Below are 72089 nucleotides of genomic sequence, written 5' to 3' on the forward strand. Positions count from 1 at the left end.
TTTCAGAATTCACCAGTTTCACCACAGAAACGATCCACAATTTCAGTGTTACAACGTTTCGTCTAAATTGCCCATCTTTTGCTGGCCTACTCTTCTAAAAGCCCAGGCCAAATGTCACTCACTGTAAAGCCCTCACTAATCTTTCTCCCAAGCCAAACTCATCCTTTCCTTAAATGTCCACTGATCTTTGACAAAGGAGCAAGGGCAATACAATGGAGGAAAGATAGTCTTTTCAATAAATAATGTAGGAGCTTCTGGACATCCACATGCAAAAAGAATTGATCTAATTCTTAACATCCTTTACAGAACTTCCTGAAAGACCTACCACCTCTTCAATGGAAAGCATCAACAGTTTGCCCCCTACAATTCTCTGAATTTCTCACCTCAAAATCCTCATCTTGCTTCTTCCACCAATCCTGGATTATTGTAAAATGATTCTTACCCAATCTTAATCAAGACCCCACATTGAAATACCCACCTTAAATCAAACTTCCAATTCTTAATAAATTCTGCCCAGACATTCCCCTCTGAAACATTGCCAAAGTTTGTGGAAGCTGAGGTTTTCCTTGCCAAAATACATAAGAAATTCAAGCTTTGTTTTATCAGCAGGTTTTGTTGGTGATATTTGACTCAGCTAAATACACAAACACACACACACACACACACACTTTGAGCTCATCAATCACATGAAAAAATTATAGGGGTTAGATTACCTTATCTAATTATAAAAGTTAGATAAGGGTCAAGTCCAGTGTATTTCTATCCAATGGTAAACAAAATGATAAAAGTTAGTTGACAATTCTCGATACCACTCAGTCTCTCCTGCAGCCATCAGCTCTCTGGTAGGTAAATCATGCATCTGAAGACTTCAAGGCAGATTACCCCAGGGTTTGCTCTCAGGCTCAGATCTTCAGAGAAAATAAGGAACTACTGTACCTACCCACATTTTCAGAGAAACAGAAATTAGGAAGGATGTTGGAGAATGGAAGGGAGAGATGAATTGGGTAAATCCATTGAGGTGAAGTACACCCAAGGGACAAATCAAATCGAAGTGAGACAAGAAGGCAGGATGCCCAACAGTCATCAACTCTAATGATTACAAACTTGGTTAAGATGTATTAATACATTATTACCATATAGTTAAGTAAACATTATACATACAGTGCACAAACTCTATGTACTGCTATCCATATCTATGTCAGTATTTCTCACTGATAAATATATGCAGGGACCTCTTCTTTTTTTTTTTTTTTTTTTTCTGAGACGGAGTCTCGCTCTGTTGCCCAGACTCACTGCAACCAACCTCCACCTGCCAGGTTCAAGCGACGCTCCTGTCTCAGCCTCCAAAGTAGCTGGGACTGCAGGCGTGCACCACCACACCCAGCTAATTTTTGTGTTTTTAGTAAAGATGGGGTTACACCATGTTGGCCAGGCTGGTCTCGAACTCCTGACCTCAGGTAATCTGCCTGCCTTGACCTCCCAAAGTGCTGGGATTACAGGCATGAGCCACCATACCCGGCCTAGGACCTCTGTTTTGTTTTGTTTTTTTTTTTTAATTATCTCACACCCAAACATTTCTGTAAATTCTTTTTATAATATTTCTTAAATGTAAGCAAACACTAAGTATAAACTGCATGTTCATAAAGCTCTTGTACAAATGTAACACCAAAGGAAATTTACAAATTGTGCACAAACTTTTTTACAAAGTCAGTGTAATGTGGTATATATGATGAAACAAAACTGCCCTAGAAACGTGAACATACTACTGACTGGCAAGCATATGCTCTTGGCCTTCAGAATGCTTGTAAGTATGTCTTGGGGTTGACTCCACTTTCCCATCACTTTCTTCTTTTCAGACTACTGCAACCCTTCATTTGTATAGGAAGATGCCAAGTATGAGGTTCACCTCATTTGTCTTCTCACTAGATCATGACAATTAAAGTAGTATTACCTTATGCTAATTCATTGTGAAAATAAACTCAAATACATGTCCTAATCATGTGACAGCAGTTAGTTATGTGGTCATACAGATATTTCAGAATATGCTTAAAATCAAACACAAAAGTAAAACACATACTTGTAGAAACCTCACATACTCTATCATTAGACTCCAGTTTAAAAAACACCCACCTCTTATAGTATGTGTAAAAGGTATATATATTTAAATTAGACCGCCAGGCGCAGTGGCTCCACCTGTAATCCCAGCACTTTAGGAGGCTGAGGCGGGTGGATCACTTGAGGTCAGGAGTTTGAGACCAGGCTGGCAAACATGGCAAAACCCCATCTTTACTAAAAATACAAAAATTAGCCAGGTGTCATGGCACATGCCTATAATCCCAGCTACTCGGGAGGCTGAGGCAGGAGAATGGCTTGAACCTGGGAGGTGGAGGTTGCAGTTAGCCAAGATCACACCAATGCACTCCAGTCTGAGTGACAGAGCAAGACTCCGTCTCAAAAAATATATAAAATAAAATAAAATAAATTACATGATTTCGTTAGCTTCTTATTAACAGCTCTTATTAACAGTACTTATTAACCTGAGTACCTACATTGTCATGGAGCACTTGACTCTTGTTTCATTTGGCTAATCAAGTCTCTTGTTTGTGGGGACCAAGCCATGGCCCAATCAGCCTCATTGGCCTCAGACCCCTGGGGATTGGTGCATTAGGGACCATAGAACAAACCATCATCAGCCTCACTTCCAGAAGTTTAAATTGGTCAGCCTCATTAGATATTAATGAATGATTCATTTTGAAAGCCACATACACAATGCAACATACCTTCTTGCAATCTCAATGAAAGAAAGCAGGCATGCTCAACAGTCAAACAAGTAACTGAAGCAAGATAATGTATACATTTTAAAGGCACATTGGAAAAGCGGAGCTGTTTTCACTATAAGTTGCATTGGTAGGGCAAGGCACAGAGTTTAATACTGAATGGGGCTTGTTTTAGTGACAACCCCCACTTCTCTTGCCCTCTTTCTCTTCCTCCTGCCTTCTTTCATCTTTCCCCTCCTTTCCACCTATTTTAGTTCTATGCTTTCCTGAAGGATCAGTGTAGTTTTTTCATAAATACAGTTAATGCAAATAATTGCTTTTATTGAAAAATTGTGCTTATATGAAAATGTGCTTCCTTTTATAAAATAGTATTAGGTAGTTTTAAAGATTGTCTTCTTTGGGCAAAGTAAATTAGCAATCTTGGAGTTTCCTCTGCATATATATTTTTTAAATTTTACGCATCCAAGAACAGGAACCACTTGTCCAGAATACAGAGAAGAGAGATGAGATAAAGAGCAAAGCACAGGCCGGGCGCGGTGGCTCAAGCCTGTAATCCCAGCACTTTGGGAGGCCGAGGCGGGTGGATCACGAGGTCAGGAGATCGAGACTATCCTGGCTAACATGGTGAAACCCCGTCTCTACTAAAAATACAAAAAACTAGCCGGGCGTGGTGGCGGGCGCCTGTAGTTCCAGCTACTTGGGAGGCTGAGGCGGGAGAATGGCGTGAACCCGGGAGGCGGAGCTTGCAGTGAGCCGAGATCACGCCACTGCACTCCAGCCTGGGAGACACAGCGAGACTCCGTCTCAAAAAAAAAAAAAAAAAAAAAAAGAGCAAAGCACAGTATATGACACCTAACAAGTTGATTCAAGTTGAACAAGTTAAGCTCCATAATATATTTTCTACGGGAGAGAGGGGGCAAATTAGCAGGAGTGCCTAGGTCTCCTTTGGGAGTCAGGGAAGGCTTCACAGAGGAGATAACGTTTGAGCTGGAGTTTGAAGGATTAGCAGGGGAGAAATGGCAGGGCATTCCAAGCAGAGTGCCTACGAGCAAAAGGCGCAAAGCACAAAAGAGTACAACGTGTCCAGCAGCTCTGAGTAGGCGAGTGGCTGCAGCGTAGTGTTCTTGGAGTTAGGTGATCAAGGGTGACGGACGAAGGGACTATTTTTTCCTGCTTGGAAGATTTCTCCTACAGCTCATTGCACGGTGCTGGGCACACATTGCAGGAGCTCAATAAATACTTGTTGAATTGGGACAGGGTGATCGAGTGCGCTGGGAATCAGGGCATCTGGATGCTTTCTCACGCACCCGCAGTGTGACCTTGGCCAAGTCCCTTTTCTGAGACTGCGGTTCCTGCTTAGTAATCAAGTGCGAGTGAGAAAGCGGAGGAGGAGGTTGGCCAGAGGCGCCGAGCCCTTCTAGCGGCCTGAATCCCTGATTTGATGAGTAGAGGGCGGGGCGGGCCGCTCGGGGCCGCGGCAGGCGGAGGTTCAGTTCCTCCTCCGGTCCAGCAGGGGGCACGGGGAGTGGCTTCCCGCCGCCCTTCCCCTCCTGGCGGGCGCCGGGCAGACTGCTGCAGTCACTAGCATTGAGCGCAGTGGGCGGGGCGGGCCTGGCCGGGCCGGGCGGCGGCGCTGCGCTGACGGGCTGAGTCGGGCGGCGGCGGCAGCTGCAGAGGCTACCTAGGCGCTAACTGGGTGGCCGGTGGGCTGCTGTGGCCTCGAGCAGCCTCTTCGCGCGGCCCCGCACCCCGCAAGCAGCAGCGGGCCGCGACGCCCAGCCTGCCAGTGAGCTGCGGCGGGCACACCCCGGAGCGGCGGCGACTGCGGACAGGTTAGAGTGGGGGCAGGGGCGGGCGCGGGAGCAGCCCAGGGCCAGAGAGGGAGCCCGAGCCAGGCAATATCCAACCATGTCCGACGAGGCCTCGGCCATCACTTCCTACGAGAAGTTTCTAACCCCCGAGGAACCCTTCCCACTCCTGGGACCTCCTCGCGGGGTGGGCACCTGCCCCAGCGAGGAGCCGGGCTGCCTGGACATCAGCGACTTCGGCTGCCAGCTGTCCTCCTGCCATCGCACCGACCCGCTCCACCGCTTCCACACCAACAGGTACGAACTGCACCTGAGGGCAGGGGTGGATTTTCCACCTCTGCTCGCCCCCTTGCTCCTGGTCCTTCGTCCCGGGCTGCGCTTCCAGTCGCACCCTCCCCCACCTGCCTTTGACCAGCACTCATTCCCGGGCTCCTTCCCTGCCCCCCCTCCCTATTTTCACCCCTGCCCTCCGATTTTCCTTTCGACCGGCGTTTTACTCTCTTTTCCTCATTCATATTCTGGCTATAGCGACTCCTCCCTTCCCTACCTTCTTCCTCCCTCGCTTCCCTTCCCTCCCCCCATCTGTACCCTACGAATCCCAAACCCCCACCCTTGATTTTTAGATACGCCCCTGTTTCCATCCATCTGCAAAAGTTTAACCCCTTCCATTTCCGGTACACTGTAGAGGAATTTGGATGACTCAAGATCAATCCATAGATCTTTTGAAAAGTGGCGTTGAAAGATGGCACGTTTAAAGCTAGAAGCTTAATTTTCCCTATTTTTAACCTATCTCACAGTCCTGTTCCCCCACCCCCCGCCACCACCCCACCCCATTTTTTTTTTTTTTTTAGTTGAGCGCTAGGAAACTAGTCGATTATTTCTTTTTTTCCCCCCTCCTTTATTAACTGTTTGCCTTAGCGCTTTGGGCTCAGCCAAACTGGGTAAGCTTAAATCTGGAAGATTCCTTCATATGACATATCCCTTGGTTTGCTTTCCCTTTGAAGGGACAGAGTAAGGCTTAGGATGGACTGACTTACACAAATTTATTCAGAGGGTGTATCTCCTCCTAACTGATTTCGGTAGAAGGTAGTGTTCTGGAGACTTCTCTCATGCAAGCATTTACGTGTTAGATCAAATCTTGGGGGTGGGGGGATTTGAAGACGTCCTAGATATAGCCTCAACTTTTAATATAGGTGGATATTTGAGATATGTATACAAAGGGCTGGGGGTGTGTGTGGATAAGGCTCTAGGAGAGGGGTTCAGCTATGGAAAATACTGGAGATAAATTAAGAAATTTAGTTCTGACTTCTGATTCAAATTTATGATGTGAGTTTGATCAAATTCTTTCATATTTTAATGTCTTTAGCATATTTCTCCCCTCCCTTCCCTTAAATCAGTCTGTAGATTGAATGAGCTTCTACCAGGTACAAGGAATGTGTAAAAGATGTTTCTTACGTAAATGAAAGTTATAGTCTATGGGAACAAGGTGTTATAGTTAAATAATCAGAATATCAGTATAACACATCTCAAAAGGAAGTGGCAGTAAATTTATTATGAGTACTCTAAATCATCATTGCAAAAACTGAAGAAACAGTCCCAGAAAGAAAAGATTGAGTTCAAGGTCGTAAAACCTAGTCAAGCAAATCCAAGACTATTCCTTTGAAGCCAATGATTAAACCTGGAACAGAACTAATCGATCCCGTGTTACAAATAGAACTTACGGTTTCCTAGACCAACTCACAGAACCCTATTTAACCCCTGATGTCACTGTAATGTGAATGTAACGTATTCATGAAATCAAGTGTGCTTAGGGTTATTTATGTTGGAAAATAATATAAAAGAATACCTTTGTACATATTTGGCATTTAAGTTTTGCAGCCTTGGAGCAAGTCACATACCCAGGAAAGTTAAATGATTTCAGAATGATCCTGCTGGATGATGAGGGCAAGGGAGTGAGGGCAGAGGCTGTGGGTAAGTACTGCCAAAACTGGGTGGAGGTGATGGGGAGTGAAGCTATGAGAATAATATGTTTCTTACAACTTGTTCTGTTCCTCCTCCTCCTCCCGATTTTTTCCCTGTGTTTTCTTCCCCTAAAAGACTTTGGTGAGGTCAGGACTTTTTTTCAATGGGGCAGTGAGGAGGGGAGAAGGAGGTTCTTTGGAAGCCCCAGTTTTTCCAAGTCAAACATTTTTCCTAGTTATTGCCTGCTTTTTTTTTTTTTTTTTTTTCAACGTCCCTCTCCTACCCTACTTTTCACAAGGCTTGGCATGGTGGCAGGGGTTCTAATGCTCTGTATCCTTTTCAGCAGAGAGTAGGGGAAGCAAAATTAGCAATATTCACAGCACATGATGTTTCTGCCCTAGGCTACCTTGCCTTTTAAATCTATTATCCTTCTGGAATGTTCTGCCTTCTTACCCCTCCTCAAGATGGTGCTTGAGAGGACCATAGGCTTCCAGCCATTTCTTTTCAGGAAGAAATACACAGCTAAATCATATATTGGGCAAAGTTTAGGGAGTTCTTTTATTTTGGAGTGGTATGTGTCACTTTTTCCCTTCACATCACGTCATTTGCCAATTCAGGCAACAACCCAAAAATCAGATTTCAAATAGTTGTAGGCTGAAATTCTGCCTTGGGTTTAGTCATTGTAAAACAAATTTCATTGGAAGTAGGAAGCTTGTTAATTGGTAGATATTTGACTTAACCTTTATTTTGCTTCCTTCTTGATACCTGATAAGAAAAATGTGGAGATTTAAAAAATAATGCCCTTGATAAGGACTTTATGATTATGACAGTTTGTGCCTACTCATTTACTGGATTCTGGGCTATATTTGCAATTTTCATTAACAAAGACAGTCACAGCACTGAGGTTGAATGGATGCAATATTCAGATTTTTTTTTTAAGACAGAGTCTTACTCTGTCACCCAGGCTGGAGTGCAGTTGCACAATCTTGGCTTAGGGCAACCTCTGCCTCTTGGGTTCAAGCGATTCTCCTGCCTCAGCCTCCCGAGTAGCTGGGACTGTAGGCGCATACCACTATGCCTGGCTAATTTTTATATTTTCAGTAGGGACAGGGTTTCACCATGTTGGCCAGGCTGATCTTGAACTCCAGACCTCAGGTGGTCCACCCACGTCGGCCTCCCAAAGTGCTGGGATTACAGGTGTGAGCCACCGCGCCCGGCCCAATATTCAGATTAAAGTCATTTGTGGCGTAGGTTGGTATGTCACTGGTCTAGGTTCAGTAGAAAATACATTACGTGGACACAGCCAGTTTCCTAATCATTCATACCTTAAGACTTACATGGATTGGTCTAGAATTTTAGGAAAATAGAATAAATTTCAGTAAGCCAAAAAAGTGAATGAATTTTTTAAAAATGTGAAATGTCAGTGTGGAACATATATAGTGTTTAAGACATTTTCTTTCGTTTGGGGGGCAGTGATTTTCTGATGTAAATGGGGGCTTTCTCTTAGCACTTCCAAACTGTCGCATAAATCAGTTACTCAGTTATGTGATTTTAGAGCTCCATTTTCAATCACCATTAACCAGAAAAACCTAAAGACTATTGTGTGCCTTTGGTAACACCCATAGTTTTCCTATCTAGATACAGAATTAGAGGTGCAGAAGAGCTGTGGGTTGCAGGTGGGAGAACCATGTTGGAGAAATTTGGTTTGGGGACTTGCTGAGACAAGTCGAAAATGGGGGTTAGGATTTGGAGAAATATCCAGGCTAGAAATACAGATTTGGGAGTAATCAGTAGAAATCCGTGACGTGATAGAAGTGGAACTACAGGTTACAAAGGTTGAGAAAGTGGAAGCTTTTCAATAAATTTAGCAGGGAAGGAAAGGAGAAGGGGAGATGTTGTGAGAATTTGAAAGGGAAGTAAAGGTTTCTTTCTTTCTTTTTTTTTTTAACCTCATTTAGTTTTTCTTTTCCAAGAATAGAGATGTTACCTCCTTAGAAGCAGGCCACAGGAAAGGGAGAAATTGAAAATATAAAAGAAGATGGGATGAGAGATAGAGATGATGAACTCAGAAGTGCAAATGGGATCATTAGCCTTAGAAATGACACAGAGTGTTTTTTACTTCCAAGGCAATAAAGAGGGTGGGAAAGATGGGTAATGAACCCAACATGATTGAGATAGCGAGGAGGAAAGTAGGGAACTTAAGTGGGTAGAAGAAGGGGTTGTATATTCTCTAACTTGGAACCTTGGTGGTCTGTTGGACTCCAGAATAGCAGCAGAGGTCAGGTTGGCTATATGGGGATTCTGACAGAGAGTCAGTGGTGAATACAAGTACTGATAGGGCACTGTCCCCTAAGAATGAATGTATAGCATAGACTTCAAATGACCTTCATCAGCTTGACAGGACTTTATGTGCTCATTGGCTGGATTCTTATCTTCAGAAGTGGCAATCAGGTCCACCTGAGAGAAAAGGGGACTGCAGAGGAATGTATACATGGTGCACATGCTTTTCTTAATTTTAATTCTTAATTTTAACATTTAAATGGCTATTTACCAAAATACTATTGAAAGTCCTTAGTCTGTATATTCTTGCTGAAACACCTTGCAGAGAAATATTCTTGGCTTTATTTTTTTGTAAATTAAAATTTGGGCAGCAAGCCTAGTGATTGAGTTAAACACTGTGTTTCACTGGAATTCTTTTCAACATCTTTCACGATTTTGAAGAAAGTCTCCTTTGAGAGTAATATTATGGTTATAGCTAGAATCGAAGTGTTAGGTAGCTTTCTCTTAGTGGAATAAAATGTAAGGGCTTGTAAATTTGAATAGTTTAGTGCTGAGCACACAATGGACATTCATTACAAGTTTGAAACTGACAGAACAGTCTAAAAGAATCATACTTAAATTTTTATTTAAAAACTTATTATAGAAAACTGAGGGCATATAAAAAACTGTAGACCACTCATGATCCTTTTCCCCAAAGGTAACAACTATCAACATTTTAATGATGTTTCTTTTAATGTTTCTATGTACATATATAATTTTTAAAAATCAGGATCAGGCTGTATATACAGTTTGTGACCTGCATATTTGCACTTACATTGTTGGGTGTTTTCCTTTTGAATAGTCTGAAAATATGATTTTTAGTGATTATAAAAATACCATTCAGATATATCATTTAATCCCTATATTTTAGGGGCATTTGTTTTCCCTTTTGGACTATTACAAATAGTATTGTTTGAACATATTTGTATACACATCTTTTTTCCAAATTTCTATTTGGGGAAGGGAACACAATTCCTAGAAGGGGAATTACTAATTCCAAATGAATGAACCTTTTTAAACCTCTAGATGTACATAGTACTGCCAAATTGCTTTTAAGAAAGATTATGTCAACTTACACTGTCACTAGCAATGGATGAAAGTACTTCCTACTTTGTTTTTATCTATATTGCCTTAAAATTATGATCTTAAAAATTTGCAGATTAGAAGATACAAAAATTTTGCCAGGTGCATTGGTTCACACCTATAATCCCAGCGCTTTGGGAGGCCAAGGTGGGAGGATTGCTTGAGCCCAGGCATTTGAAACCAGCTCGGACAACATGATGAAACCCTTTTTCTACCAAAAAAAAAAAAGCAAAAATTAGCCAGGCGTGGTGGTATGTGCCTATAGTCCCAGCTGCTGGGAAGGCCGAGGTGAGAGGATGAATCAAGCCCAGGAGGTCAAGCCAGCAGTGAGCCATGATTGCACCACTGCACTCCAGCCTGGTTGACAGAGCAAGACCCTGACTCAAAAAAAAAAAAAAAAAAAAAAAAGAAGAGGATATAAAAAATGTTACAATCTTTACTAGTAAAAAATATTATTATTCTATTTTATGAATGGTTTGTTCAATTATGAGTTCAGTTTACTTGCCACTGATAATTAAAAACAAAAGACAAAGACTTCTGAGAACATTCAGAACCTTGTGATGGTTACAAATCTGAAAAACTGAGAAACACACTGACTTTGCCCAAAGGTAAGAGCACAAAATGAAGCAAATTCCTGACTCCTTTGGCAGTGATCTAATGGTTAGATTACTAAATATGGCATCTTTTTTTTTTTTTTAAGGAATGTCATTATTACTCATGGAGAGAAACACATTTCTACAGAATTTTTAGAAGCTAAAAAGAAATTCTAATTAAAAACAATTATCTAACAGTTTTTCCTAGCACTGAACATATTATTTGGTACATAGAAGATACTGACTAAATGTTTGTTGAATGAGTGAATGAATAAAGGGAAAAAAATCACATGTAATTCGAAGACACAAGAGAAAAATAGTTTGCTCAGGACATAATGTAGATAGGGCTTACTGTGTCCAGAATGTATTTTTGTTTTGTTTTGAGATAAGGCCTTGCTCTGTCGCTCAGATTGGAGTACAGTGGCAGGATCAGCTTGCTGTAACCACAAACTCCTGGGCTCCGGTGAACCTCCTGCTTCAGCCTCCTGAGAGTAGCTGGGAATACAGACATGTGCCACCTTGCTCAGCTCATTTTTAAATTTTTTGTAGAGACAGTGTCTCGCTTTGTTACCCAGACTGGTCTCAAAGCAGGGTGTGATTCCTCTTCATAACTTTTATTGCAAGACCTGGGATAATTTGGTTAATTAAAAATTTTTCTAAAATGAGGATACTGTTCACCTAGCAAGCATGTGATGAAAGTAATATTACAAGATATTCTAGGATTCTTAGATGAATTTTATTTTTTTTACTATCTATAAAAATTTTTTTTTTTTTTTTTTTTTTTTTTTTGAGACGGAGTCTTGCTCTGCCGCCCAGGCTGGGGTGCAGTGGCCGGATCTCAGCTCACTGCAAGCTCCGCCTCCCAGGTTTACGCCATTCTCCTGCCTCAGCCTCCCGAGTAGCTGGGACTACAGGCGCCCGCCACCTCACCCGGCTACTTTTTTGTATTTTTTTTTAGTAGAGATGGGGTTTCACCATGTTAGCCAGGATGGTCTCGATCTCCTGACCTCGTGATCCGCCCGTCTCGGCCTCCCAAAGTGCTGGGATTACAGGCTTGAGCCACCGCGCCCGGCCACTATCTATAAAAATTTATTGACATCTATTTTCTATTTACTGAATTATAATAGTTTGTGTGTATGTGTGTTTCAGTGTTTTAAAATGCTCTACCTTCAATTCAAAAGAAAAGGTACCATAAAGTTTTTCAGATTGTCCAAATTTTTTATGTAAATCAAGAACTTCTAAAAGATTAGCCATACAAAATGGAGGAAGTTAAAAAAATGAAGTGCGTAATTTGAGAAACAGTAGATTTAATGAAGGATGAGACACGACCTAATAATAGGTAAATAACAGACTTTTCATAAGGCAGTCATTACTTCAGGAGCTTGTTAGTACTGGAAATACTAAATCATTATCTTAAGGATTAATTCCCTATGCTACTGGCAAAGCAATGAAAATTGTCTTATTAATAGTATAAAACTAGTGGAAATTTACAAAAGAAAACAGATTGATAGATTTCAAGACCCAAAAAAAAAAAAATCCAACCAAAAACCCTACAATAAATACTGTAGACAAAATGTTAATATCCTTAATGCATAAATAACTCTTACAAAATTAGTAATGAAAATATTAACACATAGGAAAACACCATAGCAGAATAGCTAATAAATATTTAAAAATTTGATCTTGCTAGTAATTAAATAAATAAAACTTGATATAAAAATGTTTCTGTGCCAGTGCAGTGGCTCACGCCTGTAATTCCAGCACTTTGGGAGGCTGGGGTGGATGGATGGCTTGAGCTCAGGAGTTTGAGACAAGCCTGGGCAACATGGCAAAACCCCATCTCTACAAAAAATACAAAAATTACACAGGCGTGTTGCACCTGTGGTCCCAGCTACTTGGGAGGCTGAGATGGGAGAATCGCTTGAGCCTGGGAGTTTGAGGCTGCAGTGAGCTGTGTTTGTGTCACTGCACTCCAGCCTCAATGACAAAAGTGAGTCCCTGTCTCATAAAAACAAAAAGTTTCTGTCCTATAAGATAGGTAAAAAAAAATTTTAGCAGTTTTAGTGCTGTTAAGATTGTGGTGAAATGAGCACTTTTATATACTGCCTTGGGGAGTATAAATTGATGCAGCCTTTCAGAAAGGTGTTGACTAAATTGATCCTTAGAAGTGTTCATATTCTTTGACTCCGTACTTAGCTTTCAAGCAGCTGTGTCCTGAGATAATATATTTTGATAAATAATTATAAACAAGGCTCATCTCAGTATTATTTCTAATATTAAAAAATTAGAAACAACTTATGTATCTATTATTGGGGGAATAAAGTTAAATAAATTATGATACATTTAATACAATGGAATATTATATAGGCATTAAAATATTTTTAAGTAATATACTTAGGAAAATGTTTAGCATATTAATGTTAAATGAAAAAAGCAATATACTAAAATATATATACACAGAATGGTTGCTGATTCTGTAAAAAATATGTATGCACATAAAAATAAACTACCAAAATATTATAGATTAGTTACTGCTGGATAATGGAATTATTGATCATTTTATTATTCATTCCTTTCTTTCCAACATCTTTGCAATGAGCCTGTACAGCATTAATATGGAAAAGTTACTTAAATATAACAAACACTTCTTGAACATCTACCTGTGTAGATGCTTGTTGGTGCTTTTCTCTGCCCTGCAATGGCCCCACTCTTCCTTTAACAATAATAAAAGCTGTCATATATTGGGCACTTTTTATGTGTGCTGCAAGTACTCTGTATTCATTCTCATGTGATCATCACAGTACCTCCATTGGGACACAGACTTGGAGAGAGTGTTATTTGCTTAAAATCAATTAGCTAGGAAGTGACAGAGCAAGAATTTGAACTGTCTGATTCTAGAGCTTACTCATAACCACTATGCTGTATGTTTTGTTTGTGGATGAAGATTTTACTTTAGTCCTAATTTAAATACTACTTTCTTTTAAAATAGTGTACTACAAAAATTTTCAGGCAGCTACAAAAGTAGAGAGAAAAGTGTAATGTACCCCATGTTCCTGTCACCCAGCTTCAACATTTATTCATATATGGCATCATGCTTCATCTGTACCTCTATCCACTCCCCAACCCCTGCCTTATTTTGAGGCAGTTCCTAGACATATATCATTCATAAATATTTTAGTATATTTCCTTAAAAGGTAAGGGTTCTTTTAAAAATACAAAAAAAAAAAAAAAACCCTCACATTCCTTATACATGTTATAAATATGTCCTGTTAATTATATCTTAACATTGTGTGGATTCTGTAGTTCTTGTGATTTCTTTTATGTTGTGTTTTTGAAGGTGGAACCTAACTTCTTGTGGAACAAGTGTTGCCAGCTCAGAAGGCAGTGAGGAGCTGTTTTCATCTGTGTCTGTTGGAGATCAAGATGATTGCTATTCCCTGTTAGATGATCAGGACTTCACTTCTTTTGATTTATTTCCTGAGGGGAGTGTCTGCAGCGATGTCTCTTCTTCTATTAGCACTTACTGGGATTGGTCAGATAGCGAGTTTGAATGGCAGGTAAGTTTTTTTGTCCTTTTCTTGTCCTCATTACTATAGAAGTAGAACTATAAACTTCTCTTTTGATATTTTCATCTCTACTTCAAAGTAAATTTCTCTACTGTTTATCCAGTCCTGGAGATTCTCTTACAACGTGTTTTAAAGTTAAGAATTTGATCGGGATATCTTTATTTTTGCTAATGTACCTTTTAGATGCTATAGATCTCCTTTTGTAGATTTTTATGTTATTTAATACTTATGTAATATTACCATTATTATATATCATCAGTACCTTTCTATGCATGAATCCAAGCAAATTTATGCTTCCTACCCTATAATAAATAGGTTTTGTGTCCTTATAGGACACATATCAGTCACATTATGTATCTAATATCATAAACTGTTATTACCATAAATACATGATTTTTGGTTCTGTCATCAGAAATATATAATTTCTCATTTTGTATTCTGTTTGTATGTAGACATGTTTTTCGCCTGACACTTTTTTCTTGTGGCGTATATACCATGTAAAACGGCTTTGTGGTAAATTGTTTGAAAATGCTGCCTTATAATGAGTGCAGTTTGTCAGAAAATTTAGATTGTGTTATTACAACATCCATATTCTGATTGTAAAAACGATACATTTAAAGATGTTTTCCCTGCCTACAGCAAAGATTTTATTTGCTAGATAAACTCGAATGCCTGCTACGCTTGAAAGCTATCTGAATACTTGAAGTTTTATTCCAAAAGAGGAATTGAATATTATAATTTCAAACAGCTTTCAAATAATACAGAATGGCACCCAATTTAAAAAGTCTCCAAGTCCCACTCTACTATGGTTACCACTGTTAGGAGCTTATGCAGATTCAAGTATGTTTGCATACTGTTAAAAACACATGGGATTATACTTCATCCACTGTTCGGCCCTGTGCTTTTTTTTCAGCTAACACATCTCATTCTTTTCCATAACTGGATCATAATTTACTTAATCCATTTCCTAATTATGGCTATTTCAGTTTGTTTCAGTTTTTTGTTGTTATAAACGATGCTACACTGAAAAGATGAGATTTTTTTTTTAAGAAAAAAAGTAATTCACAACCCTTCCGTTTTTGTTTTTCATATTATTTTGGTTAAAAATTTTTTTAACTTTTTAAAAATTTGAGGTGAAATTCACCATTTTCATCATTTTGAAATGTATAGTTCAGTAGTTATTAATATACTCACAGTGTTGTGCAGCCATCACCACTACGTAATTCCAGGGCATTTCTGTCACCCCCAAAAGAAATCTTATACCCATTAGCACATAGTCCCAGTTCTCCCCTCCCCCTTATCACCTGGCGACTACTAATCTAATTTCTCTATAGATTTGCTTTTGTAGATATTTCATATAAATGGATGAATATGTGGCCTTTTGTGTCTGGCTAATCTTTCATTTGGCATAATGTTTTCAAGGTTCATCCGTGTTGTACCATATAACAGCACTTCATTCCTTTCTATGACTAATATTCCATTTCGTAGATGTACACTACCACATTTTGTTCATCCATTCATTAGCTGATGAACTTTGGGTTGTTTCTACTTTTTGGCTGTTATAAATAATACTGCTGTGGACATTCAGGTACAAGTTTCTATGTGGATTTATATTTTTAATTCTCTTGGATATACCCCTAGGAGTGGAATTGCTGGATCATATGATCACTTGATATTTAACTTTTTGAGGAACTGCTAACATGTTTTCCAGAGTGACTACACCATTTTACTTTTCCACCAGCAACGTATGAAAGTTCCCATTTCACCACGTCCTTGTCCACACTTGGCCTTGTCTTTTTGTTTATAGCCATCCTACTGGGTATAAATTGGTGTTTCATTATGGTTTTGAGCATCTTTTCATGTGCTTTTTGACCATTTGTGTGTCCTCTTTGGAGAAATATCTATTCAGATACCTTGCCCCTTTTAAAATTGTGTTATTTTACTTTTTATGTTTGCATTGTAAGAGTTCTTTCTATATGCTGGCTATTAGACCCTTATCAGATATATGATTTGCGAAGATGTTTTTATTCTGCGGGTTGTCTTTTTGCTTGTTAGTATTTATTCACTTGATAGTGTCCTTTGACACCAAAGTTTTTAATTTTAATGAAGTCTAATTTATCTTTTTTTTGCTGTACTTATAATATCATATTTTAAAAACTGTTGTGTAATCCAAGATGAGGAAGATTTTCACCTGTTTCCTTCCCAGACTTTTAGAGTTTTAGTTCTTACATGTAGGTCTTGATCCATTTTGAGTTATTTTTTGTATATGATGTGTAAGATAGGAGTCCAGATTCATTCTTTCTTTTGTGTGTGTGTGTGTGTGTGTGTGTGTGTGTGTGTGTGTCTTGTTTTTTGAGATAGAGTCCTGCTCAGCTCAGTTGCCCAGGCTGGAGTGCAGTGACGCAATCTCAGCTCACTGCACCCTCTGCCTCCTGGGCTCAAGCCATTCTCCTGCCTCAGCCTCCCGAGTAGCTGTGATTACAGGCGCCCACCACCAAGCCCGGCTAATTTTTGTACTGTTAGTAGAGACAGGGTTTCACCATGTTGGCCGGGCTCGTCTTGAACTCCTAACCTCAGGCAATCTGCTGCCTTGGCCTCCCAAAGTGCTGGGATTACAGGCTCATTCTTTCTTTTTTTAAGAACGGAGTCTCACTATGTTGTCCATGCTGGTCTCGAATTTTTGGGCTCAAGCAATCCTCTCACCTCATCCTCCTGAGTATCTGGGACTATAGGCATGCACCATTGCACCTGGCTCCCAAATTTTTTATTTTGTATGGGGGTATCCAGTTGTCCCAGCACCATTTGTTGCAAAAATTATTCTTTCCTCATTGAATCATCTTGGCACCCTTTTGAAAATGAATTAATCATAGATGTGTGGGTTTATTTTTGGACTCTGAATTCTATTCCATTGATGTGTCTATCCTTAAGCTAGTACCACACTGTTTTAGTTATTATAGCTTTTCAGTAAGTTTTGAAATTGAGATGTGTTCTCCCACTTTGTTGTTCATTATAAAGATTGTTTAGGCTCACATCTGTAATCCTAGCACTTTGATAAACTGAGGTAGGTAGATAGCTTGAGCCCAGGAGTTCAAAACGAGCCTGGGCAACATGGCAAAACCCCGTGTCTTTAAAAAAAAATGCAAAAATTTGCCAGGCATGGTGGTGTGCACATGTGGTCTCAGCTACTCAGGAGGCTGAGGTTGGAGGATCGCTTGAGCCCTGAAGGTGGAGGTTGCAGTGAGCTGAGATTGTGCCATTGCACTCTAGCCTGGGCAACAGAGCTATTTGGGGTCCTTGCAATTCCGTATGAGTTTTAGGATCAGGTTGCCCATTTTTCAAAAAAGTGTAGTTGGAATTTTGATAGAGATCACATTGAATCTGTAGATTGCTTTAGGGAGTATTGCCATCTTAACAATATTAAATATTCCAATTAATATGGGATGGAATATCTTATTTATTTAGGGCTTCTTTATTTCAATGATGTTTTGTAGTTTTCAATGTCTAAGTCTTACACTCTCTTGGTTGAATTAATTCCTAAATATTATATTCTTTTTGATGCTGTTATAAATGGCATTGTTTTCTTAATTTTATTTTCAGATTGTTCATTGCTAGTGTATATATAGAAATACAATTGGTGTTTGTATATTGATTTTGTATCGTGCCAACTTTGCTGAAGTCATCTGTTAGCTTTAATAATTTTTTCCCCTGTGTGGATTATTTATCATTTTCTATATTTAAGATCATGTCATCTATGAATAGAGATAGTTTTCCTTCTTTTTTCCTCATCTGGATGCCTTTTAATTCTTGCTTAGTTGCCCTAACTAGATCTCCTGTACAGTGTTTAATAGAAATGGTGAAAGTGAGCATCCTTGTCTTTTTCCTAATCTTAGGGGAGAAGTTCAGTCTGCTTCTCAATGTGGTTTTTTAGTATTTTGTTAAGGAATTTTGCATCTATATTCATAAGGGATATTGGTCTGCAGTTTTCTTTCTCAGTTGTGTCTTTGTCTAGCTTTGGTGTCCAGGTAATACTGTCCTCATAAGGAGACAGGAAGTTTTTCCTCTTCTGGTTAAAATTTTTTAATAAGATTTTCTCATTTAAGATATAAACTTTTTCATGATATTCATAATGAATTTTTCAGTGTTTTTTTTGTTTTGTTTTGTTTTGTTTTTTGGAGACAAGGCCTCGCTCTGTCACCCAGGCTGGAGTGCAGTGATGCAAAAATGGGTCACTGCAGAATTGACCTCCTGGGCTCAAGCAGTCCTCCTGCCTCAGCCTCCTCAGTAGCTGGGACCACAGGTGGGCACCACAACAACCAGCTAAATTTTTTTTTGTTTTTTTGTAGAGACAGGGTCTCACTTTGGTGCCTAGGCTGGTCTTGAATTCCTGGGCTCAAGCGATCCTTCCACTTTGGCCTCCCAAAATGGCGAGCCACCGTGCTCAGCCAGTGTCTCTCTCTCTCTCTCTCTCTCTCTTCTCTCCCCCCCCCCTTTTTTTTTTTTTAGTGCAGACTTTGTATTTAAAATCAGACTGCAACAATTCTTAGTAAAGCATAAGTCAGTTAGAGTCCTGATAATTCTAAGAAATATTTTTTCTGCTTATTTTATGTGATTTATTTAGAGTTATCATCCATAATGTTACAAGGTGGCAGACATTTTTAAATTTTAATTGCTGGCTCCTTCACTTATGTTGCGAGTAGTTAGAGTGGAAAACCATCCCCAGCCATTCACCGTTAATGTACATGAGTGACTATGATGTCAGAACAAAAATCATACCTGCCTTAGTAATGTGTTTTCCCACTTGTGAAATTGGAGTATGGATACTCTGTTACCATGGATATCTGCTATTTAAATATGCTGAAAGATTTAAAGTGCTGTCTTGTATTTGTGGGATTTCATAATGATGAGCAGTAAATTATCCAAGAAGATAATTACAAATTACATGTTAGGATTAATATGGATTAAATTCATTTACTATAGTTAAAAAATTTGTATTACTTCTGTTATGATTAAAAACTACATCTGTTTAAATCTTTCTTTTTAACAGATGTTTCGGTTACTACTAAAGTAAATATAAATGATTTACGGATTCTCTGGGAAGAAAAATGGTCACTACTTAGTAAGATGAGATTTTAACCTTAGAATGAATTAGCATCTTTGCATTTTGCTTTGCTGATAATTTTCTTTGCTTTCAGTCCTTTTGTTATTAAGGATATATTTGACTAGTCTTAGAGTCTGAGAAATTATTTCTATTATTGAGCAGGAAAGCTTAGAAAATTTAAACAGTGAGTAATCAGCTGTCACACTTGAAACCTAGAGGTGCACTCTGAAATTACACATCAGCTGTTACAGAAATGAGCTTACTCATAAAATTCTGCTGCATTCTGCAGAAAATATGGCAGAGATTTAAGTCTCCCTGTGTTTCACAATTACTGATCATAATATAAATATGCCAAATATTGCCCATGAAAAATATGGGCTGGGAGCTAGTAAGCATTTATTCTGAAATACAGTATCAGTTATAAAATGGAAAATTGCTGGTCTAATAAATATACAGGAGCCCATACAATTCTCCGATACAACCGCTAGTCTAATCTCGTATCTCCAATTGTCTACTTGACATTTCCACTTAGATGACCTTAATATTTAATACTAACCCATTATTTGATGCTGAGTCCTTGATGCAGTGTTGCAACTTCCAATTACAATGTTTCCATGGAAAAAAATAGACTCTGCTTAGTGACATGTCTTACAACTTAGTAAAAAATTATTATTGTCTGTCCAAAGGACACTTGTGCTTGCTTCTCCCATTATCACTACAAACCCTTTATATCCCAAATTGTATTCGTCTCTTATTACAAACTTGCCAGACAGGCAAAACTGTTTAGCATAGTTGAAAGCATTAGATTGGTGTCCTACTTTGGATTCTGCCACTAGTTGTATGACCCTCCCCAGACATCATTTTTTTCTTTTATGTAAAATGAGGATGTTGGACTAGAAGATCTGTAACATCCTTTCAGTTACCTTGCTATGAAAATTGCGGTCTTTAAGTGTATCACTCTGGGTGGGTTGTGTGACCTGAAATGTCACCAATTTTTTTCTGGTCTCAACATGAGACACTTTATTACCTTATCCATTCAGTTATCAAACAGCTTTGTAAATTGTTTTTCTTTCTTTTTTTTTTTTTTTTTTTTTTTTTTTGAGATGTAATCTTACTCTGTTGCCCTCACTGGAGTGCAGTGGTGCGATCTTGGCTCACTGCAACCTCTGCCTCCTGGGTTCAAGCGAAGCTCCTGCCTCAGCCTCCTGAGTAGCTTGGACTATAGGCGCATGCCACCACACCTGGCTAATTTTTGTATTTTTGATTGAGACGGAGTTTCACCATATTGGCCAGACTGGTCTCGAACTCCTGACCTCGTGATCTGTCCGCCTTGGCCTCCCAGAGTGCTGGGATTACAGGTGTGAGCCACTGCGCCCAGCTTTGTAAATTTTCATGTTACATTTGTCCTATCTATTCCCATTTTTCTTTCCATTTTTGCTTATTTTCATCCACGCCTAGATTACAAGAGCTTCCTATCTAATTCTAGTCTTTCCTCACTCTATTTTGTCCCCATAGTGCTTTCTAGCTGATCTTCCCTAAAGACCAGTTTCATCAAGTTACTTTTTTAGAAAATGTTATCGGCCTACTTCTACATATCATATGACAGTTTCTGGTTCTTCTGTTGAACTTTTAAATCCCTAGCACTGATTTTCTGTGTTAATCATACTGACATATGATTACATGATATCTAGGATATATGTCACCTCATACTATGTTTTTTTCCATCTATGACTTTACTAAATTATTCTCCTTACCTGAATGTCTTTTCCTTTTTCCCCTATCATTCTGAAACACTACCATGTGAGATTAACCCAAGCACTTTAGCAACATGTGACATTCTCTGAGAGATTGTGCTACTTTTTTAAGGGTCCAAAACCATGGCAAGGGATGGAAAAAGAAAAGTACATCTCTTTATTGAGTGTTGCCTGTGTGCCAGGCATGTTACCACATTTAAACCACTCAACAATCCTTTGAGATTGATGATATTGACCACATTTTACTGCTAACTCTGAGGCTCAAAGAAATAAACTAACCTATACAAGGTCACACTGCTAGTGAGCAGTGGAGCTGGGATTTGAACTCTGGGATCTTTTTACTTATCCCTGAAAAAATGGCCAAGGTACCACTACTTAGCTTTTTTACACCCCTCCCTCCCCAACAAATGCATAGACAGAAGTAAAGGTACAAATTTAAGTGCCTAGCAGATATTCTCCAAGATTTAGGTGAATTTTTTTCTTATATTTTGAAAATACAGGTATTTCAAGAGTTCTTTCATTTACCTCATTTATCAAAGGAGCTTGATGTAGGGGAGGGGAGGCCTTTTGTCTGATAAGAAGTGTCTAATTTTTTTTTTTTTTAGGGGCCACAGGGAGATTTGAAGTCAAAGGGAAAATAGCAAAGCATTTTCTTTTTTGCAATTACAGGCTGAAAAAGAGATGGCATTCATATGTGCATTCAGCAATCATCCTTTCATAACACCACCTAGATAACAATTAGGGTGAAGGGTGAACAGTTCAAGCAGTGTTAGTTAATGAGATTTTATGGGTTTTTTTGTTGTTGTTGTTTTGAGATGATCGCTCTGTCTCCCACACTGGAGTGCAGTGGCACGATCTTGGCTCACTGCAACCTCTGCCTCCCAGGTTCAAATGATACTCCTACTTCAGCCTTCTGAGTAGCTGGGATAACAGGTGCGCACCACCACACCCAGCTAATTTTTGTATTTTTAATAGAGATGGAGTTTTGCCATGTTGACCAGGCTGGTCTCGAACTCCTGACCTCAGGTGTTCCACCCACCTCCGCCTCTCAAAGTGCTGGGATTACAGGCGTAAGCCACTGCGCCTAGCCGTTAATGAGATTTTAAAATAAGTTATACAGATTGTTGGTAGTCACTTATGTACTTGGACTTGTCAATAACTGTCATAGTGAAAATGTAGTTTTTAAGAGTAGTAGCTACTTATGGGGATGTAGAAAGAATGGCCTCTCTCTTAGACAATTTCATTTTAAACATCATAGTCATCTTTTGCATAGTGATTGACTCCTATCTTTGTGGTTTCATTTATTTCTTTGCGATTGATTCCCCAGTGCCTGCCTGCAGTCCATTGCAACTCTCCCAAACTTTAATCCTGCAGCTTCAACCCACTGCTAGATATTTCCATTGATGACGTGTGGTCTGAAACCTAGCATTCATCATGTGCTGTGTTGTATAATTGTATGTCTGTGTTATTGTATTACTTTCCCAAGTAAAATTTTTGTGTAGGGACTTAACACTCCTTTGAATCCCCTGTACCTATTATACTGCTGTGTACAAAGTAGGAGTTCAAATACGTGTGATCGCAATAGTCTTCATGACTAAAGTAGCTCTTCACTTTTTTGGTAACCGCATAAGCCTAGAAATCATCCAGAGTTCAGATACAGTTGTAAGCTCTATAGAACCAAAACTCAGCAAAAAGGTGCTGTTTTATACCTTGTAAAAATGAAGCCAGTATGTTTGAAAATTGTCATGTGCTCCTTGTAGAAGAAAAGACTTTACTTTTTTGATGAATGACTTAAATACATTTATTTAAAATTAAATCCATTCTAACTTTTGGAGGTAATGGATATATTTATTACCTTGGTCATGGTGGTGGTTACATGAGTATATGCACATGTGCAAAAATATACATAAATATATAATTATAGCACATATTTTTGCTGTTTGTCTTAAATTGATTTTATTTTCTGTATGTTAGGCTTGCTTTTATTTCTCCTTTGTCTACACTTTGTCTTCTATGATGTTTTCTAATTTTTCTCTTATAATACTTCTGGTTCTTAAAAGTGTTTTGCTTTATATTAACAGCATATTTAAAATTATTTTATTATTTATTTTTTGAGACCGAGTCTCACTCTGTCGTCCAGGCTGGTATGCAGTGGCACAAACATGTCTCATTGCAGCCTCAACCTTCCAGGTTCAAGCAATCCTTCCACCTCAGACTACAGGCATGTGCCACCACACCCAGCTAATTTTTTTTCCTTTCCTTTTTTTTTTTTTTTTTTTTTTTTTAAATAGAGATGAGGCCTCGCTATGTTGGACAGGCTGCTCTTGAACTCCTGGGCCCAAGCAGTCCTCCCGCCTCAGCCTTGCAAAGTGCTGGAATTACAGGCATGATTATTATTATTATTTTTTTTTTTTAGAGAGATGGGGTCTCGCCACATTGCCTAGGCTGGTCTTGAACTCCTGGGCTCAAGCAGTCCTCCTGGGCTCTAGCAGTCCTCCTGCCTCTGCCTCACAAAGTGCTGAGGTTACAGGCATGAGCTACTTTGCCCAGCCTTAATTTATTTTAATTGTCTTGAGGTCACTGATACAGACTTGAGGACAAGGACCAAGATGTATTTGTCTTTATATTGACAGTATGTTTAGCACAGTCTCTGGCAAAAAGCCAGTTAGTGGCACATCATTCAGGTCTCCCCAGATGGATACCAGTGCTTCTTATTCATTACAGTGTGGAGGCCCTAGTCATATTCTCTTTATACATTAAAAACTTTAATGATGATTGACTCTTTGGTTACCATTTTAATAAGTCTTGATTACAAGTCTAAGCTTTTCAAAAACATCTTTCATTGAATAACTATATGCAAAGAATATATATTTATATATTTATGTTGCTGCTTTGTATAAAATAGGCATGGATCAGAATTAATGTCCTGTAATTCTGTATTTGCCATTAGTCTTTTTTTTTTTTTTTTTTTTTGAGATGGATCTGACTGTCTCCCAGGCTGGAGTAGTGCAGTGGCACGATCTTGGCTCACTGCAACTTCCACCTCCCGGGTTCAAGGGATTCTCCTGCCTCAGTGTCCCGAGTAGCTGGGACTGCAGGCACATGCCACCATACCCGACTAATCTTTGTGTTTTTAGTAGAGACCGGGTTTCACCATGTTGGACAGGCTGGTGTCGAACTCCTGACCTCAGGTGATCCCCCTGCCTCGGCCTCCCAAAGTGCTGGGATTACAGGCATGAGCCACCACGCCCGGCTGCCATTAGTCTTACATTAAATGAACTTTTAAGGAAGCCCTCTTAGCATAGCCCGCAGCATGTCAATCTCATAAAGTAACTTTTAATTGATGTGGAAAATATACTGTAGTATTTAAAATGTAGTCTGAAACAATTTTGCTTTCCCTCCCCACACCCTCCTTATTTTTATAAAGTTACCAGGCAGTGACATTGCCAGTGGGAGTGATGTACTTTCTGATGTCATACCCAGTATTCCAAGTTCACCTTGCCTGCTTCCTAAAAAGAAAAACAAGCACCGGAATTTAGATGAACTTCCTTGGAGTGCAATGACAAATGATGAGCAGGTAAAGATCTTAACATTCTTAATTAAAAGCTTTTATGTGGAGACTAGGTAAAGCTCAGTTTATTGCCTGTTTAAAGCTACTGGGGAAATGTGGATTGCTTAGTAAATCTGAATTTGAGCTTTAACTGTTTTTCAGGGAACAAATAAAACCTTAATTGCTTCTGATATGTAAACACATTATAATTGACATAATGAAGGATCAGAAGTTTTAGCAATGATCTTATTTGTAATTTTTTCATCACATAGGTGGAATATATTGAGTATCTGAGTCGGAAAGTGAGTACTGAGATGGGTCTTCGGGAGCAACTTGATATTATTAAGATCATTGATCCTTCTGCTCAAATCTCCCCTACAGACAGTGAGTTTATTATTGAACTTAACTGTCTCACAGATGAAAAACTGAAGCAGGTATGTAAAGAAAATACAGATTATTTACCTATTAAAAATACCACCACCTTATAAAATGTAGACTAAAATAATCATATGTAAATACATAGATAATTAAGGCCAAAATCACTGCTGTGAAAGGTAATATTAGAAAAAATGATGGCACATTGATTTAAGAGGTTTTATGTACATCTCACCTGCCAGTACCTTTCTGGGATCAGTGTGAATCTAGAACCTGCTTTTCAGTTGTATAGGATTTGAAATGTAATGTTACCACTTATGAGGTGGTTAGGTTAAGGTATAGATTTATTCTAACTCAGTTTACAGGAGACTAATCGACAAAATACTAATTAATGAGAGCTATTCTTTGGTAAATATCTGAGCTGAGGGATTTGAGTAGTTTTATGCTGTAATAATTGAGCCAGGCTAGGGTGAAACCTAGTGAATTTTTCCTCTGCTGTTCTGAAATCTGCATCTCTGGTATCTTCTTCTTCTTCCCCCCCTTATTTATTTATTTATTTATTTGTTTTTTTGAGACGGAGTCTCACTCTGGAGTGCAGTGGTGATATCTCGGCTCACTGCAACCTCCACTGCCCAGGTTCAAGCGATTCTCCTGCCTCAGCCTCCCGAGTAGCTGGGATTACAGGCACCTGCCACCGCACCCGGCTAATTTTTGTATTTTTAGTAGAGATGGGGTTTCACCATCTTGACCAGGCTGATCTTGAACTCCTGACCTCGTGATCCACCTGCCTCAGCCTCCCAAAGTGCTGGGATTACAGGCGTGAGCCACTGCGCCTGGCCTCTGGTATCTTCTAAATACAATTTTTGCTGTTCTTTTTCTCTGGTATGTAGTTGAATGAATACTTAATGTTCTTACGTTCTACTTTGGATTTGTTTCTTTGTTTTGCATTTATCATTATTTATGAAAAATTTCTCTCATTTCAGTATTTCTCCCAGCAGACATACTATAATTTTCTACATTCCAGCATATTTTTCATTAGTATGATAAATTGATGTCTTGCATATGAAGACAGGTATCGTTGGCCTCTAGCTAAGATTTAGGAAACACCCTAATCTTATATAAAATCAGCAGCTTACTTAAATTATCTTAAATGGAGACCTTTAACAACTGCCTAATCTCATCTATTTTATTTTATTGTTAGTTTGTATTTTGAGTGCTATTTTTTTACAGTCCTAAATTTCTGAAGGCGAGTAGCCTTCCATTTACTGATTATATTTTATGTGCTTTTAAAATCCAGATCTATAACATGTTTTCTAGAATTTTGAACATTGTTCATTTTTCTAGTACTTATTTCTAAATTTAGCCTTTCTATTCTACCTTATATATGCATCTGCAGCACTTTTGACAGTCTTTCAGATTAAGTACAATATTATTTTCCCCCCAGCATTTTGAAGGTGGAACATCAAGGTGCAACACTAACCAGTTTGTGGTTGTGCTTCCCAAGGTCAGGAACTATATCAAGGAGCATAGCCCTCGCCAACGGCCTGCAAGAGAGGCCTGGAAGAGAAGCAACTTTAGTTGTGCAAGCACCAGTGGAGTGAGCGGTGCCAGTGCCAGCGCCAGCAGCAGCAGTGCCAGCATGGTCAGTTCTGCAAGCAGCAGTGGGTCCAGTGTTGGAAACTCTGCTTCAAACTCCAGTGCCAACATGAGTCGAGCACACAGTGACAGCAACCTGTCTGCAAGTGCAGCAGAGCGGATTCGGGATTCAAAAGTAAAACGTCTAATCAATACAAAACTTTACCTTTCAATATTAACATTAGTACTCCTTCATATAAATTTCTTGAAGAGTTAAAATGATCCTGCTGTCTAGATGCCTGTGGGTTTTGGTCTTAATTGAACAAGCAGGATGCTCTGCTGTTGAACAAAGCACTCTTGGCTGAGTGCTTTGAAATGCTGTTTTGACCCACAACCATATTGCATTCAATCTTACCTGATTTTTGTGTATGTTTTAAGTAAGATAAATTGGTGGAAATAATGAGTTATTCTCAAGATTGCAATATTGACTGCAACTCACTACTGAGCGAATCTCACTATGTTGCTGATGTTGCTGTCTATTAGCTCCTAAGAATGTTGTGTATGTCTTTTGTGTGTGTTAAATGTTTTCTTAATGTTTTAATCTTAAATGTTTCTTCTTAGCTAATTTAAAAATCTAATACTTTCTCTAATTTCTGTCTACTCTTTTCACAGTTGAGAAAGTTCTGTATAATATTGTTGGGCACTTAAAAAAAAAAAAGAAGGTATAAGTATATTTAGAATGGTCCTGTGGCTTAGCAGGGGAGTTTGATTCCTTGCAGTGACAAGAATCTGGAGCCAGTTTAAAGATGATAAGAGAATCTCTCTCTTTGGTGACCAAGTGGTGACTTGAAGATACACAGTGATTCTTTCCCTGGTTCTTAGGGAAGTAGCAGAAACATAGCCCGCTTTGTTAGTTGCTAAGGAATTTCCCTAGATATGTGGTCATTCCTTTTTAGTATCAGTTCACCAGTGACAAGGATGGGAGTACCCACTGAGTTTCTGATGGGTTTTTAAGATGGTATTCGCCTACTACGAAAAAGGCATGATTTTTTTTACCTGCCATTATAAGATTGCTAGTGTTTTTGGATGAAAGGCACCTGAGAATCATAAGTATTAGAGACCTGGGCAATGTTCTCTACATTTGTATTCAGTATTGTCCCCTAGTATTAATTGTGTGTTCAGTATGCATTTATACCAATGTACCTTAATGGAATTTTAAAAAGAAGTCTTTGAAGTGACTCATTATGCATCACTAGCCAAAATGATTGTCTCAACCCTTCCTAATCAGAAGAGTCACTGGTCAAATACCACAAAATTGGAATCTTAATCATTTTTATGCCTAAGCCAGTGGCTCACTTACTGGAATGAGGATCATACTACAGAAGGATTTGAACATCTCTTAAAGTTAGAACATAGAGAATTTGATCCACAAAACATTTTGGGGTGGATATGCCAAAAACTAAACCAAACTGATTTAGAAATTTTTATTTTGACAGAAGCGATCCAAGCAGCGGAAGTTACAGCAGAAGGCCTTCCGCAAGAGGCAGCTGAAGGAGCAGAGGCAGGCCCGGAAGGAGAGGCTCAGTGGGCTCTTCCTTAACGAAGAGGTGCTGTCCTTGAAAGTGACTGAGGAAGACCATGAAGCAGATGTTGATGTTTTGATGTAATAAGGGTGAATTTATTAGCATTCTTTGTGAGCATTAAAATACTCCATCCTTATTGGTTTACATGCATTTTGACCAAAATTTTGGTTAGGGCTGTGCTGATGTACCATTAATAATTTAAGCCAGTGGTTCTTGACAGGTGGTGCCAAGACCTGCAGCTTCAGCATCACCTGAGAAGTTGTTAGGAATGCATACTTGTGGGCCCCACCCCCAGACGTAGTGAATCAGAAACCAACAGGGAGGCGCCTAGCATTGTTTCTTAACAAGTGCGGGGTTATTCTGATGCACAGTCTAGTTTAAGAACCACTACTTTGGGTAAACGTTTTGACTGTTTGAAGTTTATGGTGGCGAAGTGGGCTTCTTCAAAGACTAGCACTTATACAGTTTAGAAGATTTCAAGGTACTGCTGACAGTAGTTTATTATGTCAGTATACATACATGTGTAGAGATCATAATTTCGTTCCCTTCTTAATGTTACAATTTCTTAGTTTACTTTTCCTAAAGGGCCATAGCATAATTCTTGATTCCTGGTATAATTTTTTTCTGAGGTGTGGGGGTGGGCAAGGTGTGGATTGCTGTTTACGATAGTGCCTTCATTAGTTTTAGTTCTGTTTTCATTCATTGTTGACTCAAAGGTATAAGAACAGGCCCTCATCTTTTTCCTGTTAGATTTATTTTTGTTTTTAACTTTATATAAGTTTAGAATCCTTTTTTGTTAAGTGATGACTACTGATGAAATAATGTTACTAGTAGCTGAATTTTAGACTTGATGCTATGTTGATTAATATTTAAATGGTGAAAGTAATTAGGCAAAATAAGCAATTCTGCTTTTCTGTTGCTTTCAGAAATTTTAGGCTGTAAAATTGTCTCAGGCAAGAAGTCAGTCTGTATCTCTCTCAAGTTCTTATTGTAGGTCATTTTTTTTTTTCAGCACAGCTCTAATTTTTAAATATTTGGTATAACAGCTTCTGGCATGTGACCTTGTTAATGTTGAAAATTAACTGATGAAAACCCTTATAGATCTGCTAAACTTCTCTATAAATTGCTAGAAATATACAGAGCAATGAGATATAGAAAACACCTTAGCTTGTTGGTTATTAATAGAGCTCTAATTTTAACTGTGAAATCATGGAGTTTCTTTAAATGTTTTCCTAGAGAGTTTGTTATCATGAACATTAGAAATAGCGTGATTCCTTTTCTTCTACCACATGTCTTGAACATTCACATGGGTTAAAGAAGATGGAAACTGATACTACTGACAATCAAGCTGCTTTCTGACTTTCATAATTTTCTTTCTATTGTGGATAGCATTTTGAAGGTGACCGTGATTCTGTAGGAAGAGCTGTAATCAATATTTTTCAAACTCTAGAGTACAGAGGTTAGTAAGATTTCTGTTTTTTTTGTTTTTTTTTTTTTGCTTTTTGTTATGTCAAGTAGCTTATTAAGAAAAAGATTCATGACTTAAATTCTTAATTCTCAGTTGATACAAAGGCTTATAATCATGTGTTTTAAAATTTTGATTTCATTTTCATTCCTTGAAGGTTAAAGAATGGAAACTGGGGATAAAAATTAATACGTTGCAGCTTTGCCAAAGTCCATGGTATGGTTGTAACCTTTTAAAGACTACTAAAGTCGTAATTTGAAATTTTTACTAAAATAAAACGTAAGTGTCTATGGTTTTCAATTGGAGTGGTCTTTCTTTCTTTCCCCCTCCCCCTCTTTGGTTCTCCTAACCAGCTTAGAGGACCCAAAGAGAGCTTGGGGATAGACACCAGAATACTCTGGGGAGGTGGAACAACTTAACCTCACTGTTTTCCCTTCCAAGTATAGGAAGAGCAAATGGAGAGCATAGTAACTGTATCTAAATTCTCTACCTGCTCTTAGCAAAAGTAAAATGCCACAGAATGATTGCCTGCCATCTTTACCTATTCTGCGAGGAAAACAGGCCACTTTTGGAGACCATAGAGCACCATGTATCTGTCAAATACTTGGAAACTATTTACTTAACAGGGATCAGTAAAAGAAAACCCTAAACAAGGTCATGATGTAATTTAAGACCAATTTCCCTACTTTCCCAATAATCATAGTCTTACTACTTTCAATTTAACTTGAGTCACTGTTAAATAAGTTTACCAAAGTGCCACAAAGTTGATTTTTAAAGTTTGTAAAGGTTTGAATGTTTATAGAAGTGCATCATGAAATTTTGTGTAAATCCAGATGAACTGTCATTATAGTACTATAAGTTAGAGATAGTAATAAAGTTGGGTTGAAGGAGATTGAAAATATTTCATTTGATTAAAAGAAAATCATTAAATAACTTGGGCTTGCTCGTGATTGAAGAGGGAGATTTAATAGTCCTCTGTCCCCCCAAAAAAGAAACTAGCAGAAAAAGACATAAAAAGTTCTTAGGTCTCTGTTCATGTGCTGTGTGTTTTTTCCATTGTAATGTCTTGTGTAGATAATTCAAAGTTTGAACTATTTCTTTCTTGGAATAAGTAATAATTTATTCAATATGGTATATCTCTGAGTTCAATTTAAAACAATCCAACTCAGTAGTATTTATTTTTAAATTCAAATCCAAACTAACCAATTAATTAATAAAAAGGCAAGACTGACTTGCTGTAGTATTGGTTCTCATCTGTAGAGAACTGACACTGGAGCAAATTTTAAGTCTCCTCTTTGAAAATAAGCCTTGTTAACTGAGGGCGTAATAAATTTCCCACAGATTTATCCAGAAACATTTTATTAGAGATCTTATAGTAGTATCTCAGTTCCTACCACAGCTTTTTAAAGGATGAGACTTGCATTTAACAAAATGACATATATAATATTTTTCTATAGTTTTGCAACTGAATTAGAGGAAGGTGATGCATTATAATGTGTAGTGAGGTATAAAGGGCTAGTTCATTCTCTCCCAACAAGAACTTAGAATAAAATAACACTTTTTTTTCATGAGACTTACCTCATTTTTGTTAGGCTATGGCAGTTTTGTCCAGTTCCTCTGTCCCTTGAGTGAATTAGATATTGCTGAATTAATCTCAGAAACTGACTTATAAAATAATGACATTATAGATTGGGTGAACTTCTCATTTTATTTAACTTTTAAAAGTGCTAAATCCTCTCAAAAAGGAAGAATTATAGGAAACTACTATATAGAGGTATCCAGATTCTGATGAGCTTTAAAAATTATAAAATATAGCAAATGTCTTCATATTTTAGCTAGAAATGTTAGTACACAACCAGTATAGAAGTCTTGTTTGTTTCTGGGTTCTCCAGCAGAGACTTTGTTTGTGGCTTACTCTGTATAGCCTCATGTGCCTTAAAGGTGGTGAACTCTGTACTTTTTGTCAATATCAGGCTTTTCAAAACTCAAAAACAATCCAAATGTTGTAATTTGTTTTGCATAATGCCCATGGAATTGGGTATCAGTAAGCAAAGTCATTAAATTGAACCAATCAATGCTAATAGAGTATAAAAACAAAAACCTTCAAATCTTAAATTTCATTTGCGTAACTTTATTTTCAGCCTAGCTAGATCATTGAAGAGCCTTGAAAGTTATCTAAAGTATGGCTTAATGTATGTTTTTTCCTCTGAAAAAGATCATATGCCAGGATACTTCTTCAAACCAGAGCATTTTTAATATCTGGAAAGATAATTTTCAAGGTACAAGCAAAAGCACTTCAAGGACAGAGATTATGTAGCAAGTTGATTCTTTATGAATTCTTTGAGTTCATTTGTGTAATAGCTGGAACATACTCCTCTTCTTTCCTTTAACAAATGAACTTTTAGCACTTCTATCTCCAAGAAAAACATTTGTTTGGAATTGGTGGAGGGTACTCACAGTCCGTTTATAGTTTGGGACAATTAATAGGAAAATCCCCAGTTGCATTCAAATAATAGTGTTGATGTTGAGGGCACTGACTCATTCAACATGTCTGAACTAGAAGTAAATTTAATTCTGAAAGGACTATTAGTTAGGAAATAAGTATTTGTATACACATGTACTGTGGTAACTTTGGATTCGTTTTAAGTCTGATAAAGTAAGATAAACTTTGTCTTAAAAATAAAATTATGCTAAGTGAATAAAAACTATCTGAGATATTTTAAGCTAGGCATCTTTGTTAGCATAGTATCTGGAACATAACTACTTATAATGCTTAGGTCTTATTTCTTTGGAAAATAATTTACTTATTCCAAAAGGCTTAGAAGGAACTCTGAAAATTCTTCTAACTGGCCATGAAGAGTGAGGAAGTTGCATGGTACTGCTGAAGATCTGAGTTGACTCGCTGAAATTTTATTTTCTTATTTTTTTTTAACATTAGAATTCTTTCTTTCTGGCTCTCCCTCCAGTTATTTTTAAAATTAAGGTAATTAGTGTTTTAACCTAGAGCATATAATGGCAAATTAAATTTTAATTTGACCCTCATACCGAGCTCAGAAAAACTTGTTTGGTCTTCTGTAAATTCTATATGTAGTACTTTTTTTTAATTGTCAGATTTCTTTGTTGCGTCTTTGTGTCCAACAAAACCTGTGTGGAAATCTGTTCATTTTTGTGGTGAGGGATGGGGGTGAAAAAGGGGAGACTTGCTCTAATTATGCATATACATTTTGACTAGGTAAAGGTAGTTGTAGACTATATGTATAAATAACAAGTTAACTCTTACTATTCTGAATTGAACAACTGAATAAGGAACAGTGGCCTGAAGCCATGACTTGTTTTGTGAAGCTGCTGGCTCTTTTAACAGTAGCTGACCTATTGGATTTAAACTGAGACTGAAATTGAGATTTGTGGTTAGGTTATCTAGCTGAGTCTTTTAGCAATGGAGCAGATAATGTCCCTGTAGTGGATCCATTTAATTTCCTATTTGAGTACTCTCACTTAATAAGTATTATCTATTCTGAATCTTTGTGTTGGGAATTTAAGGACTATTGTCAAAGTCTATTAATGATAAACAAGTATATGCAAAACAATTCACAGATGGATAAAAATTTCAAATTGTGGGTTTTTGTTTTTGTTTTTGCTTTTTAGTTTCAAAGATTAGTTATGTAGCAGCAATATCATAACCAAAGCAAGTAGAAAGTTGACTGGTTTGGAGAATCTTCAAGTAGTCTTAAATACTGTAATGTATCAGATTGTTAACCAGGATTTTTTTTTCCTGTATTACTGCTAAATGTATTACTATATTAATGCACTTTTGTATATATAACTGTCTTCTGTACATTCTGTACTTACTACAGTGTATATAAAGCCTGTTTTCCCTGAAGCTGTGAGGGACTAACAATAGTTGTATCATAAGTCGTTTCTATTTTGAGTTCCTTCTTGTACTTGAAAGTAGTTCAATAGTGAAATCTAAATGAGTGTTTATGGTTGTAATTAAAACTGGCAATGTGGCAGAGCTGTCTTTTGAAACTGAATACCAGAATGAAAAGTGTTGTTTTGGTTAAGAACTCTTATAATGTATTGTTTCTTTTGATGTACCCTGAGTTGTTACAAACCCCACTCACTGCTGCTTACTACTTTATACTTCTGAGTCAGCTCCTTTCATGCTCTATCCCAGAATATTTACCAACAGAGGAGAACTGCTCTCTTTTCTGTTGCTCATAGTTTGGTTATGGCTTTATAAACTTTTATTTGGTGAAAGTCCCAGATACCCAAATGTCATTGGCAAAACATTTTTTTTCTGGAGAGATCAGATTTCTAGAGAGATTAGCATTCATAGTAAATGAAAATTGTCTAATTTTTTTAATCCATGCTATTACTGGGCAGTAGGTCTAATTTTTGTCGACAAAAAATAGATCTATTTTCCTTATATGTTGATTTAGAATCTTAAGTTAAAATTTTATAAAAGAAATGTCTGAGCAGTTCTATGTATGGAGGAGCAGTTCAGCTTTTCAGCAGCAACTTTATCTTTTGCCACTAGAGGGAGATCTGTGGTTGCTTTCTCCTTTGGAGAATAGCTGCTTTGTTTTTGTTTTTAATTTCTAAGGTTGGAATAGAACTTATTCTCAAAATTCCTTTAGTGTTATTAAATACTTTCATTTATTAGTCAAAGGTAAGTTAATTAAGCTTGTTTAATGACACCAATCTTATGCTTTTCTGTAATCTTCAATTTTTAATAAATGTGAGTTAGATATTAAGTGAAATGTGCGTGTATGTGTTTCTTCTCTTAGGTACTCTAGAGCTCCATATGTGGCTAGTGACTACCATAATGGATAGTACATTATGTAATGCCCATATGGTAGTCACTAGCCACATATGGCTATTTAAATGAATTAAAGTTAAGTAAAATTTAAAATGTAGTTCTTTAGTCTCCTTAGCAATACTTCAAGTATCAAGTAGCTACCATGTGGCTACATGCTATTTACTCTATTGAAAAGCATGAGATGTAGAACATTTCCATCATCACAGAAAGTTCTGTTGGACAGTGCTGCTGTAGAGATTTGCTGGTTTATGTAGTGACCATTATCATTTTATCAGTGAACAGTAATTAGTGGCTAAAAAACTGCTGCCTATAGTTAACTGTTGCAGGTGATTGGTGTGAGAGGGAGACTAAACTGTTTTTCTTTTTTTTGAGACAGGGCCTTGCTCTGTCACTCAGGCTTGTGTGCGGTGGTGCGATCATAACCCACAACAGCTTTAACCTCCCAGGCTCAAGCAATCCTCCCACCTCAGCCTCCCAAGTACCTAGGACCATGGGTACATGTCACCACACTCAGCTAATTTTTAAATTTTTTGTAGAGATGAGGTCTCTACAAAAAGTGTTTTTTGCCTAGGCTGGTCTCGAACTCCTGGGCTCAAGCAATCCTCCTGCTTTGGCCTCCCAAAGTTCTGGGATTATAGGTGTGAGCCAGTGTACCCAGCCTGTATTTCACTTTCTGCTTCATTAAAGCTACTACCAAATTTGAGAACTTGGTAGTTTAATGGAGAAATTTATCAGTGACCATTTCATTTGACTATGAGTAAGATTTAATGTTTGAATAATGTGAGAAGTTTGGGCCAGTTTCACAGGTTTTATTGTTGCAGAGTGCTGCCATGCAGCTTTCTCTGTGAGTTAGTCCTTTGATGCACAAAAAAGCAATTGTAAATGACAGTGCTGGGACACAGAACTGAATACATTTTAGAAGACTCCAGTTGTTTAAAACTATGCTTACAAATAAGTAGAAATGTGAATTTTGGAATCATCCCCTCAGAGTGTTTTTTCTTTTTTTGTTGGGGAGGGGAGGGTGCAGGGGAGTGTGATGGAGTCTCATTCTGTTGCCCAGGCTGGGGTGCAGTGGTGCAATCTCCGCTCACTACAACTTCCATCTCCTGGGTTCAAGCGATTCTCCTGCCTCAGCCTCCCGAGTAGCTGAAACTACAAGCATCCACCACCACACCTGGCTAATTTTTGTATTTTTAGTAGAGACAGGGTTTCACCATGTTGGCCAGGCTGTTCTTGAGCTCCTGACCTCAGGTGATCCACCCACCTCGGCCTCCCAAAGTGTTGGGATTACAGGAGTGAGCCACCGCGCCTGGCCCAAAGTGTTTTTTATTAAATTCGTGTGATGTGAGAGACTTCATAGTCACTGTTACTTGGGTTAGACAATCCTCTGCCCTCTCACCATCAGTTTGGATTTCATGGTAAGTGGGATGTTTGTATTATGGTATCCTTGTTTCTTAGTAATAAGTTGATAAGATACTAGATTTAGGTACAATGTTGCTTCTCTTTGTAATGAGCAAACATTTTAACATTCTAGTTTATTCCTTTGGTTACCAGGATCCTGTTATATGCTTTTTTATCTTAAAAGTATGTATTTAGATTGGATTTATATATTTTCAACTTTGTGTTATAAAGAATTTCGGCTGGGCGCGATGACTCACGCCTGTAATCCCAGCAATTTGGGGGAGGCCAAGGTGAGCAGATCACTTGAGGTCAGGAGTTCGAGACCAGTCTGCCAACACAGAGAAACCCTGTCTCTACTATTGAAAATACAAAAAAAAAAAAAAAAAAAAAAGCCAGACCTGGTGGCGTGCACTGTAATCCCAGCTGCTCGGGAGGCTGAGGCAGGAGAATTGCTTCAACCTGGGAGGCGGAGGTTGCAGTGAGCCAAGGTCATGCCACTGCACTCCAACCTAGGTGACAGGGCGAGACTCTGTCTCCAAAAACAAATGCACAAAGAATTTCAAGTAGAGAGAACAGTAAGATGAATCCACACATACCTGTATCTACTTCAACTCTTCTCACAGACAATCTTGTGTCTTTTACTCCCACCTACCCACTCACCTTACCTCAACTCGCAGTGATACTAAAGCAAACCCCAGGTGGCATATTTCATTTTTTAATATGTCAGTATATGATTTTTAAAAGGTAAGGATACTTTTATTTTTTTGGAGACAGGGCCTCACTCTGTCACCCAGGCTGGAGTAGAGTGGTGCAATCACAGTTCACTGCAGCCTCGACCCAGGCCCAAGCAATCCTTCTTCCTCAGTCACCCAAGGTACTGGGACCTCTGGGACCACTGGTGTGCACAACCATGCCTGGCTAATTGTTTTAATTTTTTTTAGAGATGGAGTCCCTGTGTTGCCCAGGCTGATCTTGCACTCCTGGGCTCAAGTTATCTTCTTACCTTGGCCTCCCAAAGTGCCAGGATTATGAGCATGAGCCACCACACCCGGCCTTCCCATTTTATATATAATTATGATACCATCATCGTACCTCCTTATTTATTATTTATTTAATATACCTTGTTTATTTATAAATAAAATTAGTTCTGTAATATCAAATATCTGGTCTACTTATTTGAAATCAAAATCATAACCATTTGTGTTCATTTCAGAATCATCAAAATTATAACCATTTGTGTTAATTTCAAAATCATTCTGCATTTTGCTAGCACCAAGGTAGAATAGTTATTTTTACTATTACTTGATAGGTCCTGATAGTGTCTTGAGCACATTTTAATTGAAAGAGAGGTATCTATTATTCTTAGATAAAAACAAATTCCAGTTGTTTTCCTCTCTACTTTGTTATTAAAGCCACAGGATAATTTGAGTAGCAGGCAGGAAAGTAACTGTTCAAAATAAGCTGAGCCAGGTATTTTCTGTCCCACTTTACCTCTGCGCTTAAGAATTTTCTTTTTTTAGCTGAAATTGGCCCACATGTCACAGATTCAAATACTTAGTATTTATTTAAAAAAAAAAAGTAAGGATCCCATGGGGAATATAAGAAAAAATAGATATTTCTAACCTTTTATTTATTAGAAATTAAATTTTTTTTAACATATAACAGAGACTATTGGGGTTTTTTTTTGTTTTGTTTTTTTTTTTTTTTTTTTTTTGCATTTTAACTTACCAGAGTATACTTTTCAAATAAATTATAGAATTTGAGAACTTGAAAGGACTTTGGAGATCATCTGTCTTGGTTTTCGAACTTGAGCAGTGGATTAGAATCCCCAGGAGGGCTTGTTAAAACACTGATGGTCGAGCTCCACCCCCAGAGATTCTGATTGAATAGGTCTGGGGTGGGGCTTGGGAATTTGCATTTTTAAAACAGGTCCTATGTGATGCTGCTCATCCAGTGAACACAAGGAACTATTGATGCAGCTCAGTCCCTTTTTCTCCCTCCCTGCAAATGAGAAAACTTACACTAGGAGGAAAGTTACTTCTTTGCCCAAAACTGGTTAGTGACAGAGCCAAATCTAAATCTAAATCTTGAGGTGACTTACCCCCAATCCAGTGCTTTTACTATTATATGTTTTTTCCCTTCAGAGTAGTTGGCTCCAGAAGCTTTCTTTTGAGTCTCCTCTGCATGTGTGGATTTTCTTGGTAGTAGTAAATCTTTTGTCTTTCTAGGGCAGAAGTTACTAACCTGGAGTCTAGCGATCAAAATTATTGGCAATTTGTTTGCTGATATGTTTTTCTACAGAGGGTTTTGTATCTTCTATCAAGTTCTCAAGTGAATTTCCTTCCCCCTAATGACTAACACTGTGTTTTTAGGGCAGTTTTGTTGTTTGAAAATAACCAAGGGTCATTTGGAAGCTGTCTGGTGGTTGATGGGAGTGAGAAAGCTGGAAATTTCTGGATTTGGTCAATGAGGTATAATTTTTAAAGTAATTACACTGGTTTTTATGTGTGTGTGGCCTTAAAACTGGTGTTGATACATACTAGAGATCCAGAAATATCTTGGGCAAGACAGCATTGTTGGACTAGGTGTATCAGGGTAACATAGAATGGCGTGATATTAATTTGGATGTATTAGCTCTGGCTTATTGATTTAAAAGAGTTTTTATTGCTTTATAATCATAAAATGTACTCGAGAAATCTTTCACTAATGTTTTAGAAATATCGGGTTAGATTTCACATAATCACTTATCAAATCTGAGATAACAGAGCTAGTTGATAATCTGAAAACTTGAATGAGATATAGGCTTTTTGATTTAATGGTCATTAAATCAGTCTCTTTATTTTGCAGATGAGAAACGTGAGGCCCAGAGAGGTAAAGTGCTTCATCCAGGTCACATGGCTGGTTGATGACAGATTAAGGGCTAGAATCCAAGTCTCTGGAGGTGTATCACACTGCATATGTCATGCTGTTACTTTTCACAGTGGTTTGCACACTTGTACAACTCACACCAAGAAATTGGGAGAAACCACCTTAAGATTTTGGTATAGAACAGTGGTCCCAGTGTGTGGACCATCAAAATCAGCATCACCTGGCAATTTGTAGGAGGTACAAACACTCAGGCCCCAACCTAGACCTACTGAGTAAGACATTCTTGGGGAGGGGCTCAGCAATCTGTGTTTTTTTGTTTGTTTTTTGAGACAGGGTCTCACTTTGTCACCCAGGCTGGAGTGCAGTGGGGCGACCACCGCTTACTGCAGCCTCGACCTCCTGGGCTCAAACAGTCCTCCCCCCTCAGCCTCCCAACTAACTAGGACTACAGGCGTGTGCCACCATGCCCAGCTAATTTTTGTGTTTTCATAGAGACGGTTTCCCCATGCTGCCCAGGCTTGTCTGGAACTCCTGAGCTCAAGCGATCTGCCTGCCTCATCCTCCCAAAGTGCTGGGACTACAGGCATGAGCCACCGCACCTGGCCAGCAATCCATGTTTCAACAAGCCTGCCAGAGTATTCTGATGGATATTCAGGTTTGAGAAACACTGGTATAGAGTAGTGTATCTTTAGATGAACATCAGAATCATCCGGGAACTTTTAGAAAATACTGGTGCCAGGCCAGGCACAGTGGCTCATTCCTGTAATCCCAGCACTTTGGGAGGCCGGGGCAGGCAGATCACCTGAGGTCAGGAGTTCGAGACCAGCCTGGCCAACATGGTGAAATCCTGTCTCTACTAAAAATACAAAAAATTAGCTGGGCGTGGTGGCAGGCACCTGTAATCCCAGCTACGTGTGAGGCTGAGGCAGCAGAATCACTTGAACCCGGGGGGCAGAGGTTGCAGTGGGCCAAGATCATGCCATTGCACTCCAGCCTGGGCTGCAAGAGCAAGACTCAAAAAAAAAAAAAAAAAAGGAAAAGAAAAAAAAGAAAATACTGGAAATACTGGTGCCTGATGTTCCCTGTCCCTCACCCAGACAAATTCAATTAGAATCTCAAAGGTGAGGCCTGGGTATTTATTGTTTTATAATAAACATTCTATTTTGGAGTAATTTTAGATTTAAAGAAAAGTTGTTACAGATAATACTGAGATGAACTGCATACCTCTCACCCAGATGTTAATATATTAATGTACTTATAGTACATTTGCCAAAACTTTGAAATTAATGTTAGTACATTACTGTTAACTAGAGACTTTTTTAAGATTTCACTAGTTTTTGCATTAATCTCCTCTTTATATCCCAGAATCCAATTCAGGATCCCCTTTGCATTTAATTGTCATGTCTCCTTATCCTCCTCTGGTCTGATGATGGAGTCTTGCTCTGTCGCCCAGGCTGGAGTGCAATGGCAGGATCTCGGCTCACTTCAACCTCCGCCTCCCGGGTTCAAGTGATTCTCTTGCCTCAGCCTCCCAAGTAGCTGGGATTACAGGTGCCCACGACCATGCCCAGCTAACTTTTTTGTATTTTCAGTAGAGACAGGGTTTCACCATGTTGGCCAAGCTGGTTTTAAACTCCTGACCTCAAGTGATCTGCCCGCCTCAGCCTCCCAAAGTGCTAGGATTACAGGTGTGAGCCACCATGCCCAGCCCTTTCCTTGCTTTTCGTGATCTTGACCTATAGGAGAATTGGTCAGATATTTTGTGGAATATCACCCCTCAATTTGGGTTTGTCTGATGTTCTTCTCATGGTTAGACTGGGATTTGGGGACTTAAGGAAGATTACCATAAAAATGAAGTGCCATTCTCTTCACCTCAAAGATATATACTATCAACATGGCTTAACACTAGTCATGCTAACTTTGATCACCTGGCTAAGATAGTGTTTGCCAGACTTCTTCATTGTAATGTTACTATTTTTCACTTTCTGTATTCTGTTCTCCAGAAGGAAGTCATTCAGTCCAGCCCACACTCAAAGTGGAGGGGAGGCTCCACTTCCTGAAGAATGGAATATCTACATATATTATTTGGAATTCTTCCATATGAAAGATTTGTTTCTTCTGCTTACTTATTTATTTATTTTTATTTTCATTTTATTTTTGAGACGGAGTCTTGCTCTGTTGCCTACCCGAGATAAAGTGCAGTGGCATGATCTTGGCTCACTGCAACCTCTGCCTCCTGGGTTCAAGCTATTCTCCTGCCTCAGCCTCCCAGGTAGCTGGGATTACAGGCATGCACCACCATAACAGGCTAATTTTTGTATTTTTAGTAGAGATAGGGTTTCACCATGTTGGCCAGGCTGGTCTCTAACTCCCGACCTCAGGTAATCCACCCTCTTCGGCCTCCCAAAGTGCTGGGATTGCAGGCGTGAGCCACCGTGCCCGACCCTTATTTATTTATTCAATCATTCATGTCAGGACAGGTTAATGGATGTTTATTTTATACTTTGGGTTGTAACCAAGTACTATCATTTTGTTACTCAAATTTTTCCAGCTTTGGATGTTAGAAATTCTTAAAGCTTGGCTCCAGTGTCCCTTTGACCTGCCCTCATCCTTTTGTATTTTGAGCAGTTCTTTACTTTCTGGCGCTACATGATGCCCCAGCCCTAGAATTAGCCATTTCTCTAAGGAGCTAAGCACCATTTGATTCTTCTATTTTGAGATAGGGTCACAGTCTGTCACCCAGACAGGAGTGCAGTGGTATGATCATGGCTCACTGCAGCCTCAATCTGCTGGGCCCAAGCAATACTCCCACTTCAGCCTCCCTGAGTAGCTGGGACTGTAGGCGCAAGCCACCATACCTGGCTAATTTTTCTATTTTTTTTAGAGACAGTGCCTCACTGTATTGGCCAGCCTAGCCTCAAACGCCTGGGCTCAAATGATCCTCTGGCCTCGGCTTCCCAAAATTCTGGGATTCCAGATATGAGCCACCATGCTTGACCCTGAGCACCATTTTTAAAAAGCCTTTAGGTGATTTTAATGCAGAATAAGTGTGGAAGCCACTAATTGAGGGTGAGTCATATTCTTCGGTAGACCTCCTAATGCCCTGATCAGACCAAATTCTTATCTTGTATCCTCAAAAAATTTAGTCATCTTTGATTCATTCCTCCCCCTCCTTTATCTTCACGTTCAATCTTATCACCAAAGCTGTTTTCTCCTTCTCAGGATCTACAGCAATACTCCTTAAACCTTAATACACATAGGTACTTGTTAAAATGCAGATTCTGATTCAGTAAGTCTGTGGTAGGACCCCAAGATTCTGTGTTTCCAGCAAGTATCCAGGTGATATGAATGCTGTATGACCCACACTTTGAGTGGCAGCAAGGGTCAGAACAAAGTTCAGACAACTTAGGACATTTCAAGAGCCTCCACTGTTTGCCTGGCCTCAATCTACTTTGTGTATTTGTTCATTTACTCTACAATCAAACCAACCAGTCTACTCAGTGTTTGTGGTCTGCAGCTTCTCATGTGGCTTCTAATGATTGTGGCAATTCGTGCCCTGTATAATTCCCTTCCCTTGGGTGTGGGCTGTGTGACTTGCTTCTGATCAATAAAATACAGCACAAGTGAGGTAGTGTAGAAAACTGTTGCCTTGCTTATGCAATCATTTGCTGGCATTCTCTTCTGTCCTCTTAGTCACTGGCTGTGATAAAGCAAGCTGCAATGCTATGAGATGCTCTGTGGAGAGGGCCACATAGCAAAGAATCATGGAGGAAGCCTCTGGCCAACAGCTTGTGAGGAATTGAATCCTGCCAACAGTCACGTGAGTGAGCTAGAACGTGGATCCTTCCCAGTGGATTCTTGAGAAGACTGCAGCCTTGTGAGATCTGAGCTAAACACCCAATCTAAGTAGTATGTGATTCCTGACCCACAGAAACTGCAAGATAATGTGTGTTGTTTTAAACTGCTAAATTTTGGGGTAATGTGTTATGCAGTGCTAGGTAACTAGTACATCATTTACTAAAAATATACAATGAAATGACTTCCTCTTGCAACCTTTTCATCATGCAAAGGAAAACTCATATGCTGCTTCCTTGTTCATTTATTCAGCAACATTTGTTGAATGTCTACTAGGCACTATGTTAAGCACCATGAGATAAGTGGTAAACAAAAACAGATACAGTCTCTGCCTTCACACAGCTTACATTCTTTTCTTTTCTCTTTTTTTTTTTCTTTTTGGAGACAGAGTTTTGCTCTTGTCACCCAGGCTGGAGTGCAATGGCGTGATCTCGGCTCACTGCAACCTCCACCTCCCAGGTTCAAGCGATTCTCCTGCCTCAGCCTCCCAAGTAGCTGGGATTATAGGCACCTGCCACCAAGCCTGGCTAATTTTTGTATTTTTAGTAGAGACTGGGTTTCACCATGTTGGCCAGGCTGGTCTCAAACTCCTGACCTCAGGTGATCCGCCCACCTTGGCCCCAAAGTGCTGGGATTAGACGTGAGCCACCGCACCCGGCCTACAGAGCTTACATTATTTTGCATAGGTTTTCAGTTTCCTAGAAGAGGGAACCAATATACATTTCATTAAAAGAAAGCTAATTTTAATGCCAAGAAAGTAGGAAGGACATAATCTAAAGAAGCTGTATGGAAACTTTTCTACGTTATATTGATCATTTTGCTACAGACCAGTGAAAACTTCATTATAGACCGGCACAGGCCACATGTAGGCTGCTGCTTCTAGGCACTGTTCAAATATTTATGTACCTTTATTCAGCTTGTATGTCATTCTGCCTTACAGTTAAGAAGGTTTATTTGTCTGTCTTTCCCACTAGTCCACGTTTTCATTTTTACATCCTTGTGGTTCCTTGTGCCTGTGTAAAGAACTTTGTTAATTTGATATTATTAATAACTTTGTCAATCTGAGCTTGGTGGAGATTTCAATTCAAATAGGTTACTTTAAAAACCCTAACACCATCACTCTTCATTTTCTCCTGTTTTTAAGGGAATACTTGCTGAAAGCTTTGTAAATCCCTCTTCCTTTCCAAATGATTTTGGTCATGATAATGATACTTATTAAGGTTACAAGTTCTAGTCATTGCAAAACAAAGGAAAGCTATTTAAAGACTGATGAAACGAAGATAATTTGTGATTCTTAAGTATCTTATTGACATGTATTGAAATTCTAGACTAGTTATCTTAGTATTATATTATCCAAATTTTATCTTTAATGTATGTCATTTTATATATCCGCACAACACCCATATGATAAAAATGTGCCAAAATATATATGAGGGGATCATCATTTGAGCTTAATTGCCCACACATTTTCTGCATACTCAGATACTTATGTCTGCTTATAGCTAGAATAAACTCATTAGCTTATAAATTTAGAGCTTCTAACTGCCTTGCAAGGGAGAAATAGTCTCTCAGTGAGCCTGGTAACACTGATTTGTGATTAATTGTTTTACTTAGTTGATTCATCTATGATCACAGTACAACAAAAATGTCACATTCGCTTAGCAGTGTTAATTCCATTTATCTCATGCACATTTAGAAAACTGCCTTGTCATCAGTGTAGTATGAATATGTCTAAATAAGATAGTTATTAAAAGATTTATTTCCGGCTGGGCGCGGTGGCTCATGCCTGTAATCCCAGCACTTTAGGAGGATGAGGCGGGAGGATCACTTGAGGTCAGGAGTTCAAGAACAGCCTGGCCAACATGGCAAAACCCCATCTCTACTGAAAATACAAAAAAATTTGCCGGGTATGGTGGCGGGCGCCTGTAGTCTCAGCTACTTGGGAGCCTGAGGCAGGAGAATTGCTTGAACCTGGGAGGCAGAGGTTGCAGTGAGCTGAGATCACACCACTGCTCTCCAGCCTGGGCAACAGAGCGAGACTCCATCTCAAAAAATAAAAAATAAAAATAAAAATAAATAAAGATTTATTTCCACTGGGAGTATGGCCATTTAAAAACGTCCTAAGGGCTGGGTGTGCGGGCTCATGTCTGTAATACCAGCACTTTGGGAGGCTGAGGAGGGCAGATCACCTGAGGTCAGGAGTTCGAGACCAGCCTGGCCAACATGGCAAAACCCCACTTCTATTAAAAATACAAAAATTAGCCAGGCATGGTGGTGTGCACCTGTAATCCCAGCTACTTGGGAGGCTGAGGCAGGAAAATCGCTTGAACCCAGGAGGCGGAGGTCGCAGTGAGCCAAGATGGTGCCACTGTACTCCAGCCTGGGCGACAGAGTGAGACTCTGTCTCATAAATAAATAAATGTATGTTGTGGGCTGAACGGGAATGAAGGTGGGCAGGCACTTATTAAACCTTAACCCCTTTTAAGCTCTTTTAATATGAGAGTCAATACTTAAAAGTCAAAAATAAAATTATATATTAGGAAAAATTAAAAGCATAGAATCAAGCAATACTGAGGGAAACCACTGCTCTTACAGACCTTTAAGACAAAACACTTTAGTATCAGGCCACAACAAAAGTCAGAATAAGAGGAGAAAAAGTCACAGAAGTTGACAAAAAAGCTAAAAAAGAGAGCCATCATCCCCAGCATTTTTAAAAGGAGAGAGCAGAAAATAGTGACACAACAGTTGAACCTCTGAGGCATGAATCCAAGAAGCTCCAAAAGACACTGGTTATACCATTAAAAGCAAAATTTCCCATAGCTCAGCAAATTAATACCTTAAGATAACCCAGTTTATTAGACAACAGTCTTGTGTTAAACAGCACAGCTCCTCACAGAGCAGGGCTAAATCGTAGACAGTGCACCCACAGTCAGCAATGTATGGGCTCTTGGCGACTGTATTTATACTCACTTATTCCCACTTTCAATTACATGCAAATTAAGGGGTGGGTTAATGCAAATTGAGGGGTGGCTTATAAAGAACTTTCTAAAAAGAGACGGTAACTTCTGGGTTGTTGCCATGGTGTTTGTAAACTGTCATGGTGCTAATGAGCAATGAGGGCAGCTCAGGATCACTTTAGTTACCATCTGCTGGTTTCTAATGGTTTTTTTCTTTTCATCCTGTCAGGACCAGAAAATAAGGGCTGACAGTCTCCTACCTCAGAAAGGTGTATGTTTGCCAAAAGACATATGCTAGAATATTTATAGCAACACTGTGATATCCCCAAACTGGAAACTAATCAAATGACCAACACGTGCATGGATAGACTAATCAGGGTATATTCACACAATGGAATACTATACAATCTTGATCATGAATTATCTACAACTATACCCAACAATATAAATCTGTCTCACCAACATGATGTTGAGCAAAATAAACCAAATACAAAGGAGTACATAGTACATGGTATTAAAAGAAAATTAAAACTATGTTGCTAGGACTAGGACAGTGGTTACCTTTATGGGTCTGGGATGCCTGTAATGACTACAAGGGTATTTGAGGGGCCCTTCTGGGGAACTGGTAATTTTCAACTTCTTGAGATGGCTGTTGGTTAGTTAAATAATGTAGTCTGCTTGTAGAAAGTCAGCTGTACACTAATGTGCAATATTCTGTATGTATATTTCAATAAAATGCTTCAAAATGAGCATTTAAGCCAGAAGGCATGATTGCAGTCAAAATATTCTAAGGGCTTATACAAGATCCTAAATTACATTAAATTTTAATTTTATTTCAATGAATATTTAAAATTTTTATTTTAAATTTGAATTCCAAGGATTGTTTACTGAAAATAAAAGAGTAATTAACTTCCAAATCTGTAAAGGGAAAAAATGGAGCAAGAAAAAAGAATCTTTAAAATCTAAAAAAGGCAAGAAAAGAAAAAAACCCACAAAGTGGGATGAATAGAATGTACAAAATGGCTGAAAGAAAATCAAATACATTTTTTAAAATCACAATAAATGTGAAACAACTAATGTTAAAATATTATATGATTAAGTTAAGGGAGAAGAAAAGCAAATGCTCTTTGTAATCTCTTTGTAATAGACACATCTAAAACATGAGGACCCATAAAAGGTGAAGGTCAAAGAACAGGGAAAGGTATATCAGGCAAATAATAACCAAAAGAAAGGTGGTGAAACTGCATTCACAACAACCAAAATAGACCTGAAGGCAAAAAGCATTACTAAAAATAAAGAAGGTTGTCACTATGTAATGATAAAAGGTTCAAGTCACTAGAAGAATATAGCAGTTCTAAACTTGAATTTGCCTAACAACGTAGTTTCAAAAATATAGAGAGCAAAATTTACAGAACTACCAGGAGAAATTGACAAATCTACATTATGGTGGGAGTTTTAAGCACTTTTCTCTATTTTTAGATTGAACAGATAAAAGTTTGACAAGGGTATAGATTTAAACAACACAATTACCAAGCCTAATTTAATGGAATATGTAGGACATAATCCCAATCATTACAGAAGTCTCAACAAGCCCACACAGCATTTTTACAAAATTTGACTACAGACCAGGCCTTAAAACATGTCTGAACATTAAAAAAAATATATATATCTCATCAGAGCACATTTTCTGACCACAGTGCATATAAACTGGAACCAATAGAAAATAATAATTAGAGAAAAACATCTTTGAAAGTTTGAAAATGTACTTCTAAATAACTCATGGGTCAATGAAGAAGTAACACATTTTAAAATACAGCTGAATAAAAATGAAAGTACTATGCAACAAAGTGGTATGCAGCCAAATTATCTCATGGGAAATGTGTAGTCTTAAGTGCTTATAAAACGAGAAAAGGCTTCCAAATTGATTCATTAACTGTATAAATGAAGAATTCAGAGACAGAACAACAGAATAAAACTAAAGAAAATATAAGACAGGTAATAAGAAAAATAGGAGCAGAAATGAGTGGACCAGAAAACACTAAACAGAGTCATCTTCGGCAACTCCCTTTTTTTTGAGAGAGAGAGAGAGAGAGAGTCTTGTTCTGTTGCCCAGGCTAGGGTGCAGTGGTGCGATCTCAGCTCACTGCAACCTCTGCCTCTGAGGCTCAAGTCATCCTCCTGCCTCAGCTGGGACTACAGGTGCACGCCGCCACACCCGGCCCCTAACTCCTTTCTCTAACTCACACCCAAAACCCATTCTGTCAGCAAATCCTGTTGGCTCTACCTATAGAGTTTGTCCAGAATCTGACCATTTCTTACCACTACTGTTGTTACCACTGAAGTCCAGCCCACCAACACATTACTTGCCTTTAGACTGTGATGCAGGTTTGACCCCTGACAAAGAAAAGTGGGAAGAAAGGAGGATTGGGGAGGAATAGCCTCGCATTGCAGCACAGCTCTGAAAAAAACCTCAGCCAGCCAAGTAGGGAGCTCTGGTGCAAAGCTCACCCATGTGTAAAGACTGTCCTGTGCTGGCCATGAATGGTGAGCCATTGTGCCACCACTATGCTCAGTCATAGGCTGAGAACTACCTGGGAAGCACATGGCCTTGGCTCAAAAACTGGACAGATCCTAAAGCAACCTGCAACTGGAGGCTGTCAGATAATTGCACTCCTTGACTAGTTTCTCCCTTGAAGGGAGATCTGAATGGTGCACCTTCATGTCTGCCATAGTAGCCATTTTTCTTTGATATAATCACACAAGACTCGGGACACTTAGAACAGGGCTTGACAAATTATGACCTGTGAGCCAAATCCAGCCTGCTGCATGTTATTGTAAAGTTTTGTAGGAACACATCCATGCCTCTTCATTTATTGTCCATGGCTGTTTTTGTGCTACAATAACAAAGTTAAGTAGTTGTGACAGAGACAATATGGCCTTCAAAGCCTAAAATACCACCCTTTACAGAAAAAGTTTGCAGATTCCTAATGTGTAAGGCACTGTGGAATCTATGAAGCTATACATTTGTTAGGAAGAGTAAGACGTATGCACAAATCCTTAACAATGCTAGGGCTATCTTATAATTTTTATTCCTTCTACTACATGTAAGCCCTTTGTGTGTATAGAAGGAAGTATTTAAGAAGGGTAGTTCTGTGTTCTGATTGAGGCTTTCAGGTTTATTATGACTGCTCTATGGAGAAAGTATTATAGGAAGGCAAAGATAAAAGCAGGGAGAACCGTTAGGAAGCCATTGGTATAGTCTAAGCAAGAAATGATGATAGTTTGGACTAGGATGATGGTAGAAATGGAAAGATGACATCTTCTGAGATGAGGAAAACTGTAAGAGAAATTGGGCATTGTGGGAATCAAAGATTCATTTTTGACATGTTGAATTTGAGGTATGCCAGTGGAAATATCAAACAGATCATCAGACATAGGAGACTGAAGCTGAGAAATGATCTGGTTGAAGATGTAAATTTGGGAAACGGCATATAGGTAGTATTTCAAGGTAGGACAGGATGGGATCATATAAGGAGAGAACGCAGATGGAGAAGTGTTTCTCACAACCAAGACTTGAGACACCAAATTTCAGATGTTGGAGAGAGGAGGAGAAGTCAGAAAAAGTCCAGGCTAGTGTTTCTAGAGAGAGGGAGTGTGGAATGCTACTGAGAGTAAGATGAGAATGAAAAGGGTCCACTGCGTTTGACAATATGAAGATTGTGGTGACCTCAAACTTTAAAAAAAAAAAAAAAAGAAGTTTTTGTGGAATGCTGAGGGACAGAGGCCAGAATGTGGTGGGTTTAAGAGAGAATGAGAAGCAAGGAAGTGAAGATAGCCAGTACAGAGACAACTCTGTTGAGAAACTTTACTGTGACAAGGAGCAAAGAAATAAGGTGGTAGCTGGAGGAGGCTGTGAAGTCAAGGGGAATCCTAGAGTCTTTTTGAAGGCTTTTAAGTAGAGTGGTGACCCCATTATCATTTGAAGAAGATTGAGCATTGTTACTTTCTTTTGCAGAAGAGAACTTACAGAGACAGATCCAGAAGAGAGATGATTAGGGTCTCAACTAAGGCAATGGCAATGAGGATGGCAAGGGGGGAATAGAGGCATTCTTCACTGTATAGAAGTCAGTTACCACAACTTATTTTTGCTGAGATTTATATATGTTAGTCACCCTTCTCTGAGGTGTTTCTTTCTCAAACACATAACTCACTTATAGAGTTTTTTTCCTTTTCCTCTAATACTTAAATTAGCATTAAATGTTAGAGATGGAATGAAACTAATAAAAACTAATTCACCAGTTATAGCCGCACACCATGCAGGCTGCTGCATCGCCCTTGTTTGTTTTTTTACTTAGACTTTGGAATCAGAAAGAATGGGCTACCATAGCTGTCTCTTCCACTTTTCTGTGTGATGCTGAGCACATTTGTGAGTATTACAGGAGGTAATATTTTAAAAACGTTTCTAGCAACATTTCCACTCTAGTATTGGTGGACTAGGGATTTAGGCAACCCTCTCATTGAAGACAATTATGAAAATTGTGTGTGTGTGTGTGTGTGTGTGTGTGTGTGTGTGTGTGTGTGTGTGTAAGTGTATCAAAGCAATGAAGAATCGTGGGGATCGAGATTCAAAAGTCTAAGAAAAGGCAGAAACTCATAGAAGTGAGTCTGGCATTTGGACAACTTTTCCTCTAAGGCCTCTCTTGATTCCAGAAGAACCATCTAAATGACTGAGAATTCAAGCAGTACTATGATAGCTTCAAGGGGAAAGGGAGTACAAAATCTGCAGTCCAGAGCTCAGCAAGGACAGTAGGGCCTGGCAACTCCACCCCCCAGTCAACTCTTGGTTGGGACTTCAAAACGCTGTAACTCTAGGAATAATGGGAAACCAGAAATAGATTGACCCTTGCAGGATTTAAAGACCAGTTTCTGATAATCTCAGTCATTGAAATGGATCAAGATAATTTCAGATTGCTAGGGACTCTAGTCACTTGCAAAAATGCTCTCTGAGCAGGGCACTTTCATTCTAGGCCTCAAATGATCTTTTGCATTGTTCATATATAGTGTTCATCACTCACTCAAAATTAACCACGTACAAGAGAAAACCAAATGTTGTGAACAAAAACCTAGAAAAGCAACAGAGGCATTTAGAAGGTATTTTTGCCTAGGATCTCAGAAAAAATATTTGTTGGGCCAGGTGCAGTGGCTTATGCCTATAATCCCAGCACTTCGGTTGACTGAGGTGGCAGGATCACTTGAGTCCAAGAGTTCGAGGCTGCAGTAACCTATGATCAGGCTGCATCCCAGCCTGAGTGACAGAGATCCTGTCTCTAAATTATATATATATATATTATATATATATATTTTTTACATGTGTATTATGTATTTTTACATATATTTTATATATATGTTTGTTGGAAGAATGAGTTGTGAGTGTTATTTTTATCATTTTACATATAAGGAAATCAGTACTCAGAAAGGTAAAGCATCCTGCCCAAGGTCACACGGCTACTGAACTGTTGAGCTAGGATTTTATCTAGATTTGTCTGATTGTAAAGCTGTTGATTCTGTTCTCTACAGTGGCAGATTACATATGTTAGCTTATTTAATCTTCACTATATCTTAATGACCTCAGTATTAGTATCATCTTCATTTTATAGATGAGGCAGCTGAGGCTCAGAGAGGTTCGAGATCACACTCCGAGAAACTAGTTGAGCCATGACTCAAATTCAGGTTGATCTCATTTTCAAAGCCTTCACTCTTAACACCACATCACAGGGCTGCATATACACTTAGGTTGCCTTCTGTCAGAGCAGAGCACAACTACAGTGTTTTCATCTCAGGTTTTAGTGTCCAGAAATCTCCTATTCTAACATTATGTACTTTGTCTCTTTTAAGGTGACATCTTCTCCCAATAAATTTACAAGTGGGATTTTATCTTTGAAACTTCCATGTTATAGATGGTGGTTAATAAAACTCTGGACTAGATTTGGGTTTGATTTATGTAACCTCCTCCCTGAGGCTCTGTTGCTTGATCTGCAAAATAGAGCTAATAATACCACCTACCTCATAATGATGTTGTATGAATTAGTGCCTCACAATAGAACTGTTAGCATATAATTATTGTTAATGGTGTTTCTGTTCCTGCTTTACAGAAGGGGAAAGAGAAGAATGAAAGGGGTAAGGCACTTAACTGTTTTATGTTGTGTTCTCCAAGGTTTTACTTGAGGAACAAGTGTGCTTCAGGAACATGAATGGATTTTACTCTTGTTACTCTTTTAGGATAAACTCTAAATACAGTTTTTCTCATTATTTTCCTACTCAATAAACCATTGTTTCTCTCTCTGTTTTTTTTTTTGTTTGTTTGTTTGTTTTGTTTTGTTTTCCGAAGTCTGTCTCTGTCTCCCAGGCTGGAGTGCAGTGGCACAATCTCGGCTCACTGCAACCTCCGCCTCCCAGGTTCAAGCGATTCTCCTGCCTCAGTCTCCCTAGTAGCTGGGACCACAGGCACCCGCCACCACACCCACCTTTTTATTTTATTTTATTTTTAGTGGAGATGGGGTTTCATCATGTTGGCCAGGCTGGTCTTGAACTCCTGACCTCAAGTGACTCACCCACTTTGGCCTCCCAAAGTACTGGGATTACAGGCATGAGCCACCACACCAGGCCCCCTTGATTTTTTTTAACTACTTTTTGGATCATGTACATCCTCATCTTAGCATCTGTGGTTTTCCATGCTTTACAGTCCCCTCCATGGGAACTGTGCCTCTGATGACAGCACTTATTGCTCCCTAACCTAACCCCTGGGCTATGCACTGGCTGCTCCCCTCAGGCCCTCAGAAAACGGAGGTCATTAAGTCTTCTACCCTATTCTCCTTATCTGGAAAGCTGATTTCTCTTCTGACCCATGGCTATGTCGTTTTAAGACCTGACTGGAGATTCCTGTCTTCCAAGTGTCTCATTCATTTATTCAATGAATATTTATTGAGTGGCTACTCGTTGGGATATAGAAATGAGCAAGGCAGATAAGACCAGTTTTCTTTCCTGGAGCTTCCATTCTAGGGAGTGCAGAAGAGAGGGCGAGGGAGGGAGGAAAAGAGTGAGACAAAAAGAAAACAAATACGATAATTTCAGATACTCAAAAGCACTATGCAGAAGATAAAATCAGATGATGTGATGGAGAGTGGGTCACTTAAGATTCGGGAATACTGAGGAGGGAAAATTTAAGCTTTGATTTGAAAGACAAGATTAGGAGGCAGCCATCCATTCCTGGCAAAGGGACCTGCTAGGGCAAAGAGACAGCACAGAACACAGCACTGCATACAAAACAGGCACTTTGTAGATTCTTGTTGAACACATAAGGATGGCTGCCTATTACCTTGCTTTTCAGGTTACAATGTAATTATTCTTCCTGTAGGCAAAACCATTCATGATTTTAAAAATATATATTTCTCATCCAAACACTGTCATTGATCACACTAAGTTTGCTTAATATCCACAGAGAGAAGGGAAAACCTCTAAGGCCACCAGATAGATCTGGCCAGCCACCAGCCACTTCCATTGGATTGGCTAAGTAAACCTTGTGGCCTTGCCAAGGTCCAGCTGGATTCATGGAAGCACAGTCATATCCATAGAGCACTTTACAGGGGCACCCACTTCCCAGAAACAAGATGGTCCTAGGCTGGGTGCGGTGGCTCACACCTGTAATCCCAACATTTTGGGAGGCTGAGGCGGGCAGATCACTTGAGATCAGGAGCTTGAGACCAGCTGGCCAACATGGTGAAACCCCGTCTCTACCAAAAATACAAAAATTAGCTGGGCGTGGTGGCATGTGCCTGTAATCTCAGTTACTCGGGAGGCTGAGGCAGGAGAATCGCTTGAACCTGGGAGGCGGAGGTTGCAGTGAGCTGAGATCGCACCATTGCACTCCAGCCTGGGCAACAAGAGCAAAACTCCATTAAAAAAAAAAAAAAAGCACAGGCAACAAAAGCAGACAGACAAATAGAGCTATACCAAACTAAAAAGCTCTGCACAGCAAAGGAAACAATCAACAGAGTGAAGTGACAGTGACAACCTGCATAATAGGAGGAAATATTTGCAAACTATGCAGCCAACAGGGGATTGATAATCAGAATATACAATGAACTCAATAGCAAAAAAATAATTCAATTAAAATGGGCAAGTGAGCTGAACAGACATCTCTGAAGACATACAAATGGCCAACAGATAAATGAAAAAAATGCTCGACATCCGTATTCATCAGGGAAATGTAAATCAAAACCATAATTAGATACCTCATTCCAGTTAGAATGACCTAAGTGAATTAATGCAAGAACAGAAAACCAAATACCAAGTGTCCTCACGTATAAATGGGAGCTAAACATTGGGTAATCATGGACAAAAAGATGGCAACAATAGACACTGGGGACTAGTAGAAGGAGGAGAGAGGGATACAGGGTTGAAAAACTAACTGTGGGTACTATGTTCACTACCTGGGTTTCGGGATTATTCACACCCCAAATCTCAGCATCATGTAATATACCCAGGTACCGAACCTGCACATGTACCCCCGAATCTACAATAAAGTTATTTTAAAAAACACAAAAATAGACAAAAATAACAAATGCTGGCATGTACACAGAGAAAGGGAGATTCCTTTTTTTTCCTTTCTTTCTTTCTTTTTTTTTTTTGAGACGGAGTCTCACTGTGTTGCCCAGGCCGGAGTGCAATGGCGAGATATTGGCTCACTGCAATCTCCACCTCCTGGTTCAAGCGATTCTCCTGCCTCAGCCTCCCGAGTAGCTAGGACTACAGGTGCGTACCACCACACCTGGCAAATTTTTGTATTTTCAGTAGAAATGAGGTTTCGCCATGTTGGCCAGGCTGGTCTCAAATTCCTGGCCTCAAGTGATCCCCCAATCTTGGCCTCCCAAAGTACCAGTATTACAGGCATGAGCCACCATGCCCAGCCTGAGAAAGGGAAATTCTTATACACTGTTGGTGGGAATGGAAATTAGTGCAACCATTGTAGAAAACAGTATGAATATTCCTCAGAAAACTAAAAATAGAAATATCGTATGATCCAGCAATCCCACTACTGGGTATGTGTCCAAAGGAGAGGAAATCAGTATGTCAAAGAGATATCTGCACCCCCATGTTTATTGCAGCATTATTCACAATAGCCAAGAAATGTAATCTTGACTAAGGGAAGAAAATATGGTATAAATACACAATAGAATACTACTCATTCATAAAATAGAATAAAATCATGTCATTTGCAGCAACATAGATGGAACTGGAGGCCATTATGTTAAGTGAAATAAGCTAGGCACTGAAAAATAAATACCACATGTCATCACTCATATGTGGAAGTTTAAGAAGTTGATATCATAGAAGCAGAGAGTAGAGTAGTTGTCACTGAATGCTGGGAAACGTAGCGGGGAAAGGGGGATAAGAGGTTGGTTGGTTAACAGATACAAAATTACAGCTAGATAAGAGGAATACATTCTAGTGTCCTATAGCACTGTAGTTCAACTATAATTTAAAACAACTTATATTTTATTTTATGTATTTTCATATATTTTCAAATAGCTGCAGAGTGGACTTTGCTCCCAACACAAAGAAATAATAAATGTTTGAGGTGATGGATATGCTAATTAGCCTGACTTGATCATTATACATTATATACATATATGAAAATATCATACTGCACCCTATAAACATGTACAAGTATTATACATCAATTAAAAATACCAGTAGGGGGAGGAGAAAGAGAGAGAGACAGAGAGACAGAGAGAGAGAGAGAGAGAGAGAGAGAAATTGTCTGGGGAGCTTTTAAAACTAACAATGTCCGGCTGGGCGTGGTGGCTCACACCTGTAATCCCAGCACTTTGGGAGGCCTAGGTGGGTGGATCACTGGAGGTCATGAGTTCAAGACTACCCTGGCCAACGTGATGAAATCCCGTCTCTACCAAAAAATACAAAAATTAGCCGGGTGTGGTGGTGCATGCCTGTAGTCTCGGCTACTCAGGAGGCTGAAGCAGGAGAATAGCTTAAACCCGGGAGGTGGAGGCAGTGAGCCAAGATTGTGCCACTGCACCCTAGCCTGGGCGACAGAATGAGTGAGACTCTGTCTCAAAAAACAAAACAAAACAAAAAAACTAACAATGTCCCAGTCTCATCAAGACCAATTAAATCAGAATGGTGAGGGAGTAGATCTGGGCAGCAGTAGCTTTAAAGACTTCCCAGATGATTCCAATATGCAGTCAAGGTTGAGAACCAGTGATCTGAGTGGTAGCAAATCCTTTCCCCTGGGACCACAGAGACATGGAGAGAACCTGAGAGGCTGCAAAGGAAATTCAGTACATTGAAAAGACACATATATTTTATTGTGATTTTGTACTTTAATAAGCCTCACACTTTTAGGCTAATTTTTCATAAATATCACTTTAATCCCTCCGTGATTTGGGGAACTCAGCAGAATTCATTTCAATTCAATAAACATGCAGTAGTTGCCAACCATAGATGTCTCTAGACCTTTTGGTACCTTCAAAAATAATATTAAAAATAGTGGCTACAATTTCTTGTATGCTAACCACATGCAAAGCTCTCAGCTCCCATTTTCTCTCTCTTCCCTCTCTCCACCATCTTTTTCTTTTCTTTTTTTTTTTTTTTTTTTTTTTGGCAAGTGTCATCCCTCTGTCGTGATGGAGTGCATCACTGCTCACTGCAGCCTTGAACTCCGGGCTCAAGTGATCCTCCCACCTCAGCCACCTGAATAGCTGGGACTACAGGCATGTGCCACCACACCCAGCTAATTTTTAAAATTTTTGTAGAGACAGAGTGTCCCTATGTTGCCCAGGCTGGTCTCAAACTCCTGGGCTCAAGCAATCTTCTTGTCCAGGCCTCCCAAAATGTTGAGATTACAGGTGTGAGCCACTGCACATGGCCACATTTTCTCATTTAATCTTCACTGTAACCCTATGAGGTAAGTACTATTATTGTTGCCATTTTAAAGATATTCACGATAAGGCACAGAGGGGTTAAGCAATTAGTCCAGATCACACAGCTGTAAGTTACAGAGCTAGGATTTGAGCCCTGGCAGAAAGACTCCCGATCTTCACTGTCTAATGTGGTAGCCACCAGCCACATGGGGTTATCGAGCACTTGAAATTTGGCTAGTCCAAGTTAATATGTGCTGTCCACTTGAAAAATACACCTGGTTTCAAAGAATATAAAATAGAATATAAAATATTCTATATAAAAAGAATATTAAATAGAATATAAAAAAGAACATAAAATATCTCAATAATATTTTAATATTATTACATGTCGAGATGATAGTTTAATATAAGTCAAAATAAGGACTACATTTAATTTTCCATGAATCTTTTATTTTTAAAATGAGGCTATTAGAAAACTTAAAATTACATATCTGACTCGCATTATTTTTCCATTGCACAACTGCTCCAGTCGCAGCATGGTCACCATGACTTTTGCTTGAATCAGAGATTAAGCAGATTATTCATGCTGGCAAGAAACTTACAGTCTGAGTAGGAAGAATGTAAGAATCAAATATTTCTCTCCAAAATTATAATTAAGTGCTAAGAAGGAGGAAGGAGAGAGAATTTCTAATATGTTATGTGGCAGGGGAATCTTTAAGCTGAGTATTAGATTAATCGCGAAGGTGAGAATATGGGGTACATTTGGAAATATGCTAGAAGTCAAGTTTGGGGCATATGATACATCAAGAATAGTTGAAGATGAGGCTGTATAAATAAGTGAGGACCAATTCCTAGCAGGCCGTGAATGCCAGATCAAGGAGTTTGGACTTTTGTTTTCCATTATAGGGAGCCATTGACAGGTTTCAAGCAAGAGAGTCATAAGATGACTTGACTTTAGGGATGTTAGTCTTCCAGCTCTATGGTGGGTGGTAGTGGAGATGGGACTGGGGACAAAGAAACTGGTGGTAGGGAATAGTTAGAAAGCTGTACCAATAACTCAGAGGAGAGGAAATGAGTGCCTGAATTTGACTGTTGGCTGCAGAAATTAGGAAGGCATGGAGTGATTTGGAAAGTCCTGCCAAAGAAGAATCACTAGATTTGGCAGTAGATTGGGCAGGCCCCAGAGAGGAACTCAGGTACGATTCAGTAAATGCAAACAGTGGTGTTTCCACAGATTTGGAGACTGACAAAGCAGGTCAAGAGGGTCAGGGTCTTCTGGGTTCTTTCGGTTCTTTTTTTTTTTTTTTTTTTTTTTTTTGAGACAGGGTTTGGCTCTTGTTGCCCAGGCTGGAGGGCAGTGGCACAATCTGGGTTCGCTGTAACCTCTGTCTCCTGGGTTCAAATGATTCTCCTGCCTCAGGCTCCCAAGTAGCTGGGATTACAGACATCCAGCACCACGCCCGGCTAATTTTTTGCATTTTTAGTAGAGATGGGATTTCACCATGTTGGGCAGGCTGGTCTCGAACTCCTGACCTCAGGTGATCCACCCGCCTCAGCCTCCCGAAGTGCTAGGATTACAGGCATGAGCCACCGCACCTAGCCCAGTCTTCTGGGTTCTAGACATAACATGGTTAACCTTAAACTCCAGGCTAGCCCCAAGGCATGTGAAGGATAGAGGGAGGGGGAAAGGGAGAAAAGAAGGAAGGCAAAGCTTGACTCTCTGGGAGCTGGGGACATCACTTCCCTCTTTGGCCTAAATTTGCCCATCTTGAAAAGGGGAGATAGCAGTAGATGATCCATAAGTGTCTCCCAACCCCAGCATGAGGCCACTATTCTAAAACCTGTGTTGATAGGAGTAGATGTCAGTAAGGCATAATAAACTTGCCATCTGAAATTACATACCAACCCTATTTTGTTCTCAAGATGTGTCTTTGTTAGCTGCATTTCCCTTCTTGTGCCTGTGATCAATTGTCTCCAAACAAAATGTTCTATTGCAACCAATTTATAGGTGAAAATTTGGTGAAGTGGGAGTGGGCAGGGAGAACATGTAAAATATTTAAAGATCACTAAAGATACTTTGCTGCCCAAGAAACTTCAATGACTAAGATACAAAGTAAAAAAAAATACATAACCACAAGGAGTTATGGGAAAAAAAGTGAAAAGCATCAGCTTAAAACTTTCAGGCCTTTGCTTCTTACTGATTCTAAACAGAAAAAAATCCATAAACCATGATAGTGCTCCATTTAAATTACTTACAGCAAGTGCCGCTTTTCAGAGCTTGTCAGACATCATGGTGCTCTTTCAACTGCACTTTGAGTTTACAAAGCAAACCAATATGGACAGACACAGTTGTAATTTTGGCCAGTTTACAAGTATATCTTTTCACTGCATACCATCAGTTTTGATGTAAATGGTTCTAAATACACATATATTTGTGTGTGAACAAAAGTTCTAAGAAAAGGAATTTGGAGGAAAGAGACTCTCTTGCAGTGAACAGTTTGCAAGCCAGGGAGATGCAGCCTTAGGTGTAAAATGAAAATCCATTCCAAAGAACAAAAGGAGGGTTCAAGTTTTATAGCATAAGTTCCCACCTAGGTTCCTAATCACGCCCATTTATGCAAATAAAGGATTCAAACTCTCTTAGTTCCAATTGGCTGAGCCCTGATTAGTCAAGGCAGGTGAGTTCTGATTGGTTGGTTCAGGTGAGCTCTCATTGGTTGGTTCTGGAAGTGCCAAAGTTAAACAGAGGTGAGTTTTTGGAGAAACTCAGAGTAAATGTGTGACCTCTAGTCAGCAAATGGCCACTTGGCTCTATTTTAAATTTAGGCCTAATTAGCCACTTGGGATACATCTTGAAGGATTGGGTTTTTCAGGTTCACGTGACACATGGTTTTCTACATATACAGCTCTGCTGAAAAAGGGAAATGATCCCCACCGTAGGCACAGCTCTGTCAGACTCCCTCAGAGGTCAAGCAGAGAAGGAACAGGCCAAGAAGGTGGAGAAGATTAAACAAATATGATTTCAGCAGAGTGGACCACAAAATGCCCCTTCCTCTGGCAATTCCACATATGTCAATATAGAGCCAGTCCTTGTCAAAATTGCCCTACGGGCAGTTAGAGAAAAGGGTAGAAGCCTTGAATCAGATTGTATCATGGAGGCAGGGTAGAGAAAGCGTGAAGAAGAGTGTCTCTGTGGCCTGTAACGATTTCAACAGATAATTTGGCAGCTTGAGCACTGGGAAACAGCTTGTCATCCAATACCCTTCTACCAAAATTAGGTTGCCATAGTTGTGATTGTCACAGTTGTGATGGAGCCCTTACTCCAGTATTTCTCCAAACAGGGTCTAGGAACCACCTGCATCGGTATCAGGGATTGAATGGCGCTTTTTTGAAACATCGATTCTCTGATTCCCATGTTCTGCTCCAGATACATTGAATTAGATTCTTTAGGAGTGGGGCCTAGGCACATGCATTTTATTAAGCTCCTAGGTGATTGAATGCATATCAAAGTTTGAGAACTACTGCTTCACAATTTAAGACTTTGAGGTGTACCTCATGTCATGTGTAGTGCTTGGCACAGTGTTGCTTAGTGAATTCAAACAATTCTAATAAATGATTGGTTTGTACATTACTTGTTCAAAGTTAAGTGCTTAGCTTTCTTTTCCTTCTTAGATCTGCAATATCTATGAACAATATCAGAGTGATAGACTGAAGACTGGGCATAGGCAGAGAATGTTACCGCCTTCAAAGAGAAAATTGAGACTCTAGCTTCAACTACCTCAACTTCCTCCTTGCCTGAGGCTGTTGTTACAGGGAGAACGTTCAGTCTGTTACCATCATGATGTTAACTGCAGATTTTTCAGAGTCATCCTTTAACAGATTAAGGAAAGTCCCATCAATTATTCAGTTGCTAAGAACTTTTTTTCTTTTAATCAGGAATGGAGGTTGGATTTTGTCAAACACCTTTTTCTGCATCTCTTCAGATGATCAGATGTTTTTTTTCTTTTTCTTTCTGTTAATTTAGTAATTACATTTATTTTTGAGTGCTTAAACTTTGTGCTTTAGCAACTCATGGAAGATTCCAAAAGTTTGCACCAGTTATTCTTAGCCAGAGATAATGGCCTAGGTTTGATTCTACATTATTTGTTGAGATCATCTCAAAAGTTAGATGTTTTTTGCTCATTTTGTTGTTGATTTCTCTTTTAGAAGTAACATTCTTTGTATTAATAGAGACTGAAAAGCTAGTATGTTTTGGGGGCAATATAAAAACATAAAAGCTTTAAGCAATTATTCACTATATACTTGTATCTTATAATATGTGTGTATTATATTTCCATTTTGTTAACTCTAAAGAGTTAACAAATCATGCCCCGTTTTCTGTTAGATAGTTTTATTATTTTTCAGTATATTACTTTTAACTCTCTTACTAAATTCTAAGTACCATTTCCATTTACCATCTGAGTATCTATGGAGATAACATTGCAATTTATTTCTTACGTTAACCTGGGTTCATAGGTGACATCCAGTTCTATTTAGCCAAAGAGGGGATTAAGTGACAGACAGACCAAACTAGATGCTCTTGGAAAGTTTATTTTGATTATGTAGTAAGTGTCCTGCTGTATAGCAGTTGATGCCTGTTCACTCACTCTATTTCATGTCTCTTATTTTTCATGGTTATTTGGGCCTTAATTTTAGGCTAGCAGTAAAGCTAGCAGTGGAGAGGATTTTAGAGTAGCTCTTCCCACTGAAAGAGAATCTGTTGGTGAACTTATATTTTAATTTCTTGGCTTGCTTGACGTATTCTTTTCCATCTCTCTTCTGGGGTCTCTTTACTCAATGCATATTTGACAAGAAATTGCTATAAATACCCAGAATTATCTATAAAAAATCACTTTCAAATTATTAATTGTTTGCATCTTTCTTGGTTGGTAGAAACATTCCAGAACACTTAGTAGTAAAGAGGGAATAAGGAAGTTCCATTTTTTTCATTTAAGGTTTTTTCTTTTCTTTTTGGTGTGGTAGATGGGCAGAAAGAAAATATAATAAAGTATTAATAGTAAAGGATAATAAAAAGAACACTGGTGTTGTATATTCAGGTGACTTAAAATTCTCTGTTATAGAATTAATTTTATTAGTCAGGAAATTCTTAAAAGGAAATGCTAGCAAGGTAGTAATAATGTGGATGAGATGATTCAAAAGGTACCCAAGGAACTGTCAGCGATGTCCTAAAGATGGAGGATGTGAACCTGTTTTATTTTGGTGGAGAGAGTTGGAGGGGAGTTAGGAAGCAAAGAATTGCTATCAGCATTTCTAGACAGATGTTGTCACATGTAATTAGTATGTCACCTATTTTTCTTTTATTCACTATCAGTCAAGTATTACAGAGTAACAACCAAGCACAAAATCTCAGTGAGACACAGTGATATGCTTATTTCTTTCTCTTTTTTTGGGGGGAGGGGGGGGAAGACAGGGTCTCACTCTGTCACCCAGGCTGGAGTACAGTGGTGCAGTCATGGCTTACTACTGCCTTGACTTCCCAGGGCTCAAGCGATCCTCCCATTTCAGCCTCCTAAGTAACTGAAAGTACACCACCATCCCTGGCTATTTTTTATAATTGTTTTTATAGATGAGGATCTCACTATGTTGCCCAGGCTTGTCTTAAACTCTTAGGTCCAAGCCATCCTCCTGCCTCAGCCACGCAAAGTGCTGGGATTAAAAAAGTGAGCCACCCTGCCAGACCTAATTTATTATATATTAATTAAGTGTTGGCTGGTCAAGGCATCTTGGCCGGGCAGCTATGCTTCAAGCTATGGATCTGACTGGGGTTGATTCACCACTGCTGGTTAGTTCTGATCTGCTCTAGGTGTGTTCATTCTGGGGCACAGGACGAAGGTGCTCTGGCTACCCAGGGAAAGCCCTTCTGGCCATGGCAGAGACACAGAGATAAGTGAACAAAGGATCTCTTTAGACATTTGTCAAAAGACAATATACAAATCATCAATAAGGACATGAAAAATTGTTCAACATCACTAGTTATTACAGAAATGAAATCAAAACCACAATGAGATACCACTGCACACACACTAGGATGGCTATAATCAAAAAGTTAGATAGTACCAATTGTTGGTGAGGATGTGAAGAAATCATATACTGCTGCGGGAATGTAAAATAATACAACCACTTTAGAAAACTGTTTGACAAGTTCTTCAAATGGCTAAACATAGAGTTATCATATGACCCAAGAACTCCACTCCTAGACATATACTCAAGAGATCTGAAAACATATATCCACAAAAAGCCCGTACACAAATGTTTAAGTAGCATTATTCATGATAGCCATGGAGATATAGAAACAACCCAAATATTCATCAACTGAAAAATGGATAAATAAAATGTGAAGCATCCATATTTTAACAGGATATTATTTAGCCACAAAAGGAATTAAGTACTGATTCATGCTACAACATGGACGAAACTTGAATGTACTATGCCAGGTGTTAAGAGGCCAGTCATAAGAATCATGTATTGTATGATTCCTTTTATATGAAATGTCCAGAATAGGCAAATCCATAGAGACAGAAAGTAGACTCCTGGTTAACAGAGACCAGAGAGGGGAGTTGGAGAGAATGGGAAGTGGCTTCTAATAAGCATGAGGGTGTTCTCTTTTGGATATTGAAAATAAAATTGATTGTGGTGATCATTATATGACTCTACTGAAACCACTGAATTATATACTTTACATGGGTGAATTACATGTTATGTGAATATCTCAATAAAATATACATACATACATACATACATACATACATACATACATACAGAAACATGTACTGCCTCTTAAAGTCTGGTCTTGAAATTAGCACACTGTCACTTCTACTTATATTCCAATGAACAAAGTAAGTCACATGGCAGAGCCCAAAGTCAAGAAGTGGGAAGTGCATTTGGCCTTTACTAGGAGGAACAGCAAAGCTACTTGGCAAAATACATGGACACAAGGTGAGGTGAAGAATTGATGCCAATAATTTAACCTACAACACCATGCTAATATTTTCATTTTTTCTTCCTATTCATGTTCTAGGCCTCATTCAAAGACCACACAACAACTAGCCATTACTGCTGCTGTATTGAAATATTCAATATGGATACCTGAAAACAACACTTAAATAACTGCAATTGTTTTTCTTTCCTTATAAAGATCTCATCAAGAATTGTGCTTCTTTAAAATTTTTTATTTGGACAATTTTTTCCCCATACTTGGATTTTCTCTGCAACATCTTGTTAAAATGGGCTAAAGTTTTCATTTTCAAAAAGGATCATTTTTTTTTCTTTTTTCTTTTCTTTTTTTGAGATGGGATCTCACCCTGTCACCCAGGCTAGAGTGCAGTGGAGTGATCTCGGCTCACTGTAACCTCCACCTCCTGGGCTCTTGCAGTCCTCCCACCTCAGCCTCCTGAGTAGCTGGGACTACAGGTGCATGCCACCACACCCGACTAATTTTTTGTATTTTTGACAAAGCTGGGTTTCACCATGTTGCCCAGGATGATCTTAAACTCCTGAACTCAAGCCATCCACCCACCTTGGCCTCCCAAAGTGCTGGGATTGCAGGTATACCCTGTGCCCAGCTAGGATTATGTTCTTAAGATACATCCTCCAGGGCAATACAAGCTTTCATGAAATGAAAACAAGTGGAAATTACCTAATTACCTGCCTCTCTCTCTCTCCATATATACATATATATATATACACACACACACACACACACACATATATATATACATATATATAAAACAGTTCTCTAATTTCCTGCTACTCTCTCTCTCTCTCTATGTATATATACACATAGAGTGTAGCAGGTAATTCATATATATATATATATAATCTAGATAGATAGATAGATAGATAGATAGATAGATAGATAGATAGATAGAATGAGTGAGTGAGAGAAGGTCTTTCTCTGTTACACATGCTGGAGTGCAGTGACATGATCCTAGTTCACTGCAGCCCTGAACTCCTGGGTTCAAGTGATCTGCCTGCCTCAGCCTCCCAAAGAGCTGGGATTACAGGCATGAGTCACCACGCCCAGCCCTGCTACAAAATATTTAAAACAACTTGGTTAACTCCAGTGCTGTTCATTGTAGTAGTTCAACCGGGACTTTCATCTGATACTTCAAATTAAAAAAATGTAAATACCCTTGCTGGACAGTAAGAGTAGATCCCAGGGAATCCCAAACTCTTTGATTGCAGTGAGATTTTATTTTTCTTTCAATAAGTATATGAGACTTAAACTCTTTGTGGGCATGTATTTTTCTATATAAAACATAAACAATTTTTTATTATTCATATTATTCAACTTAATACATACATCTGTATGCCAAACTCTGATTATTGCACTGGGATAAATTTCTAGAAGTGGAATTGGCCGGGCATAATGGCTCACGTCTATAATCCCAGCACTTTGGGAGGCTGAGGCAGGAGGATCATTTGAGCCCAGGAGTTTGAGACCAGCCTGGACAACACAGTGAAGATACCATGTAGAAAAAAGTAATAACTTGTTTCTAGCTTGTAGTACTTACGGCGGATTAGGTGGTACACATACAAATTTTATGGTGTATTCCCGCATTGCTTTTTTGAACAGGTAAACACAATTGCCCAAACATTAGATGAATACATCTGATACTTGCTAATCTATGTTTCTACAGTATCATGAGGAACCTCAGTGAAACAGAAGAAGTACTTTAAAAATAAAAGTTAATAGGCCGGGTATGGTGGCTCACGCCTGTAATCCCAGCACTTTGGGAGGCCAAGGTCGGTGGATCACCTGAGGTCAGAAGTTCCAGACTAGCCTGGCCAACATGGTGAAACTCCATCTCTACTAAAAATACAGAAATCAGCCTGGCATGGTGGCACATGCTTGTAGTTCCAGTTACTCAAGAGGCTGAGACTGGAGGATCACTTGATCCTGGGAGGCAGAGTTTGCAGTGAGCTGAGGTTGTACCACTGCACCCCAGCCTGGGCAATAGAGAGAGACTCTGTCTCAAAAATAAATAAATAAATAAATAAATAAATAAATAAATAAATGGTAATAGAGATCAATTTTGAATCTTCTAAAATGTTTCAAGCTTTTGAAATGTGCATACCTTCCTATCCAGTAGTTCTACTTCTATTTTTAAATATTTTGTGTAGAGACAGGTCTCACTATGTTGCCCAGTTAGGTCTTGGACTCCTGGGCTCAAATGATACCCCTGCCTCAGCCTTCCAAAGTGCTAAGATTACAGACATGAGCCACCACATCTGGCCAATTCTCCTTCTAGAAATTTATTCTAATGCAGTAACCAGAGTTTGGCATAGAGATGTATGTATTAAGTTGAATAATATGAAATTGCTGATATTCGACCATTTTTCACCTTCAACAATGACAATTATATATGGTTTAATCTAATGCAAGGATGTTAATCACAGTGTTAATTATGATGTAGATAGCTAGGGATGAGTGAAATGTCCAACAATAAAGTCTTGGTTTAACAAATTATGGCAACCCATATGCTAGAACTCTATGAAGATACTAAAAATTGTAATAACTGAAATGCATTTTTATTGTTACAGAATGAGGACGTTCCTGATGTATTATTAGAAGAAAATGATATCATAAAACAGAATGTATAATATGATCTAATTTTTATTTAAAATTATATAAACATATATTTAGATTAAAAAATCAGAATAATATACACCAAAATGTTCACGGTAATTATCTCTTAGTTATAAGATTGTGATATGGTTTGACTCTGTGTCCCCACCCAAATCTTATCTTGAATGGTACCCCCATAATTCCCACATGTTGTGGGAGGTACCTGGTGGGAGATAATTGAATCATGGGGGCAGTTTTCTCCATACTGTTCTCTTGGTAGTTAATAAATCTCATGAGATCTAATGGTTTCATCCAGGGTTTCCACTTTTACATCTTCCCCTCTCTCTCTTTGCCTGCTGCCATCCGTGTAAGACGTGACTTGCTTCTCCTTGCCTTCTGCCATGATTGTGAGGCTTCCCCAGCCACGTGGAACTACAAGTCCATTTAAACCTCTTTCTTTTGTAAATTGCCCAGTCTCGAGTATGTCTTTATCAGCAGTGTGAAAATGGACTAATACAAATTGCATGCTATTTTTACAGTCTACATTAGGATTTCTGGGTTTTTTTTGCTTTTTGTTTTGTTTTGTTTTGAGACAGGGTCTCATTCTGACACCCAGGCTGGAGTGCAGTGGTGCAATCTGAGTTCACTGCAACCTCTGCCTACCGGGCTCAAGCAATCCTCCCACCTCATCCTCCTGAGTAGCTAGGACTACAGGCACATGCCACCATGATCGGCTAAGTTTTTAAATATTTTTTGTAGAGACAGGGTTTCCCATGTTTCCCAGGCTGGTCTCAAACTCCTGGGTTCAAGTGATCCACCTGCTTTGGTCTCCCAAATTGCTGGGATTATAGGTGTGAGCCACAGTGCCTGGCCTGTATTTTCTAATTTTTGGCAATAGGGTATAATTTTATTATATAAAAATCAATTCCATGAGAAAATAGTAAATCAAGATCATCTGTGATAGGAAGAGACAAAGTATTTTGGTCCCATCGTTACAAAAAATTTTTAAAATTCGCCAGGCCTAGTGGTGCAGGCCTGTAGTCCTAGCAGCTCTGGAGGCAAGAGGATCACTTGAGCCCATGAGCTTGAGGGTACAGTGAGCCATTATCGCAACATTGCACTCCAGCCTGGGCATCAGAGTGAGACTCTGTCTCAAAGGCAAAAAGAAAAGAGTTTTGGAATCTGTATGGTTGAACCCAGTATTATTTTAAAGTATGATGCATAATGAAAAAGGTTGCATTTAGGAAATCTTGTTTCTAGCTTACAGTACTTACAACAGGTTAGATGGTACACATACTTCTTAGTTAGGGATTCAGGCCACCACAAAGTTGTATTATATGACAATGTCGCTTCCCAAATACTGTTCCCAACCTCAACTTTGCTCTTCTTTTCTCCCAAGCATACTCCAAATGGTCTCGCCTCTGTTCCTTTGAGTAGACTGCTCCTGCTACTGGAAATTCTGCCCACCTTCTCTGTTAGTTGAAATGTCATTTATCCTTCAAGGTTTAAGTAACCGTCACCTCTTCCCTGAAGCTTCTCCTAATCCCTCCATTCAAAAATGAACCACTTTTCTCCTCAATCCCTTCCAATAACATTCCTTAGCAACCACTGGCATTTGCCTAATATCCCACTGCTTGCTATCTGCTGCTGGAGGGCAGGGACTAGGTCTGAGCCATATCCATAGCTTCTAGAGTCTCCAGAACAGTGTCATGAATCCACTGGGCTCTCCAATTTGGGTCCGGCCAGGCTTGTATGATCTGGCTCTTGCCTGCTGCCTTAGCCTGATTTCTAACCACCCTCCTCCTTTCTGCAGCCACACTGGCCTTTTGTCAGTTCCTCAAATGTGCCAAGTACTTTCCTCCCTTGGGGCTGTTGCCCACACTGTCCTCTCTGCCTGAAATGCTTTCTCATCCATTCTCCATATTGTTAACTCCAACTCATCCTTCTCTCTCTGCTTAAAACATCACTTCTCAAGAAAGCCTGCCCTGACCTCTCAGAAAAAAACCTGCATAGTTATCACCCAGCCACATATCTCATAAGCTTGTAGTCATGGGAGAAGGGGTGAATGAGGGAAAGTGGAAGACTTCAAACAGACTCACCCACTCTCTCCACCACCATGACTAGGAGACACACACTAAATGCCTGCCCTGTGGGCTGTCAGTCAGGAGGGTAACACAACACCTGCTCCTTCTCTAGGATGCCCTATGCCTCCCAGCCTATTCCTTTGCCCCTTGGGGCATAATGATTTTTAAGACTCTCCCAAGCTTCTCTCGTCATTCAGAAGAGCAGAAAAATGTGTTAGAAAGAAGGATCAGATCATGTGGGGCCTAAATCTTGATTTGCTGTGGTGAGGCCTCACATCTTGAAACCTTGTGAACTTTTTGTCCTCGGCGATCAGGAATCTGAGATTGGAACGAAGTAATGCAAGTGAAGGATAAAGTTATTGGAACTCAAAGGTAGGGGTGGAGAGTAGAGAAAAAGCATATATAGGAGCAGGACCTGTACTAAGGAAGATTAAGGCAGAATGACGGTATTCTAGTTTTGTTGGTTTTGGAAGGGCATCCTATGACATTCGACTGCTTCGGAGTTGTGAACATTGCCTAAAATTAGCCTCTTATGCAGAGATTACAAATTGGCAATTGCAGGCAGAATATGGTCCTCAGACTTGTTTTATTTTTTATTTTTATTTATTTATTTATCTTACTGAGATGGAGTCTCACTCTGTTGCCCAGGCTGGAGTGCAGTGGCACAATCTTGGCTCACAGCAACCTCTGCCTCCCAGGTTCAAGTGATTCTCGTGCCTCAAGCTCCTGAGTAGCTGAGATTACAGGTGCACTCCACCATGCCCAGCTATTTTTTGTATTTTTAATAGAGACAGGGTTTTGTCATGTTGGCCAGGCTGGTCTCGAACTCCTGACCTCAAGTCATCCGCCACCCTCCTGGGCCTCCCAAAGTGCTGGAATTACAGGACTGAGCCACTGCGCCTGGACTTCAGACTTGTTTTAATTGGCTGGTACAGTGTTGATAAAACATATTTTAATTAGCCACCAACATTAAAGATTGGAAGATTTCATATAAAATGTTTTACTTCTGGCTTCTCTTGAAAAACCAAAAACTCTGGCATCCAGCTCCACATTCCCATCCAAAACAACAGTCAGCTGGAGTTGAGTAGGGGCTGTTCACCACCTTTTGTGTGTGTGTGTGAGATGGACTCTCACTATGTCACCCAGGCTGGAGTGCCGTGACAGATCTTGGCTCACCACAACCTCCGCCTCCTGGGTTCAAGCCATTCTTCTGCCTCAGCCTCCTGAGTAGCTGGGACTACAAGCGTGTGCCACCACGCCCAGCTAATTTTTGTATTTTTAGTAGAGACAGAGTTTCGCTATGTTGGCCAGGCTGGTGTCGAACTCCTGACCTCAGGTGATCCACCCGCCTTCACCTCCCAAAGTGCTGGGATTACAGGTGTGAGCCACTGCACCCAGCCTGCTTCCCTTTTATGTTACCTGACTGGCTCTGCGGGCATTTGGGTTTGAAACCCTTGATTGATTGATTGATTGATTGATTGATTTTGAGATGGAGTTTCATTCTTGTTGCCCAGGCTGGAGTGCAATGGCACAATCTCAACTCACTGCAACCTCTGCCACTTGGGTTCAAGTGATTCTCCTGCCTCAGCCTCCCGAGTAGCTGGGATTATAGGTATGCACCACCATGCCCGGCTAATTTTGTATTTTTAGTAGAGACGGAGTTTCACTATGTTGGCCAGGCTGGTCTCGAACTCCTGACCTCAGGTGATCAGCCCACCTCTGCCTCCCAAAGTGCTGGAATTATAGGTGTGAGCCACCGTGTCCATCAAAACCCTTGTTTTTTTTTTTTTGAAGGGATTTGTTGTGGTGGTGGTGGTAGTTTTTTTGTTGGTTTGTTTGTCTGTTTGTTTTTGTTTTGACAAAGTCTTGCTGTGTCGCCCAGGCTGGAGTGCAGTGGTGCAATCTAGGCTCATTGAAGTCTCGACTTCCCCGGCTCGAGAGATCCCTCTTACCTCAGCCTCTTAAGAAGCTGGGACGACAGGTGCACACCACACGCCTGGCTAATTTTTGTATTTTTTGTAGAGAGAGGGTTTCACCACGTTTCACAGGCTGATCTCAAACTTCTGGGCTTAAGCAATACGCCCGCCTTGGCCTTCCAAAGTGCTGGGATTACAGGCATGAGTCACTGTGTCTGGCTTTAAGAGTTTTATTATGGGAAAATCAATCATACATAAAAGTTGAAAGAATGGTAAGATTAGCCCCCATGCATGCATTACCCTCTTTCAATAATTCTCATTCATAGCCAATCTTATTTCATTAATACCTTCACCAATTCTCCAACTCCCCTGTCTTCCCCCTCCCCGTTATTTAGAAGCAAATCCAGACATCATATTATTTTATCAGTAAATATTTTAATATGTTTCTCTAAAAGATAGACCCTTTTAATGAACAGAATCACAGTATCATTATCACAGTTAAAACATGGCCAATATTATCAAATATCCAGTCTGATAACTATTTAAGTCTTCTCTATGTTATTCACCACATTTGATTTCATTTCTTTGAGGAAAAAGAAGTGGGAAAGGTAGGTCTGGGAAAGGGGAGTGGGACTAGAAATATGAACATGACACTTTGATCTCTAGAAGGTCACGGATGAAATGATTCCTTATGTCTGTATAATACCTTTAACTCTTTATACTTTTCTGATTTTTTGAAGTATGTCTGATTTTGCTTGATCCCTAGAACAACTTTGTATACATAGGGAAGAGTATTGTGCTTAAAATTTTATGAGACAAAACATATACAGTGGGTTAAGTGGTTTGTTTAACTTACAGAGATAGTAAAAGAACTGTGACAAGAAGCTAGACCACCTGACTCCTAATTAGGCCTCTTTCCATCGTGCCACATATGAAAGATGGCAAGAGAGGTTACAATGTGATGATAGGAGATAGTATGGAGAAATAGTGGTGAACATTTCTGGAGCACTTACTCTGTAGCTGAGCGTTGTACTATGTACATTACGTATGTTACATCATTTATTCTTCTCATCTGCTGTTTACGATTCCACTCTTACAGAGAAGGGCACTGAAGACATGGAGGTTAAAATATTCCCAGGAACAAACAGCTGGGAGGTGGCAAAGCTGGAATTGGCAGCCAGATCATTGTAATACTAGCATCGCAGTGTGTGACCACTGTATTACACTTGACAAAGCACGAGCTCTGGAGTCAGACGGACTTGACTTTGAATTCTGGCTTTAAGTCACTTTGTGACTGTGGGTAACAGCTTCCTCATCTTTAAATGGGATTCAGAGTACCTAACTCTTAATGTGAGGATCAAATAAGATCATCCGTGGGCCAGGTGCTCACGGATGTAATCCCAGCACCTTGGGAGGCAGAGACAGGCAGATCACTTGAGGTCAGGAGTTCGAGAGCAGCCTGGCCAACAGCAATCCTCCCACCTTGGCCTCCCAAAGTGCTAGAATGAGCCACTGTGCTTGGCCCCCAGCTAACTTTTATTGGCCTCAGGGATGGGCTGGTCACTTGAGGTCAGGAGTTCAAGACCAGCCTGGCCAACGTCTCTCTAAAAATACAAAAAATTACCCAGGCGTGGTAGCACACACCTGTAGTCACAGTTACACGGGAGGCTGAGGCACAAGAATTGCTTGAACCCAGCAGGCAGAGGTTGCAGTGAGGTGAGGTTGCACCACTGTACTCCAGCCTGGGTAACAGAGCAAGACTCCATCTAAGAAAGAGAGAGAGAGAAAAAGAAAGAAAGAAAGAAAGAGAGAAAGAGAGAAAGGAAGGGAAAGGAAGGAAGAAAGAAAGAAAGAGAAAGAAGGAAGGAAGGAAGGAAGGAAGGAAGGAAAGAAAGAAAGAAAGAAAGAAAGAAAGAAAGAAAGAAAGAAAGAAAGAAAGAAAGAAAGAAAGAAAGAAAGAAAGAAAGAAAGAAAGAAAGAAAGAAAGAAAGAAAGAAAGAAAGAAAAGACCCATATAAATTATTTAGTACATCTCCTGGCACAGAGTAAAGGCTCGATAAATGTAAGCTACCAAAAAAGGGAGGAGGGAGATTATAAAAGCACTACCTCCACC

General features: G+C 39.3%; 1 protein-coding gene across 2 annotated transcripts; it reads left to right on the plus strand.

Annotated features, from left to right (window-relative positions):
- Window positions 1-4372: 4372 nt before the first annotated feature.
- FAM199X (family with sequence similarity 199, X-linked) lies at window positions 4373-34268 on the plus strand. Of its 2 annotated transcripts, none has more exons than XM_005594268.5 (6): window positions 4373-4882; window positions 13880-14099; window positions 24388-24537; window positions 24783-24944; window positions 26390-26656; window positions 27957-34268. In XM_005594268.5, the coding sequence occupies exons 1-6, from the start codon at window positions 4686-4688 to the stop codon at window positions 28125-28127; spliced, it is 1167 nt and encodes a 388-aa protein (XP_005594325.1). In that variant the 5' UTR covers window positions 4373-4685; the 3' UTR covers window positions 28128-34268. The 2 variants fall into 2 exon arrangements, with proteins under 2 accessions (XP_005594325.1, XP_005594326.1); XM_005594269.5 differs by having other exon boundaries at window positions 26390-26527.
- Window positions 34269-72089: the final 37821 nt, after the last annotated feature.

Source organism: Macaca fascicularis, chromosome X, assembly GCF_037993035.2.
Source record: "Macaca fascicularis isolate 582-1 chromosome X, T2T-MFA8v1.1".
Classification (NCBI taxonomy): Eukaryota; Metazoa; Chordata; class Mammalia; order Primates; family Cercopithecidae; genus Macaca; species Macaca fascicularis.

Excerpts from the sequence above, each read along its gene's own strand:
- FAM199X (XM_005594268.5), top strand. The coding sequence starts at position 4,686 with ATGTCCGACGAGGCCTCGGCCATCACTTCCTACGAGAAGTTTCTAACC. Across the intron at positions 24,538-24,782 it reads CAATGACAAATGATGAGCAG|GTGGAATATATTGAGTATCT; the intron begins GTAAAGATCTTA and ends TTCATCACATAG. Across the intron at positions 26,657-27,956 it reads AGCGGATTCGGGATTCAAAA|AAGCGATCCAAGCAGCGGAA; the intron begins GTAAAACGTCTA and ends TTATTTTGACAG.